Below are 72,089 nucleotides of genomic sequence, written 5' to 3' on the forward strand. Positions count from 1 at the left end.
AATTTTCCAGTGAAACCATCTGGGCCCACTGCACTCTTCCCATCCATCCCAAACACCACCTCTCTTATCTCCTCCATCTCTGGAACTCTCACTAGCTCCTCGTTCTGTGTGCGAGAAATCATGTGAGGAATCACGTCCAGTGTATCCCATGATCCTGAAGAAAGCTCAGCCAAAAATAAAGCTTTAAAATACTGAACCGCCTCAGATGCAATCCGATTATCCTCTGCTATCCAATCCCCATCAGCACCTTTGATCTAGTGAATAACCGTCTTCGCCCTATGCTCCGCAACTGAAGAGTAGAAATATTTTTAATTCTTATCCCCCTCCCAAATCTATTTAACCCTTGCCTTTTGCCTCCAAATCCTTCCTCTATCATTAGCAAATTCCTCAACCCCACCCACGCCTCTTGAAGTGCAAGAAGATTTGGCTCCGAGGGATCCCTATCAAAAAGATCCTCTAGCCTCAGCACCTCTCCTTCCGCTTCCTTACCCTCTCAAAAATATCCCCAAACGATTCTCTAGACCACAATTATAACTGCCGTTTTACCTTCCGTAACTTGACAGACAATCTCTGCAAGGACGGGCCCAAAAATGAACCACCCCAACATCGTCGAATAACTCCCAATAACTCCGGTTTAGTCATCCACACATTCAGGAACCGAAAGGACCTTGGCTTATTATCTAGCCTAGTCCTTGCCGTCATGAGTAAGGGAGCGTGATTCGAGGGATCCTGCCCCCATTGTTGCACTGTAAAATTGTAATCTAAAGAAGATGCATGCTGATTGTATAACAATCTATCTAGCCTCTTCCAAATACGCGCGCTCCCCACTATTATTACACCATGTGAACTTTGAGTCCAAAAACCCAGCATCTCGTATTCTAGTCGTCGCCATGAAGCAGATAAAATTCAAGCCCTCCCCCAGGCGAAAAGGTAAACCACCCCGTTTTTCCTTCTCACTGACTATGACATTGAAGTCCCCAACCAAAAACCATGGTGCATCAACCGGATTATCAAGCAGTAACAAAGACCAAAGCAACCTCCTTTCCTGCTCATTACACTTTACATGCACAAACCAAAAAACCATAGGGCCATCTACTAGTGGTGACTGTATGGTAAGTGACAAATGTTGACTCGACTCACCCAGGTGATCACATGAAAATGAATTTTGATAGAAAACCCAAGTAGAGCCCTCACTATTGGTAATGCATTTATCCATCCTCAACTTTAATCATATCCAATGAAGTTCCCCCATAGACATTTTAGGTTCACATATAGCAACTGAATTGAAGACTCAGCAATTAAATTTTTTAATCTACGAAAATTTGGGGCACGCGAGATTCCCCGAATATTCCAAAAAAGGAAATTAATCATCAGACAATGCAGCAAATGAGTTATTCGACAGTTTCGCTTTAGAGCGTAAAGATCGATCAGTAGGGAGTGGTACACGCGTACCTCTACACTTGGAAAGAGCAATCATTTTGCCTCCCTCTTCTCTATGCACATTTTCCTGAACTTGTTGTATAATAGGATCCAAGTTAAATATATCTACCACCAAGGATCCAACCTCCCTCGGCACAGCTCCCATGTCACGCTGGGGAGACAGATTTCCAGTGCTTTGTTCTGCAGTAGCCACCTCTTCCTCCCCCACCTCTGCACCAAGCCCCGTTGTGATTTCGCACGCCTCTCCACTGACCTCATGCGCAGCAGTCATGTCTTTCAAGGGAGAAGGCGGCAAGCTGACCAATCCTGATGCGCAGCAAGTAGGAAGAGTGATGCCATCAGTGCCACACCCCTACTACAACTCCTGGCTACGCAGGCCAATTGTAGCAGCAGACCTTGACGACTCCCCCAGAGCTGCGTCCGAGCTCTGCCCTGAATGCCCAGTTGCCTCCTCACTTCCCTGCTTCACCATCGAGGTAATCAATTCCTCACCCACGGCTGCAATTGTCTCAGGCACAGCCGTCCTTGTTACATCAGTAAACTCCATAGCAGGAGCATGCCCTTGCGCTTCAGTAGGCACATCCTTCATCCTATACCCTTGCACTTCAGTAGTCTCCTTCGGCTGCTTCTTATCTGGCCGAGACCTTGGGTGGAGGAAACGACAGTCCCCCTGATCATGGCCTTCGTGAAAGCAATGGGAACAATACTTGGGGATATTTTCTGGAACCAAAAACCCCCATAATCCCCATTGCCAATCCATATTCTACCTGGAAACGACTTAAGTAAATCAACCTCCACACAAACTCTCGCCACACTTGGACAAGAGCCAGAAGCCGTGGCTGCATCAACAAAAAGTAGCTTGCCCACACAGCAAACAATCTGAAACAAACAGTCCTTGTTGAAGTAATGTATTGGTAACTTGGACAACTGGAACCATACTAGAACTACTGAAGGCTCACGGTCTACATGGAATTCTGGTGACCAACGGAACACCCTCATTGGCATCCCAAAAACATACTAGATACCCCGTGCCCGAAGCCTATGAAAGTCTGCCTCCGTGCCTTGCCTAATTAGAATATGTCTGGAGTCCATCGGTCCAACTGAAGCTTTCTCTTTCAGATCAAGCAAATGAAAAAACTTCCTCAAGTCCTCCATCTTAGGCCTTCCCTTTGAGAATTTCCCCACCAAAGCAATTATATGGGGTAGCTAATATCTCCAGATCTGTTTGTGCAAACAAGACCGCTGGTTCCCCTCTATGAGAAGACACCTTGGCAATGACCGTGAAAGCAAGTTTCGTCGTTGCCGCATTAGCAAATAGCTCCGAGAACGATTTTTGCTAAAGGTAGGAGACAACTCAGTTTGCCCTCCAAGCAGTTGCCGGAGGGCGGCCATGGCGGCCATGCAAAAACCCTATAGCAGCGACGCTATTTCCTTCGCTCCTATTTTTTCCCTCCTAATTGTCCGTTTTAGTTCCCCGACTCACTTTTAGGAGTTGGATTGGTATTAGGAAACCAATCAATGAGATAATTGGGCAAAGATTCGTGAGGCATCAATTCATTATTTCTTTTGCTAGAAAAAAAAATGAATAGTTACTATTGTTCTTATTCCTCTTTCTTGTTGGCCAATAGGAGGAAGAAGAATTCGGCTGGTACTGAGGTCTTTTACTTTTTCCTTTTTAGCCGACCTTTGGGAGGAAAAACAGGAAAAAAAGCTTGGAACAATTATTTGCATGGCTTGTTCTCCATTAATGGAGAACTAATTTTATACTTCTAGTCAAGGGGACAACTGAAGATTTGGTTCAACAATTACTGTGAGATCTAAATTATTTTAACTGTTTCCTCCATTTATTGGTATTCGTATGTTTTTTGCTTTTAATTGTTGTTATAGTTATCGTGTATGATTGAATAGATGCACAATATTTAATTATTCACGTAGGTTATTTTGCTAATTGGGGGTAGTTGAATCCATAATTGTTCGATTACTTCCGTCCCGGTAGCAACTGGCGTAATTGACTTTATGCCAGGAAAACATACGATATAATTTAAACAAACCTTCGTAGCGTGTTTGTTAGTTAGGATTGAGTTTTTCTAAATCTTAATGCAAACCAGAAATTAAATCCTACGGTCGTACCTAGGGTTGTTTCCAGATTAGAGAAATAGTTAACGGTCGAATCTTAACATCGAGAAATTAAGGAAAGGTTGGTTGTTTATCGCGTGTATGACAACTATAACCAATTTATTAATAATTGTTGGAATTATATTTGAATCGATGATCATTTGCATGAACCATTTCTGAAGTGTATCCTTGGCTAGAGTTTCCTCGATTATTTCTCCCAATTAATTATTTTGCACATTTAGTTTATTTAGTTAGCAATTCATTAGCATTTAATCCTAAAACCCCCATACTTTGAACTCTAGAAGAAACGAATTATCCCTAATTCCTGTGAATTCGACCCTACTCACTGCTATATATAAAATCTGTATTTTTCTTAAGTAGGCAATTATTATTGCACAGGCTCGACACCTGTCAATTTTTGGCGCCATTGCCGGGGACTGGTGTCTGATTAATTTGTTTCTTTTTTAGTTCATCTTGTTTTCATTTTTTTATTTTTCTCTTATTTTTTATATAGTTTATGGCTGCTAACACTCCGTATTTTGGTGATAGACTGGATTTTATTTCTAGAAGGGGTTATGAGACTCGTGTTTTTTCTAATGATCAATGGGCTATTGCAAATTGTAGAACTTATTTTGTCTCAGATCATTCAATCGACATGTGCCATACATTTCAAGATGGTCTAAGTGCTCCAATCGATAATTTTGAAGATTTTTCACCACAATATCAAACGTGGTATGACCCTTATTCAAACAGGTATGAGCAAGGATGGTGGGATGATTCGACTTTTAATTATGAACAAAGGCGAATAGATTTTCAACAGATAGAGTCTCAAGAACCGTCATCCATGTCAGGTATGTCTCTTGAAGAAATAGTTGAATTAATAGCTACTAACACATATCAAATTCAACCGGAGACATATCAACTTCAACAAGAGACATATCAATTTCAACAGGAGGTACATCAATTTCAACAGGAGACACAAGGGATGATTAAAGAGATGGAAGAATGAAGGCGTGAATGGGCATCTACAATGAGCAAATTGATTTCTCCAATTTATGAAGAATTGCCCTCACAGACCATCAACGATCCTAAAGAAGATGAGAGTACAATTATCCTGACAAATGATATGGAACTGCAAGAGTTTCAAGAAAAGAATCTAAAAATACAGTTGAAAAGGAAATTGAATTACAAGAAATGGAACCCCAATATCAAATAGTTCAAGTAAATGAATCCAGTGAACAATCTCCAAATGCGGTGACATCTCCTCCATTCCTTGATCAATATTCTCCTGACTCTTATTCTTCAATTCCTGTTAGTGAAATTGATTTTATTATACTAGAAGACTTTGAATTTCATAACAAGAATAAGTTAAGAGTTGCGATGGCAAAATATCTCGAACCAGTAAGTGTTCGTGATGGAGGAATGAGTGAAGAATTAAAATCCTTGTTGATTTGTTTGGCGCCATCTACTAGTCCATGGAAGACCGTAGCTCGTGTGTTCAAGAATTACTCTATTTACAAGGACTATTAGGATTACATAGAAGATGAAGCACTGAAACGAGTTACACGATTTTATCCTCCGTGAATAAATATGGCAATGTCTAGCCAAAGACATTAAAGAAAGACGCTACTTGGGAGGCAACCCAAGGCCTTTATTTTAGTTTTCTTATATTTTTGGAGTTTTTGTTAAGTGTTAGTTGCATTTAGTGATTTGTTGCTTTTGTGGCAGGAAGTACCTAGCAGTTAGGCGTGCCCACGTCATATGGTCACGCTTAAGGAAAGCAATTTTCGTCTACGGTCATAAGACTCTAGAGTAGTTAGGCATGACCACTTGGAACTCAATTTTCGAAAATTGGTCAGAAAACTTTCTAGTAGTTAGGCGTGCCCACGCCAGGTGGTCATGTTTAAAGATCTTAATTTCGGATGGTTGGTCAGAAGACTCGAAGGCAGTTAGGCGTGCTCACTCCTAACACAGGGGTTCCTTTATTCCAAAAGAAAAAAATCCATGATTTTTTCTTCTTTCTTTCTTTCCCTTTTTCCCCCCTTTTCCACTGCTGCCTTCACGTGCTTGGCTGTCCGTCACCACTGCACCGTGCACCTCCCCAGCCCGCTACAGCCACCATCTTCGTTCAGTCGCCGCCGCCAGCCAACTCACTACCGGCTTCAGTCGCCGCCGCCAGCCAACTCACTACTGGTGCCAATCCCTCATTATCTGTTCTCATCTCTGCTCAAACAAAGGATAAAAGGAAGAACCGACCATTCCCACCTATGCCATAACTGCTTGAGACCCTCCATTGCGTGCTCAGGGAAGTTTTGTTGTCCCTTTTTGCTTTGAATTTTATTCTTTATTGCTTAAATTGGGGACAATATAAGATTTAGGTGTGAGGGGAGTAGTATATTGATAATATATTGAAAAAGTGCAAGTGTAAGTGTAGGCATTTTTGTTGGATTTTTTTTTTTTAACTTTGTCGAATTTTATCCAATTTTTGCCTATCTTTGAACATATTTGTGATTATTCCTGATAAATGATGGTTAGATGTCTCAAATCTTTTTATTGCTAAGATTTTACTCTCGAAGGTGGTAAGTATGACATGGTTAACTTTAAGGGTATCTCTTTGGTGAATATTTGAAATTTTTGACTTTTATACTTTTTAGTTAACTTTTCTAAGTATTGTAAATATTTATCTAGCATTTTTTTTGTGCAAATTGGTTCAACTATTAATCTTAGTTCTCCATGTTTAAGAAATGAAGTGGATTTGTGTGATTGTTAATTTTAATTTGGTGCTTATTTATGAATAGTATTTGATTATACTCTGTGACAGCCCCACCTCCCCCTAAAGCGTACCAAAGGGTTCGGCGGACCGCCTGCCCAGCTCTCACCCGAACTCAGAGGCAAAAGCAAATAAAAGTTATTCACACGGCAAAAGAGTACTATTCATATTATATACATCGGCAAAAGAGTTCTATTTACATCCCCAAAATCAACTACTCAGACCATTACATCCTTATTATTATAACCAAAACCAAAAAGTGGACCCTAAGAAGGGTCCTTACACGGATCACTATAATAGGGAAAAATATTTTAACTATTCGGAGATTACAAACAAAGTCTAACTATACTAGTGATGGTGCCAAAATTTCCCCGCGTCGGCCCTGTTAAGGAAAACAAAAGGGAATAGGGTAAGCTAGAAGCTTAGTGACTAACCAGGGGTAAAAATGTAATTTTTACATGTCAACATTTACACAGTGAGAGCAAAGCAAAAGCAGAAAAGTAACATCACATGGTAAGGATACAGGTGGCTCCCAAGCCAACTCATTTGTCAAGCTTGATCACTGGTTGACCCTTGAGATCCTGAGCCACACAGCTCGCTTCTCTTAAAGGATCCCAGATAAAGAGACCATGAGCCTCAGCTCAAGTCACGAGCAATACATGCTCAAAATATTTTTCAAGCAATAAATGCTCTAAAATCGTAGTTCAAGCAATAAATGCTCTGGTTCAAGCAATAAATGCTCTAGTTCAAGCAATAAATGCTCTCAAATTGCGTCACAAGCAATAAATGCTCCGCAAATGTTTCACAAGCAATAAATGCTCCATAACAAATCACAAAAAATCATATTTCACAGGTATCAAGAGCAACTAATGGGTCTTAGATCGAGTGCGATAAAATACACTCTCGCCTAAGTACCCATTTTTCATAGTAAACTCATATTAGTATTGAGTTACACAGAAACCCTGATTACTCACCTAAAGAGCAAGTATAACAAGAGAAAGTACGGAAATGAATTCAAGTCGCTAGCTAGTGGGCCCACCAGCTCCGTCTAGCCCGTCACCGCCTGTAGCAGAAGGTTGAGCCATATTATCACACAAACAACTACTAAAGTGCACAAATTAAGCAAAACGGCAAAATTGGCACATGCATGTGCGGAAACGGCAAACGAAAACATAAACGGCCGGCAACGGAAACGGTAGATTTGGCATCTAGAACCGTTTTAAACAAATTTCAGGGTACAGTTATCGGATTGAAATGCATTAGGTACTGCTGCGAAGCTAAGAAGAAGGGCTATAATTTTCATGAAGACACCTTAATCTAGATCTGAATGGAAGCAGGTCGAAATTATGGAAAACCGTACCAGAAATTTGCATTTTAGGGTGACGGACAGGGTTTGTTTACTGGACCATCACTCACAGCTCACAAATCCAAATCAAGAAATTCCAAAGGCGTTGGAAAGCTAAGACATAAGGCTATAACTTTTGTATTTTGACCCAAAACTGAATCAGTACGAAGCATAGGGAAAAAGGGGTTCAAAGTTCCTGTCAGAACTGTCCAAATTCAAAGGCAGTTCTGACAACCGATCTTATTCTGGTCATAACTGAAGCTACGGAACTCAGATTTGGATGTACTTTATACCGTTTCGAAGCTAAGACCAAGATCTACATTTATTGTGAAGGGGTAAACACCCAATTCGCACATTATCAAAACGGACAGAGCATGGTCAGAAGCAAAATTAAAAAGCGTAACACAATCCAGTGTACAAAATAGGTGCAAGTGTTTTTGGCTATAACTCGGGTTACACTGATCCGTTTGACCTGAAATTTTGCAGGCACATCAAGAACTTAAGAAGGTACAACTTTCATGAAGACCACTCAGTCCAGTTCTCATCCTAACTAGGTCAAATTTACCAAAACAACTCCATATTTTCCAGTTCGAAATTCACTGCAGAAATCAACTAGCAGTCCTGCTTTATTCACTCATATCTCAGCACACACAACTCCAATTTAGGTAATTCCAAAGCCATTTGAAAGCTAGGATACAAGGCTATAAGTCTTAAGAAGACATCAACAACCAAAGCAGTAGTATTACTGGTCAAAACAACCAATTACAGAAGCTGATTAGCATGTTCGGATAGAAACAGGGCAGCAGGGGTATTTCGGTTTTTCATAGGCTACGTTGCTCCGATTGAGCTGAAATTTTGTAGGCACCTATAAATCATCATTCTTTACAACTTTCATGTTTTGTACTAAGCTTAATTCGGCCTCTAACATGGAGCACTAAAACCGGACAGAATAGGGCTACAATTTTCCAGAAATCTGGAATTCATCCATTCAAGTGCTAATCTTCCACAAAACAACATCTAAAACCACTAAAAACCACTAATAAGCAATTAATTGAAGTAAAGAGGATGTTCTTGGCAAAATACCTTACAACTACAAGAAAGGTGGTAGCTTGGAGCTTGTCCCTTCAAAATCACTCCACCCAATCCTTTAATCTACCTTAGTAACCAACTTTTATGGAGTGACTTGCAATTCTATCGGTTAAAACTCAAGATTGAAATAAGAAATTGGAGTGAAAGATGAAGGTTTTTCTCTCTCTCTTTAGTTTTTGATTTGGTTTATGTCTTGTGTTCTCTTGGATGTTCTAGAATTAATACTTAGTCAAGACCATTAGTAGATATTTTCCACCAACCAATCACATAAAAGATGATTATTCACTTCCTAGTCCTTGCAACTTCCTTTTTGTTTTCTCACACTCTTGCCCACAAATGTTTGGAACTCTTGCACTTAACTCCATAGGATACAACTTATTCTAATCCAACATACTTTATCACACTTAATCATTTCACTAATCACCTTATTATCTTAACCTCCCATACTTAATCATACTTTCTCCATAATAAAAACAATAAAACAATCATTATAACATTGGCGAAATTAGGGTTTTAATAAAATTCCAAATTAAGGTTTTTCGATTCTAAAAGCAAAATCACATGTAAAGAATTACCATCATCCTTAAAATCAAATTTTATAGCAAAATTTAGCACTAATAATCCTTATTCAAAATTAAGGACGAATCGGGATCTCACATACTCCACTAGTATCGTTACCTAGTAACCGGAGGTCTTCACCAAAAATGTCGATTTTCGCGTCAAAAAGCAACGATAGCTATGAGTGTGTGGTCCTTTAGCGATAAAAGTTGAGTAATCGGGTTCCTTCATTTGGCCAATGTCGGAGTTCGCGTCAAAACGCTTAAATGGCTAAAGACTAAGTATTCCCCCTGAAAAAAGAAAAATCAATCAAGTGGGGATATTCTAAAAAAAAAAGTGCTAATAGTGAAAAATGTGAATGAATTGTTAGCTCGCTGATCCATGAATTTTAATGTTGAGATTTTGCTTAATAGTCGAACCATTTGTTAATGGATGCTGGTTGAATATTTTATGTTCTTAGATTAGTTAGTCATAAATAAAAAGAGTCCTTAATCTTGAAAGCTAACTGGAGGGATATTTCTTGAAAATTGCCACTAATACTTGACATATATTTTAATTACATCTTGGCAATAGAAGATTTGAGTAATACCATTGTTTGAATTTGATTACTTGATTTGTGTTCTCATGCTTGAGGACAAGTATGGTTTAGGTGTGAGGAAAATTGATAGGTCATAATTTGTTGCTAAATTTATAATTATTTTCCCCTTTGATTCTAGCCAAATATTATTTTAATTGATTGATTCTACTTATATTTGGTTAATGGTGCTAATTGTAGGAAAAGGAGCAAAACGTGATTAAAAGTGATAATTTTTCAGTTAATTTGATGGTGGTACATTCGTGACCTACATTCAAGGCTAGAAAGACGAGATTAATATTGGGTAGTCTCCCAATTCAAGTCAACTTCCTAATTTGTTAGTTGCCAAGACTCTCCTTATTTTGGGGATCATTTTCAAGGAAAAGGAAAGTTGAAGGAAATTGATTTGTAATAGAAATCTTTTTAGGAGTTGGATTGGTATTAGGAAACCAATCAATGAGGTAATTGAGCAAAGATTCGTGAGACATCAATTCATTATCTCTTTTGCTAGAAAAAAAAATGGATAGTTACTATTGTTCTTATTCCTCTTTTCTTGTTGGCCGATGGGAGGAAGAAGAATTTGGCTGGTACTGAGGTCTTTTACTTTTTCTTTTTTAGCCGATCTTTAGGAGGAAAAACAGGGAAAAAAGCTTGGAACAATTATTTGCATGGCTTGTTCTCCATTAATGGAGAACTAATTTTATACTTCTAATCAAAGGGACAACTGAAGATTTGGTTCAACAATTACTGTGAGATCTAAATTATTTTAACTGCTTCCTCCATTTATTGGTATTCGTATGTTTTCTACTTTTAATTGTTGTTATAGTTATCGTGTATGATTGAATAGATGCGCGACATTTAATTATTCACGTAGGCTATTTTGCTAATTGGGGGTAGTTGAATCCTTAACTGTTCGATTACTTCTGTCCCGGTAGCAACTGGCGTAATTGGCTTTATGTCAGGAAAACATACGATTTAACTTAAACAAACCTTCGTTGCGTGTTTGTTAGTTAGGATTGGATTTTTCTAAATCTTAATGCAAACCAGAAATTAAATTCTACGGTCGTACCTAGGGTTGTTTCCGGGTTAGAGAAATAGTTAACGGTCGTACCTTAACTATCGAGAAATTAAGGAAAGGCTGGTTGTTTATCGCGTGTATGACAACTATAACCAATTTATTAATAATTGTTGGAATTATATTCGAATCAATGATCAGTTGCATGAACCATTTCTGAAGTGTATCCTTGGCTAGAGTTTCCCCGATTATTTCTCCCAATTAATTATTTTGCACATTTAATTTATTTAGTTAGTAATTCATTAGCATTTAATCCTAAAAACTCCCATACTTTGAACTCTAGAAGAAACGAATTATCTCCAGTCCCTGTGGATTCGACCCTACTCACCGCTATATACAAAACCTGTATTTTTCTTAAGTGGGTAATTATTATTGTACAGACTCGACACCTGTCATAATTAAAAAAGAAAAGGAATTAATTGTTGCCAAAAAATAGAAATAAATAAAAAATAAAAAAAACACAAATATTAAAGGCGTCCACGTGGTGAAAAGATGAATAGTCCATTTGCTAGAAGATTAGAGTACAGTTCAACAACCTAACAAAACCAAAACTGAACATTGTTATATGTATATACATATACATATATATGTGTGTGTGTGTGTGTGTGTGTGTGTGTGTGTGTGAGGACACATATATATATTATTTACTAAGGAAATGGCATAGTTCCTAATAAACTTATACCTTGCCATAAAAATCAATGATATTTTTGAGAAAAAGTTGAATACTTTAAGGGTTCAATAAAAACCCTTAAAGCATTATTTGCATAGAGCAAAATAGTTATTATTTCACCGAAATAAAGTTTTATTTAAGCAGATATTCAATTGCAAATAAGCAATGACTATGAGTATATAACCTATAGATCAAAAAGTGGGTGGACTAACTAGGTTATTCATGGAAAAATATTATTTATAAATAAAGTAATAGGTTTTGCTAACTACATTGTGTGTTTTTGCTACTAAGAAAGATTAAGTTAAAAAAAAGGATTAATACTGCTTGAGGAATGTTGTCAATATCACTAACAGAATGATAAACTTTAACCAAAGTACTTTATTTGGTCACAAAAATGTAGTGGTGAGTTTAACTAAAAGAATGGTTAGTTTTATTTAAAAATTGGTGTGTCTTGCAGGAAAAAACATAAGATTTGTTGATGAAGTCATAATTTTGCTATAACAGTTGCAAGTTTTGTGAAAAGAGTAGCAAGTTTTGCTCGAAAGTTAGTACGATTTGTTGATAATGTAGTAAATTTTACTAAAGTAGAGATAAGATTTGTCAATGAAGTCATATATTTTTCTTGAAATGTGATAAGTTTTATATAACAAATGGTAAATTTTGGAGTCAAAAGTGATAGTTTTTGTTAAAAAAAAAAAATAGTAGGAATTGTTATTTAAAGAGTAAGTTACATATATTATGACACTTCTTTTACACAAAAACTTACTATTGGTTGTACTAAATTGACTATCATAATTTTGTACCAAGTGAAACCTATAATATATATAGTAAGGTAAAATCTACACGTTGCATCACGTCAACTATTTATTTGTGAGTTATGGTAACTCTTCATCACTTTAGACTTTTCCTTGAGGTTGCTCTAAATGTAAAAAACAAATCCAAAAACCTAAGGAAATGTTTTATTTTTTATTTATTTTGCAGCTAGTACACATTTTTCAGGTTCCCACGAAAGGAGTTTTAGAGTTCTTTGGGTGCAGGGTTCTAATGATGGATTTGGCAGTTGGGGGTGAGAGTGAAAAAAAAAGAGCACTAACTGCAATATCTTCTTGAAATCTAATGATAGTTCATTTTTCTTAAGCATTTTAGTTTGCTGTTTAATTTTTTATTTTCCGTGATTAAATGTCGCAAGCTGATGAAAATTACAAATAAACGAAAATACGTGTATACTTTTTGTTGATCAATCCATTTACGTCTTCATTCAACTGATAGCACTGTCACTGTTCCACTCTCTAGAGAGGTAAATTACAAGCAAAATAAAAATCTCAAGAGACACCGGCAAGAATCTTGATCATGTGCAGATTCAGTATCCTTGGACGGTTACACTAATAAACTAGGGGACAAGAAATTGACAGATGCTCCAAGTTAACTAATAAGAATCCACAGCAGGGCCTCTTTCTTAATATAGTTACTATGAGCTTGGTGATTTACCACAGTCTGAATAACTATTAGCCATTGTTAAGCCAGGATTGTGATCATGCACTATAGATGATCACCAAATTAGTGCCATTGTTTGAAGCACTACAGATGATAATCAAACTAATGCCATTTATGAAGTCTGCAAATTGTACTCTTTGTTCTTTCCAAAGAATGGCACTTTTTGGACTTGAAGACATTTGGAAGCGCGTAAAGGATTGGTTCTATGCAGAAACCTGGGTGCAGATTGTCCAATTTGCTGTTATTTTGGTCATTTATAAAATATTTTACAATTACCCCAACTCAAGGTGAGAAAATTGGCATGTGCAACTCATAGATTTCCTCAAATTTCTGTCAAAGTTGTCAACAATAAAAAATGCACCACACTGGTGCAGATCTACCAATAAAAATGAGGGACAAATATGATAACTTTCTCCTCGATGAGATACCTCAGCAAGTTGTCTTCATTTGGCACAAGAGAAGTTGCTGGGAAACTGTGGTCACAATTTTTTATTTACTACTGTACCATTTCTCATGTGAATGAGATAGCGGTTTGCAACATTTACCCAATACAATATGTATGTAGATACAAAAGAGTCTAGCTGGCAGTATTGACTACTGCCGGATCATGACAAAGTTGTACATCTTGAACTAAGTTTACAGAATATCACTAAAATTACGCTAGGTCCCCCCATCCAATTAGAACTAATTAGCAATCATACAACAATCTTAAAGATTTAAAAACCTAAAAAAGACCAGAAATCGAATCATGTTTCTGCCGTAATGGATGCGACAAAGACTTTATTGAAAGAAAAGCACCACTACCTGGTGTGAAATGTGGAAAGCATCTTCTTCTTCACAAAACCATTGTTTATTTGGAAAAGAAAAGTGAAAAGCATAGTCTGTAGAAATCTAAAATCAAGTGTGAAAAGAAGATACCATGATGGAGATCTCCTCCAGCAGTGGCATTAGTTGCTTTGATTTTATGGATTATCTGGACTGGTTTAAAAGGTTCTATAGTTTGTGGGAGGATAAAATCAAGTTCCTGGAGATGGTGGTTAGACTATTGGTAGTCTTTTTTGTTTATGCCAATTCGTTGGAAGAGGAGGAACCAAGAAGCACTTTTGGAACTTGCATATCAGGAGGACAAGGGCAAGGATAATACTGAAAAAGTTTGAGATGGATTATTATTTGCTTTAGAATTCAAGACTTGGTAACCAGGATAATTCATGATCTACACTCTGCTTATCTCATGTGTAATCATTCTTGTGATTTAGATACGGATATCCTGGAAAAATTTCATGTGATTTTATCTAGGCTCATTTTCAAATGCAAATCCAATTTCGCAGAGAGATTCTTCGATAACTTTCTCCAATAGCACCACACTTAGGGACAACTATGATTACTTTCTCCTCGATAACTTTCGCAGAGTAAGTAGTTGTCTTAATTTGTCACAACAGAAGTTGCTGGGAAGCTGTGGTCACAATTTTTTATTTACTACTGCACCATTTGTGATGTGAATGAGATAGCGTTTTGCAACATTTACCCAATACAATGTGTTGTTCCGCTAGAACAAAAATACAAATGTTAAATAGAAAATCAACAATAGTTATATTAATAATTATAACAATTATAAAATTAACTATAATAAAATAGTTTAAAAAATAATATAATAATGCAAAAATGTGGAGGGTTGAGGCATAGATATCTTACTTTCTTTAAGGTGATTCAAGCCTCTGCGAAAAAATCAACTCCGGTGCAATAGAATTTCCGACTTGTCACCCCCAAGATATAACAACCCAGCCACACTTGCTGTCACTCTCATTAGTCTGCAAAACTAATAGAGTATAGCTCCACTAACACTAGTTTTACTTGCAAATCTATGAGATAGAAAATAACAAATTAGTGGATAGTTTTTCTATTATGAATTGTAGCTCACAAAACATAATTTTTCGTAGCACCTTTTTCTATCTCAATTACATATATTTATAGGTGAAGAAAAATTAGACAAACAAAATCGACACCACTAATAAGACACTAAGTAAATGCTGAAATTATTGGCCATTCAAAACACATTGAAATTTGTATCGTAGGTTACAAAAACTTATTGTAATTGATAAACCATAATTTCATATAATAAGTCTTTAGTCAAAACCATTTACAATAGGTAGCAATGCCTTGAACCTATATTTAGTGTTATAGTAATTTCCAATAGCATAGCTAGTAGTGAACTTCGATCTTAAACTATGGCTGCTTTTGGAATATTGGATATCACCTTATACACACAAAAGTCCTTGTGTTGTTCTCATGAGCTAATCAAACTGGCACTTTATGGCCTTGTGCTCAATCTCAATTTTTTCATGAGTGTACAAGAGAACAAGTCCCAATTCTCTTTAGGGCGGCCCCACCCATAACACTCGTATAGATGAAACCCATCAAGGGTGCTCCCGTGACTCAAACACCCCACCCATAGAAGCTATGGATTTCATTAAGAGTAATATAGTTCAACCTTTCTTTCGTTACAGGATGCATACACATATACCACAGGGATGGACCATACTTATCAAATTTTGTGCATACCCATTTCAAATCACCATGTAATTCATTTTTTTCTTTGACCCTAACTCTTGGGATCTCCAATCATTAGGTTGGGTTTCCTTACATGTGATTTATGATTCGTAGACTTTAGTCACATCCCTCTTATGGTTTATCATGTCTTTGCCTCAAGTTTGAGTTATTCACTATCATCACAAAACATAAACAAAGATATGATCTCATTAACACTCAAGTCAAATTGTTTTCATCAAGTATCACAATAATACGATGATACTACCAATATTTTGTGAGATATTTCTCACATAATTGCCATACAAGCAATTATATTCACTTCAAGTGATGGTTCAATGTTTTTCAAATTTTTCCATCCTAATAGCCAATAGTCTCACTAGAAATCATCAACATAGGTGACCAATAGTTTACTACTAGGAGCTATTTTATCTCTCAATAATTCTCAATTTCATCTAGTATGCCAGTAGTCTATAAACCTACTAGGAACCATATTTAACATCTCCATGGAATTTCCATATAATTTGTTTTCGCAAGAATATGAAATACTTTCTTCAAGTGCCTTCACATTAGATTCACACTTATGAGTGTATATCCATCTACACAAACTCAAAGAAAGGATTAAAAAATTCAAAAACATGATACTCAATATCATTTAATAGTGCACTTAACTGTAACTTTAAAATTCATACCCACAAATTGCAATTATAACATGGTATCACATGACATTTGTATATATATATATATATATATATATATATATATATATATATATATATATATATATTCAAAATAGATCCAAGTCATTTAATTGAGTATCCTCAAGTAATTAGTCTAATTTTTTGCTTTAATTTTCAGCAAACAAATAACCCCCACTATTTTAATGCTTTAATGATATGCAACCAAACATATATCGCATTTTAAGATCAAGTCCTATGCATTTTAGTATAGAAAATTACTTTGAACCTCCACTATTTGTCACAAATTTATGACATGCAATGGAGTATATATCTATTGCAATTAAAGTAAATGACCCAATTAATCATACCCATTGGAAGTTCACTTTTACTTGTTAAGAAGAAACTTTTAAAATTTCTTTCACAATGCGTGGTGGCAACTTGTCCAGTGCAGCAACAAGTTGTAATTGTTCAATAATTAGAACTCCATCGAATCTACTTCTCCGATGCCTTAGTTTCTTGTTAAGCCTTCCAAAACTTTTGGTATTAGAATAAGAAGTTTCATAGAAACTATAATAAGCCATTATAATACTAGTAATGGAATTTAACAACTTCCCTTTTTTTGGCTAAACTTTTCTTCACAAACATCTTTTATACTTCATATATCTCATTGGTTGAGATCTTCTCTTTTTATTCCCGTCCATAGGTAAACTACTAAAGTCACTTGAGTTGATAGTGAGGACTTATAAGTTGAACTCCACCTTGATCTATTTCACCTTAAAATTGTTATTCCGCTACGATAAAAATACAAATGTTAAATAGAAAATCAACAATAGTTATAATAATAGTTATAACAATTATAAAATTAACTATAACAAAATAGTTAAAATAATAATATAATAATGCACAAATATGGAGGGTTGAGGCACGGATATCTCGTTTTCTTTAAAGTGATTCAAACCTCTGCAGAAGAATTAACTTCAGTCCAACAGAATTTCAAGCTTGTTACCCCCAAGATACAACAGTCCAACCACACTTGCTATTACTCTCATTAGTCTATACAACTAAGAGAGTATAGCTTCACTAATACTGGATTTTCTTGCCAATCTATGAGATAAAAAATAACAAAAGAGTGGATAGTTTTTCTCTTATGAATTGTAACTCACAAAACATAGGCCCCATTTGGTAAGTGAGTTTTTTTGGGTGTTTGTCTAAAATTTTACTGTAACTTACTGTAGAAGTTTTTAAAAAAATTTTTGAAGTGTATAGTTTAAAAACTTTGAGAAGTTTTTTGAGGTTACTGTAGCTAAAGTTTTTAAAAAACTTGTAGCAAACAAATTTGACAAAAAACTTGCCTGCCAAACAAGGCCATAAGTTCTTGTAGCACCTTTTTCTATCTCAATTACATATATTTATAGGTGAAGAAATATTAGACAAATATAACCTACACCACTAATAAGACACCAAGTAAATGCTAAAATTATTGGCCATTCAAAACACATTGAAATTTGTATTGTAGGTTACAAAAACTTATTGTAATTGAAAAGCTAGAATTTCATATAATAAGTCTTTAGTCAAAACCATTTAAACACCAATAAATTTCAAAAATATTTTCCAATTTATTCCTTGTAACTTACACATTTAATTGAGAATTTAACTATTTTATTAAAATACTCCAACAATATGCATATCATTATCATTACTATATACAACATTTACCCAATAAACATTTACTACTGCACCATTCTTTTTCCTTTTCTTAAGCACATTTTTATCCTTAATATGACAATTAAAATTACTGTTGTGTTTCTTGGACTGACAATAGTTTACTTGAGGTATTCTAGATTATGTTGATAAGTGAATACAAAATATCTTCAAAAATACTTTTTGGTGTTTACGCAGCATAAATCAAAATGAATTCCTTGTTAAAAAATCATGATATTTATGTCAAAAAAATTACGCTAATTCAAGCGTAAACGATAGAAATATTATTCCAAGAATGCACATATTTCCATTCTCATAAACGCATTTAAGGGGCAAATACTAGTTGAGAGACTTTATAAGACAAATCACCATGTTATAACAAACATGGTATAGCTGTTTTTGGTAAAACAAGCATGGTATAACAAATCACCTATTGGCTCCGTTTGGATTAGCTATTTTTAGAATATTTTTGAAATATTTTACTGTAACATTGTATATGAAAAATTTTTACTATAGGTGTTTTTCATGATTTTTTGGAGGGATTTTTGGAATATATATTGAGGTACCTTTTGAAATTAAAATAAGTTTATGGTATTTTTTAAAAATTACTACTACTACCCACAACCATAACCACCACCCCCTCCCTCCTCCTTTCTCCTCCCTCTCCCTCATTCTTCCGCTTTCTCCTCCCTCTTCCCCCTTCCCTTCCACTCCACTCCCAGCCCTCCTGTCCCTCCCCTCAATCTGGTCGCGGCCAGATTGCAACCAGAAAGTTGCGACCTTCTGATTGCAATCTAGCCACGACCTCTAGTCATAAGGGGAGGGTAAGGGGGTGGCGCGGAAGGGGAGGGGAAGAGGAAGAGGGAAGGGGCGGAGGAGGGAGGGTGTGGTGGTTGTGTTGGGTGGCGGCGGCGATGGTGTTGGGTGGTAGTGTTGACCTGTTTCCTCGCTTTGTCCACCAGGCAACACATAAGGGTATTTATAGATTTTTCACTTCAATTCCACAATTTAATTTTCTATGGCAAAAGATGTACTATAGCAAAAGATAATTTTTGTAGAAAAATGTACTATAGCAAAAGATAATTGAAAAATGTGCTCGTAGAAAATGTAAAAAGTTTTTGGAGAAAAATTACAGTTCAAACACTTTTCATTTTTTTCGTTTTCTTAAGCACATTTTTATCCTTAATATATCAATTAAAACTATAGTTGTGTTTCAGGGACTAAGAGTAGTTTACTTCAGGTAGTCTAGATTATGTTCACAAGTGAATAAAGAATATCTCCAAAAAATAATTTCAGTGCTTAAGCAGTGCAAATCAAAATGAATTCGTGTTAAAAAATCATGACATTGATGTGGAAAAAATTACGCTGATTCAAGCGTAAACAAATGAAAGAATATTCGAAGAATGCACATATTTCCATTCTCATAAACACATTTAAGAGGCAAGTACTATTATGTACTAGTCGAGAGACGCTATAAGACAAATCACCATGTTATAACAAGCATAATGTTTTGCTTCTACATATTGCATGACACTAATCATGGTTAACGTGAAAACAATCAGGAAACAAAGAGCAACTGAAAAGTAAATTTTATGTACTTAGTCATTAAGTTGAGTGCACCTACAAAATTTGAGTGAAAAGTAATTTTTACGTACTTAGCCATGAAGGATCAAGTGGGACTCACGGAAGCAGGATGAACCAATCATGATTGGATGAGAAATTTTATGTCGAGCAACTATTATTCATACCTAGTATGGATATATATAAAAGGAAATACCTAGTATGTACATATAAGGATTCTACTTACTTATGTACATATTAAGTGGAGTCCATTTGGTATGTTAAATGAAATCAAGTGGAATAACTACTAAACATGTTTAATAATTGATTCATGCTGACATAAAATTTTCTGCATTGGATGAATGTTGGAATCTCTATTGCCACGTGGATCCCTTTGCTAGATAATTTTCACTTTTTTCTTTCTTTTTCCTGCCTCACTGTCTTTCTTTCCTTTGGGCTAAACTAGAATTTGGGACTTAGGAGTGTGGAATCCATTAAAAGTTCAGTAAATCTTGTATATATCGATAGTATATACACTTTTACGGTTGGATGCACGATTCATATGTAAAATTTAGGTTTAAAATTTAAATTCAGATCATGTGCAGCGTATCCAATAGTGAAAGTGTATAAAATATTAATTCTTACAAGTTAAGACATCAATTCCCGCAAGTCCCATTTGTGGATGTTGTTCCGTGTTCCTCTTTGCTACTGCCTGGAGGATCGTGGCCTTCGCTTGGGTAAGGACCAAAAAGAATGACAGGCCTACATTAAAATACCATCCCTGTTACCTCTAAAAAGACAGAAGTAATCCTTTCATTAGTTTTTAGTATTGGACAATCCATCTATTTGCATTGTACACATGGAATTTGAAAAGTGCCTCTATATTTTAAGTGTTATTAAAGCGATTTGTCTAATGGGTACTCATAGGGTATACGTTAAGATGTATTTCAAATGTCATATTTTTAGAAATATAAAACTAATTAGGAAAAGTAAATAAATACAATGCAGAGTAGACAAGATTAAATAGAAAAAATATATAATTGTAAGAAAGGATAATAATTGTTATATGCATATATATATGGTAGGTTAGGTGAATTTTAGATGTGTTAATGGTTGCTCTTATAGCAGCCGTTAGAAAAACCTTTGTTTAAAAAAGAAAAATAAAATTTATACAAAATGGAGCAACTAAATTTGAGTTAATAGGAGAACACGATTTTATATTTGGAGCACAAAATCACTTTCTTGAATTGAATTGTACCTCTGTAAACATTTAATTAGAGCTACAAGCTAGCGGCAATTTTATAGCGAGAAGGCTCTGGCTGCTTCTCTGATTGATTTACACTGTGGTTCAAATTAGACAATTAGTTTGAGAACCTGAAATCTGAAAACCATAATCTAGCAATTGTTTAAGAACAATATCGAAATTGACGCAGAAACCATTACATGAATGTTGTAATCTTAATGCTCACGTAACTGCAAATTTGAGCCGGAAATGGGAGGAATCTATCTCCAATTTGGTCAAAAAAAAAAAAGAAGCAATCACTAATAAAGGACCAGATTGATCAATACCTTAGTTTCAAGGGACGAAAATGATAACTTTTACCTTGGTCTTGGTCTTTGTTTGGCACTAATGAAGATGCTGGGAGTGTGAGCAAGATAATTTCATCGCTTCTGCAGTTCTGCTGCACCATATCTTCTCTGAACAAGATAGCGTCTTCCAATATTTACACCAAAAAAGTTTAAAAAAAAGTTCCAGCCTATTGTTTGTTTGCTATTGTTAGATGAGAAAAGTGTAGATCCTGAACTAATTTTATTCAGTTGTTAAACCAGATAGAAATCCGATATCAGAGTGAAAAGAAGATACCGGAATGCAGGTCCCCGACTTACCCATGAAGAAAAGAAAAATAATGGACATCCCCTCCAGCAGTAACACTAGTTCCTCTGATTTTGCTTTATACGACTATCTGCAATCGCATTGTATCTCCTCCAGCACTAGTGCTAGTTGCTTTGATCTCGCTTTAGATTGTCTTGCCAGGGTGTTTCCAGGGTGTTTTGCTTTCAGGGAAGTCGAGTACCTGAAGAATAAGGTAAGATTATTGAAAACCTTTTTTCTGTATGTCAAAATGTGTAGGAGGAGGAGGAACCATGAAGCGCTTTTGGAGCATGATCAGGAGCACAAAGATAATACTATATCTTGCTTCAGAATTCAAGATGTGGTTATCAGGATGGTTCATGATCTTCAGTCTGCTTATCTTCTATACAAACATTCTGGTGAGTCAGACTTTGACATCTTAATAAGTGCGGCAACCAGATCCCGGGAAAATATCATATTTTTTCTGGAGACAGATGTCAAGAAATCATGCAGCACCATCTTCTTCGACTGTTACTCATGGGCAGATCCACGACTAGTTATGGATCTTATTGTGTCCCTTTCACAGACTCTGGAGGACTTTTTTTCCAAGGAGCCAACGGATATCATTAGACACAAGCTAATGCTCTTAAGGAATCTCATTGGCTTTGTGACAATGCGAGGTGTTGAGTGTAAGCAATTGACAGATCCCTTGAGTCAAGTTGCAATTGTGGCTGCACGCCTATTTTCTGTATGTCAGCTTGACAGATATGATAAACAAGTGGTTAATCGAATGAAATCCGAAATTTCTCAGCTGATACATGAGAAGATAAATCCTCTTGATACTCAAGTCCGAGAAGCATACATAGATGTCCTGACAGCTTCAAAGAAACAATCAAGATCATCATGTGCTTTAGCCCTTGAGGAGAATGAGTGTCCAGTTGTAGTTCAATTTGTTGAGTCTCTCCACCATTATCTTATGGATCTACTGGGATACCATGCCAGTTTTCAGGTTCCAGTTAAGGATCATATTCTAAAACTCCATCAGGGAATAAGGTACTTGAGTACCCTTCTCAAGCAAGAGGAGAAACTAGATGATGAAATGAAGGATCTTCTTGGACTTGCAGTCTGTGATGCAGGAATTCTGATCTTCTCCCTTTCTGTCAATGAAATCAAAGAAGGCTTGCCCAGGGAAACATATCTTAGGCTGTTTCATTTGCACAAAGTTCTCAAGTATATGATGGCAGATCTTGCACACAATTATCTGGTAACATCACCATATTCATCATTTAGTTATCGTAGATCCAATGAGTTGGGCTGTATGGATTTTTTCCTAGAAGATCTCCAGGAACTAGCAAGGTGTGATGAGGCTGATGATTCAAATGTTGTCCGATTGGATAGAATCCAACTGGTCCACAAAGATCTCGTATTCTTAAGATCTGTCCTTGAGAATATCAAGGAGCAGCGCTTTCAGAATGGAAAACTCCAAGCTTTCTGGAGTTATGTTATGGAGGTTGTATATAAGGCAGAGTTATTGATTGACTCGACACTTGTTGGTGATAAATGTGAAGATTCTTTGGATGCTATTGGTAGAGATATCAATCTTCTGAAGATTGAAGCCCTGGAGATCCATAATGGTCAAACCCAGAGAGTTAACAAGAATTCCATTCTCATACCGTCACAACTTGCTGCCGCCATACACAATGAGGATCTCGTGGGTCTCGACGACAAGGTGAAAACTATCATTGATCAACTTACGAGAGGATTAAAGCAGTTGGATGTTGTTCCCATTGTGGGTATGCCTGGGCTTGGTAAGACCACATTAGCCAATAAAGTTTATATTGCTTCTTCAGTTAGGTCATATTTCCATGTTCGTGGCTGGTGTTGTGTTTCTCAAACATATAGCAAGCACAGTTTGTTTGTTCAACTTTTGTGTAGTATTCATTCTAAGAGTCCAAACGAATATCTTAAGATGGATGAAAATGATTTGGTTCAGAAGCTAAAGCAAGTTTTGCTGAGAACTAGGTATCTCCTCATTTTGGATGACTTGTGGGATGTTGAGGCATGGAATTTGTTGGAAAACTCATTGCCGAATGATGTCAATGGAAGCAGGATTCTTTTCACCAGCAGATTCCAGGATTTGTCTTTGCAATTTAAACCTGGTAGCAAGCCTTACCATCTCTGCCAACTTACTGATGAAGAGAGTTGGGCCTTGCTACAAAAAAAGCTATTTGACAAAGAAGGTTGTCCTCCAAAACTAAGTGAAGTTGGATATCAAATAGCAAAATTTTGTAGGGGCTTACCCCTCACAGTTGTCCTTGTTGCTGGAATTCTTGCTACTATTGCACAAGATAGCTGGGAAGAAGTTGCAAAAAGTCTAAGTTCTATTGTCCTTCATGATGAATACTGCATGAAGACACTTGAGCTGAGTTATAGTCATTTACCAGATTATTTGAAGCCATGCCTTCTATACTTTGCTGCATTTCAAGAAGATGAGGTTATTGATGTCCGAAGGTTGTTATGGCTTTGGATCTCTGAAGGATTCGTGCAACAGACTGAAGGAAAGAGCTTAGAGGAAGCGGCTTACAACTACTTGATGGGTTAAATTAATAGAAGTTTAGTTGTGGCTAACAAAAAAGGAGCCATGAATGGTGCCAAAACCTGCCAACTTCATGATTTGGTATACGAGTTTTGTGTGAAAAAAGCCGAAGAAGAATGTTTTCTACATATTATTCATAGTTGGAAAGACCCTTTTGGTCTTACTGGACCAAGCAACCCCCACCGAGTTTGTGTTCATGATACCAGGGAATTGAAGATTTGGGAGTTAATGCTACTTTTTCCCAATTTACGCTGTTTGCTCTTGTTTGGAAATGATTATTTTGGACCTCAAGAGGAGGATGGGGGGATTTTGTTTCCTAAACTTCTTAGAGTGTTGGATTCGGGGGGTTTGATCATTGGAAAATCATTTCTGATGGAAGTAGTATTACTTGTTCACTTGAGATACCTGGTGCTCAGTGGAATACGATCCATCCCATCTGCAATAGACAACCTCTCAAGGTTGAAAACTCTTATCGTACAAGAGGTGGATTTTGTTGTTAAGCTGCCGGATACTATTTGGAACATTAAGACGTTGAGTTATCTACGTACTATGAATTTGAGTCCTGGTTTCATTTTTCCAGATGGAAATCTTGAAGTATCCCCAGATTTAGATCATTTAGAAACTTTAAGCCTTGCAATTGATCCCTCCGCCCAATGCTTGCAAAGGATACTGAAAAGGTTACCAAGCATCCGTTGGCTAAAATGTTGGAGATCATCTGGTTTACAAGCATGTGCCAGAAATAGGGACAAGATTCTTGTGTTTAACTGCTTGAAACTAGAATCACTTCATTTGGAGAATTTTCAAAACTATCGATTTGAATTTCCGTTGAATTTGAAGAAGTTGGTTCTCGAAGGGAATAGACAGCCATGGAGTGAAATTTCAACAATTGGAAAGTTGCCTCATCTTGAAGTGCTTAAATTACTCGATGACTCCTTTATTGGGGAAGAATGGGAAATGAAAGAAGGGGAGTTCCCTAGCCTCCGCGTCTTGAAATTGTCAGACTTGGGCATTCGCAGATGGACCGCATCTTCTGGTAATTTTTCTCATCTTGAGAAATTGGTTGTGGACAATTGTGATGAGCTGGAAGAGGTCCCTTCTTGTTTAGGGGAATGTCCGACTCTTGAAACGATTGAGGTGACAGATTGTCCTGAGTCTGTTGCAAACTCTGTAAACCAAATTCGGCAAGAGCAGCTGGATATGGGAAATGCGATTCTAAAAATCGTAATTGAAAATCCCTCAGAAGAAGAGTCGAATTCGCAAGAAGCAGAGGAGATTTCCTCAGAAACAGAGTCCTTTGATTCGGGTGAGAGTGAATAATATAAAGTGGGATTCGACTCATCAGGTCAGATGAAAGTATATTTGCAGATGTTGAATCAGTTCAATTATATAATGATTCCTGTTTCTCTTCACAATTTACAATGGCGAACCATTCATCTGTTTATATGTTGAATCAGTTAAATGATATTATTAATTCATGTTTGTTGAAGCAATTTCTGGTCGCTCCCGAATTCTTTTCTTTCTTTTTTTTTTTGGTGGACCTTATGCTGGTATATAACTTTCTTATTTCACGCATTAACCAAACCAACATTAGCCACCATAATCTGTTTCTAAAATCTTCTGCTTGTTCTTTTCTGGTTCAGTATTGAATAATGTTTATATAAGGATCTTTAGTCCCAATTTGTGAAATCTTCTTCCATGCTCCTACATATTGATATGATATTCAAAACCAGAAGAGAACAAGCGCGCGCGCGTACACACACACACATATATATATATATATGTGCTACCTATGTATGATTGTGCTCTCAATTTGTGTATATAAGTATGAGTAATACAGAAAAATGTTAATTTGCTTCTATTTTGCCTCAATTGATTGATATGTTGAAACATACATAACAGTTTTGCAACAAATATTAAGAGGAGGCACAAACCAAAAAAAAAAAAAAAAAACCTATGTTTGTTACTTTTCAACGTAGAAAGGGCATAGTCATCCTAACTGTAAAATTTTGTGTCAATACTTTAGAAATAGTTTTAAATATCTGTAAACGTGTGTCTTTCTTCACTATATTTTGCTGAAGTACAAACACTTTTATTCTTCACTAAGCAATATTCTAAAGGAAGCAATTTTTCTTATATTTTTTTTTAACGTTGTTTCATGTTTTATTTTCCATTTTAAGTGGTGAATTGCTCGAAATGATCAAAATGACAAATCAGAGAAACTAGATGACTTTTTTTTTTTGGGTTGGGTGATCTGTATTTCTCATCATTCAACTGATGTAGTGCTGCAATTATTCCTTCTTTCAGAACAAGTTTCCTTGGAAGAAGAGCCCATTTCTTCTCACCACACTAGAAAATGGTGAAGACTGAGAGATTTCCCTTCCTGTTTAGGTGAATATCGTGGGCCTGTTATAAGTTCTATGAAGCAAATTCTACAATTTCGCAGAAGAAGAGTCAGTTCACTCAGAAGCAGAGTCCTATGCCATAATTATTCATGTTTCTCATAACAGTCTGTTTCAGCATACGTCTTTTCAGGTTCTTTTCTCATTCGAGGTTCAATATGTTTGTATCTCATCATGCCAATTTGATGAATATTCTTTGATGCAGCTGAGATCGATGTGATGCTTAAATGTTCAAACCAGCAGAGTAATACATATAATTGTAACCAAGCGCTCAATTTATAGATACGTTAAAAGATACAATATAAAATATTATTCTATTTATGATGTGTCTTCAGGGAGCTTAAAAAGTGTGTTAGTATATGAAAATATATTTATTTATGTGAAAATGCTTATGCAGGTTAAAAATATGTTTTTGTATGTGTAAATGTATAAGAAAGAGTTTATATATCACAATGTATTAATTAATATGTTGGAGCCATATTTAAGTCACGAGTTTAAGGTGACCCAATATGATTCAACTTAAAATCAACTCAATCTAAAGTTGGATGGATTGGATATAACCCATTTAAGTGAAAACCCAATATCAATCTGCCCAAAACCCACCCCTAATTGCTAGGTATAAAAAAAATACTTTAAGTGTCTTCTAGAAATAGTAAAGTTTGTGACTTAAGTAAAGCAACTTAACAAAAAGTTTGTCAATAAAAACTAATATAGTACCCTTACCAATAACATAGTATTCTTGGGGATAAATTGCTTCTTTGTAGAAATAAACTTTCCTAAACAATCAAGTTTGAATGAAAACTTTTATCTGCTTGACAATAAAGTTGTGACTTATAATTAAATATAAGTATTTTTTTCTTAAAATAGAGTGCAAATTATGTATTTTTGAGAAAATTTGACATATTTTTTAAATATACTTAAAAAGTGGTACTTGCATTATATACTTAAACAGTAATATCTTTTCTCAAATAGTAGTATCTTTTCTTATAATATGTTTTCTTGTATTTGAAAAATCCAGGAATTGTTAATAACATAGTAATAAACTAGTTCCTTTGCTGTGCATTTGCATGGGCACTTTATTATGTTCTAAAATTTTTACTTTTTTGAACAAAAATTATTATAAAAATTTTAAAATCCTATTTTATAAAAGTCAATATACTAATTGTAAGACAAACATTAAAATTAAACATTAAAAATTGTTGATTTATAACAACTTAATAATTAGTTTCAATCGTATCTTATTTCATAATTCAATTATGTTTACTCTAATTAATGGTGACTAATCAACATATGAGTCACACAGATGTATTAGGAAATAAGTGCAATTAAATATTTGATGCTTTCATGACTAAAAAGAATTTTAAAAAAAAATGAATAGATGATGCACTAATTATTTGCTCAAATTATTAAAAAAAATAAGAAAAGTAGTTTGGAGAACTCTTGCAACCCTATGTTTATATGAATATTATTTTGGCTTAAATCAAATTGAATGGAGAGAACATAAAAATTAATAGAATATTTTAGGAAAGAATGACTATTTATACAAATTAAATGGACTTGTATGACCAATATGCTAAAATTGTGTACTATAGATTCGTTAAAAAATTAAAATTAATTTTGAAATTAACTCTAAATACGGGATTAAAAAGGACTGTAATTTATTGTTATTGAAAAAAAAAGAATAAAATCCACCAAGAAACATAAGCAGGCACAATTTTTTTTCACATGGCAAAAAGATAAAATTTTATTTGATAAAATATAGCTAATTTGGCAATTTACTATTACGAGAAGTGAACAGCGAATATATATCTATGTATGTATGTGTATGAATTTTGTAAAGATGAATGTACAATTAATGGAAAATTTTGTCCAGATTTATTGTTATCTAAATATGAAGGTAAAATTAATATGTATATATGGAGTGAAAAACTATCCATGTAAGAATTAACTTCCATATTTTGTCTAAATTTTAGTAATAGCAATAAATAATTAAACCAATATTAGAAATAAAGAATGTAATTTAAGATGATTAGAAAAGAAAAGATATGAGTTGATTGACAAAAAAATAAAGAAAATATGATTAATACAAATTTATATAAGGTAAGTCAATAATAGATTTCTTGAAATTGACTATAAGTGAGAAACTAGGCTATAAATACGTAAGTAAAAAAGAAAGGGAATTAATTGTTACCAAAAAATAGAAAAACACAAATATTAAAGGTGTCCACATGGCGAAAAGATAGATAGTACAATTCAGCAATCTGCCAAAACCAGAACTGAACATTGTTATATATATATACATATATATATATATTATTTACTAAGAAAGTGGTATATTTCCTAATAAACTTATATTTTGCCATAAAAATCAATAACATTTTTGAGAAAAAAGTAGTATATTTTAAGTATTCAATTAATACCCTTAAAGCATTATTTGCGTAGAGCAAAATAGTTAGTATTTCACCGAAATCAAGTCATATTTAAACACATATTCAATTGGAAATTTTTTTTTTTTGTTTAATTCTTGGGATTATTATTAATTTACCTCCTTAAATTATAGCTTCTTTTTTTTTTTTTTTTCACACCAAATCCCTAGTTCCCTTTATTCTTCTAATGGAAGGTACTCCTAATCTGTTAAGCCTAATTTCCCCCCTGGCCAGCAACGGAATAGTGTACCAACTGTCATAAATCCTAACCTCTTCTAGCGGGTGAGAAACCCCCTCATTGGACAAGATGTCAGCAACCTTGTTCGATTCCCTATAACAGTGCATGAAAATAGGACGTTCCCCCGCCAGGCTCAATATTTGCTCCACCTCTCTCTTAATGTGCCAGGGGCAATGTAGCCGCCCTTGTAATATCCCAATCAACAGTAATGAATCAGCTTGTATAGCCAGACGTTCAACTCCCTTCGCACGACATAACCGGATGCCAACCAAGGCAGCCAATGCCTCTGCTCGTAGACTCGTGCCCTCTCCAAGGAACGCCGAGAACGCAAACACAGCATGCCCATTCGAATCCCTGACCACCCCCCCTCCTCCACACACACCCGGATTCCCCTTAGAGCATCCATCGGTATTGAGTGTCAGCACCCCTTGGCCTCCCCCCTTCCATCGGACAACGCTGATATTGTAAACATAGGATGGGTAAGAGATCTTCTCATAAAATTGGGGGAAAGTCAGCATACCCAACTCCTTCTGAAACCGAATCTCAAACGCAGCTTTGACATCGTAAGCAATCATATTACAAATACCTCGGTCTTGCGGCTGGATACCATCAAAGACCGCTCTATTCCTGGCCTTCCAAATATTCCAGCAAATGAGACTAGGGAGCACATCCAACACAAACCTCTGCTGCCGAGACAACGCCGGGGAAAGCCATCACGTAATCAAACGTGCATGTACTTCGGAGCCCTGGACGACTACACCGCACATGTTTTGGAAGTAACTCCAGACCTGGGAGGCCAGTTGTCCCGTGGAAAATACATGCTCGAGTTCCTCTCCTGTGGCAGGCACACAGCAGAAACATTTGGACGGTAACTGAAACCCCATCCGTCCCAGAATGTCATCTAGGGGCAATCTTCTCAGTAGCATTCGGTGCATGAAAAAGGAGATTTTCAATGGAATGCTAGATTGCCAGATTCTGGAGAAAGCCATTGAGTTATTCCGAACCTGGCGGACCTCTTGGTAGGCCGATGCTAAAGAAAATTTCCCTGACGTCGTAGGCATCCAGACAGCTTCGTCAGGGAACCCCCTGCGAGGCACCGGGAGCCGTACCACATTAGCAACACACTCCGGCGGTAATATTTGTGCCAGCCGATAGATATTCCAGCTCCCATTGCACACCAATTCCGCAAAGGACACATGCGGCGTATCTGCCACTCTAAGGAACAGTGCCCCACTCCCCAACCAATTATCGTACCAGAAACTGCACTCCCCCTCATTCACCAGCCATAATATAGATAATTCTACATGCCGGCTCACATTTACCATACGGCGCCACGTTGCCGACGCAAACGGAGCGATGGTTGCTTGACAGGGGTGGATCCCATTACAATATTTTGCCCGCATGAACTGAGACCACAAAGATGATCCTGTGCGCAAACACCACCATAACTTACACGAGAATGCGTTGTACACCTCCCTCACTTGCCGAAACCCCACCCCCCCTCTTCCACCGGATAACATAGATTGGACCACCGGATCCAGTGGTGCTTCACTTGCTCGTGCGATGAGCCCCATAAGAAATTGGAACACAGCTTCTCAATGCTTTTAAATATTACACCAGGGACCACTGCAGCAGATAAGAGATGAATGGGCATGGATGTTAGGACGTGCTTGATCAACACCAGCCTCCCTACTGGGGATAATAGTTTCGACTTCCATGATATAATTCGGGCGGCACTCTTATGACACATCTCCCCATAATAGGCCGATTTGCACCTTCCCAGATATAGAGGGAAACCTAGATATCGAACGGGGAACTGCTGGCGGGAGAATCCCGTTATCCTCTCTATTACCCTCCGGCGCGATGGTGACATAGATGGGTGAACTAAGTAACTACACTTCTGGACATTCACCAGCTGGCCAGAAGCTTGCTGGTACTGCTCTAAAATCTGCATGACTTTCTTCAAGGATGTAGCCGAGCCATTCGCAAAGACCAGAACGTCGTCGGCAAACGCCAGGTGTGTCACAGGGGGACATCCCCTGGGTACTGTGTAACCCAAAAAGCCAGATTGAGCTGCGAGACTGTTCAGCCCCCTTGACAATACCTCCGCTCCAATAACGAATAAAGCCGGAGACAAAGGGTCTCCCTGACGGATACCTCGACTAGATTTAAAAAACCCATGTGATGCCCCATTAATAATCACTGAAAACCACACGTTTGAAACCAACCTCCAGACCATGTCAATGAATCGTTCCCCAAACCCAAATTTGCGCAAGACACCGACAGTGAAACCCCACGAGACTCTGTCATACGCTTTAGCCATGTCTAACTTGAAAATTACATTTCCCCCTCTAGCCCGGTGTCTAAATCCCGACATCAATTCCTGGGCCAGTAGATAGTTCTCAGTTATATTCCTACCCTTGACAAAACCCGTCTGTTGCGGTGACACCAGTTTTGGCAATATCCCCGCAAGCCTATCCGCCAAAATTCTAGATAACACTTTATTAATAAAATTGCAAAGGCTAATAGGCCGATATTTCGAAAAGTCCTGAGGATTTGGTACCTTCGGGATTAGAACAATAGATGTAGAAGTAATAAATCTAGGCAGCTCCGCCCCACAGAAAAAACTCAGCACTGCTTGATAGACATCATGTGCAATAATCTCCCATGCAAAAGTGAAAAACTTACCTGTAAAGCCGTCTGGGCCTGCCGAACTGTCCCCATCCATAGCAAAGATCACTCTTTTCACCTCCTCAAGGGACGGACATGTTTCAAGTGTCTCATTATCATCCCCCGTGACAACACGCGGAATCAGGTGCAATAAGTCCCCTGATGCCCCTCCTGGCTCCGAGAACAGCTCCGAGAAATACCGGACTGCCATGGAGGCAATCCCCTCATCGTCCTCAACCCATGCCCCACTCTCATCCTGCATCCTATGAATCGCCCCTTGCACCCTTCGTTGCTGTACGGTAGCATGAAAATACTTAGAGTTCCTATCCCCGTGCCGGAGCCATTTGACGCGAGCCTTTTGACTCCAAAATCGCTCTTCGTTGGACAACGCCAGCCGCAATTTTGCTTGAGCCTTTTGCAGCTCACTTTGAGCGTCCCCCGATTCATCCTCCTCCTCCACTCGATTTTTCGCTGCTAACAAGTCCGATTCTGCCCTTTGAACAGCAATAAAAATATTTCCAAAAGCCTCCTTATTCCACTCCTGTATCACCCGTCGGGCCTTTACTAATTTGGAACATAACTTCCGTAGGGGGGAGCCCGTACACTCTAACTGCCATGCATTTCGAATAACCTCCAGCAGATCCTTTCTGTCTGTCCAGAGATTCAAAAAGCGGAACGGCCTAGGCTTATTATCCATGCGTGATGCCAAACCAATCCTCAGCGGGGCATGATCTGACGGATGTCTAGCCAGATGGGCCACTGACACAGATGAAACGGCATCTGAGAAGATTCCATTAATTAGTAGCCTGTCTAGACGCTTCCAAATTCGTTCGCGGCCTCTCCGATTATTACACCACGTGTAGCTGGATCCAGAGAAACCCGCGTCAAAGACCTCCGCCTCCTCCATGAATGACAGTAGCTCCATACCCTCTGCTCTAGCAAATGGTCTCCCCCCTCGCTTCTCGTGAGGGTCTATGATCACATTAAAGTCACCACAGACACACCACGGAAGTGAGGTGGGTTTGTCAGTCAACAGGTCTTGCCATAAAATTCGCCGCTCCTCCATCGTGCACCTGGCATGCACAAACGAGAAGCACAGCGACCTTGGTAGCCACGGGTGATGCACCAGTAACGTAATGTGCTGTGAAGAATTACCTATTATAGTACATGTAATCGGAGCACTAAACAGCACCCATATGTCTGCAGACAAGTTACCCACTACAGAATCAAATGGTAACCGCATTTTAATAGAATCTATTTGGGACATTGCTAGCTTCGGTTCACAAATAGCAACAAATTTCAAGTTATGCAAACGAACTAGCTTAATCAGACGACGCAGGTTGGGGGGTTTGGAGACCCCTCTAATATTCCAAAATAGCCCACTAATCCTGGGATAAAGGTTGGAAAGAGTTTTGAGATAATGTTACCGATGACCGCAGTTGCCTATCTGATGGGAACTGAGCCCGAGCGCCTTTTTTCCTTGTTCGCCTATCCCGTTGGTCCAGTACGTCGGCTTGATCGATGTTGAGCTCCACCATTATGGCGGATACCGGATGTGCACCGCCGATTAAGTCCTCCTCCTCAGCTGCACTTAAAGACCCTTGTTCAGCTAGCACCATAGCCCCATCCCCTATATCTTGCTCCTGCCATTGCTGCTCATTTGAGTCCTTTGAAGCAGAGTTGCTGCTAGTGCCGCTGGTGTCCATCGCCCTCTTCTCTCCAAGTTCCGCTGCCTGCTCTCTTCCCCCATTTGGAGCCAGCTCCACCACTGGCAAATTAGCAGCTGCAACATCCACCGTCCCCACTGTTGCTCGATCCTCACTTGCTCCAGTTGCGGCAACAGATTCTGTCAACCCAGATGCTGGAGCGGTGACTGATGCCCCAGGTGCGGCAACAGCCTCTGCTGCCTTTTAGACTCCTAACGTCTGCCCACAGTTAGGATCATCATCTGCCATCGCTGTCTGCATTGTTGCAGCAAAAATATCTGCTGCACGTTGGGTCCCCAACACCTGCCCACCGTCTCTTGCATCAGCAACCATCACGTGCTGCCGCACCTCCGCACCCAGACATTGCGCAGCACTGTCCCGGGCAGATATGGCACCAGCTCCTGCGTCCCGTACGCCAACTGCCAATGCTGCTTGCTGTCTCTCCACTTGCGTATTCTGCTCCACCACAATTGCTGCCCTTGCTTTTCCTTCCAACGCCGTTCCCTGACCCACCTGCTTATACTCTCGTGCATTCCTTTGTGCCATCGTACCCAGGTCCTCCGCAGGTTTTTTGCATTCGTCCACCGCATGCCCCAGCCGCCAGCAGGAGGAACAATATTTTGGCAGATCATCCACCGCAACCTTCTGCCAGAAGCCTTGTTCCCCTGCCACAGCTACCCACACCCGTGAACATATCGGTTTCAGCAGATCAACCTCTACACAAGCTCTAGCTACACTTGGCCTTGTTCCTGCTGCCGTGGCTGAGTCCACAAAAAGAGGTGTTCCTACTGGGTTTAGAATGGAGAACAACGAATGCTTATCATGGTAATGTATCGGCAGTGCCGGTAAGGAGACCCACACCGGAGCTAGCGAAGATTCACGATGAACATGAAATTCTCTGGTCCAACGAAACACCCTCATAGGGTACTTACCAAGCTGCCATAGCCCTCGTGTCCAGATGCGGTTGAAGTCTGCTTCTGCTGCACACTTGAGGAGGACGTGACGGTAGTCCAGTAGCCCCACAGAAACCTGGTCTCTGAGATTTAGTGACATGAAGAATTTTCTGATGTCTTCCAATGGTGGTCTGCCATGGGAGAACTTACCCACCAAAGCCAGGCGGTATGGTGCTGCCAATCTGTCCGCCTCTTCCCTGGAGAAAACCACAGCCGCTTCACCCTTGTATGTGGTGTTTTGCCGAATCTGAATTGGAGATGTATCTGGTTGTGTGAATAGTTGGGAGAAAGATTTCTTCTTTGTTGGTGAAGCCCCCTCTTCCGGGGGCTGAGGCACAGCCATGGGCGGCTACCCTAGCAAGGCAGCCGAGAGAGATGCAGTTTTGTCCGAAAAAATAGCGGTAAGTTATGAGGATTATACAAATGGATTTATCCCAATTGGAAATAAGCAATGACTGTGAGTATATAACCTATAGATCAAAAAATGTGTGCACTAACTAGGTTATTCATGGAAAAAATATTATTTATAAATAAAGTAATAAGTTTTGCTAACAACCTTGTATGTTTTTGCTAAGAAAGATTAAGTTAAAAAAAGTATTAATACTGCTTGAGGAATGTTGTAAATATCACTAACAAAATGATAAACTTTAACAAAAGTACTTTATTTAGTCATAAAAATGTAGTCGTGATTTTCACTAAAAGAATGGTTAATTTTATTTAAAAATTGGTAGGTCTTGCAGGGAAAAAAACATGAGATTTGTTGATGAAGTCATAATTTTGCTCATAAAATTAGTAAGTTTTGCTTGAAAGTTAGTAAGATTTGTTGATAAGGTAGTAAATTTTGTCGAAGTAGTGATAAGATTTGTTAATGAAGTCATATATTTTTCTTGAAATGTGGTAAGTTTTATATAGCAAATGGTAAATTTTGGAGGAAAAAGTGATATTTTTGTAAAAAAAAAAAAACTGAGTAGGATTTGTTATTTAAAGAGTAAGTTACATATATTATGACACTTCTTTTATACAAAAACTTACTATTGGTTATCATAATTTTGTGCCCAATGAAACCCATAAGTTAAAATCTACACGTGGTGCCACATCAACTATTTATTTGTGAGTTATGGTAACTCTTCATCACTTTAGACTTTTCCTTGAGGAAGCTCTAAATATCAAAAACAGATCTAAAAACATAAGGAAACGTTTTATTATTACTATTTTTTGTGGTAAGTACACATTTTTCAAGTGCCGATGGAAGGAGTTTTAGAGTTCTTCGGGTTTAGGGTTCTAATGGTGGATTTGGCAGTTGGGGCTGAGAGAGTTAGAAAAAAAAAAAAGAGTAGAAATTGCAATATCTTCTTGAAGTCTAATGAAAGTTGACTTTTCTTAAGCATTTTAGCTTGCTGTTTAATCCTTTATTTTCCGTAATTAAGTGTTGCAAACCAAAGAAAATTACAAATAAACGAAAATACATGTATATTTTTAATTAGTTGAGCAATCCTTATACATCTTCATTCAACTCATGTACCACTAATTGTTCCACCCTCTAGAGAGGTTAATTACAAGCAAAATAATAAATCTCAAGAAACAGACACAAGAATCTTGATCATGTGCGGATTCAGTGTCCTTGGATAGCTATGCTAATAAACTAGGGGACAAGAAATTGGTTGATGCTCCAAGTTAAGTAATAAGAATGCCATGAAGTCCCATATAGCAGGGCCTCTTTCTTGATACAGATACTATTATATTAGCTTGGTGATTTACCACATTCTGTATAACTATTAGCCATTATTAGCCCAGGATTAAGATCATAAATTAGTTCCATTGTTTGAAGCTCTACAGATGATCATCAAACTAATGCCATTTATGAAGTCTGCAAAATGTACTCTTTGTTCTTTCCAAAGAGTGGCACTTTTCAGACCTGAAGACACTTTTCAGATTGGTTCTATGCAGAAACCTGGGTGCAGATTGTCCAATTTACCGTTATTTTGGTCATTTATAAAATATTTTACAGTTACCCCAATTCAAGGTGAGAAAATTGGCTGTCCTTCTGCCATATATTCTAATTGAACCAGCATGTGCACCTCATAGATTTCCTCATACTTCTGTCAAAGTTGTCAAAAAAAAAAAAAAAAGCACCACACTTAGGGACAAACATGATAACTTTCTCCTCGATAGAGAGATTCCTCGATGAGATACCACAACAGAAGTTGCTGGGAAACTGTGGTCACAATTTTTCATTTACTACTGCACCATTTCTCATGTGAATCAGACAGCGTTTTGCAACATTTGCCCCATGCAATATGCGTATCATTATCATTACTATATACAACACATTTAAGGGGCAAATACTATTGTGTACTAGTTGAGAGACTTTATAAGACAAATCACCTTGTTATAACAAACATAATGTTTTGCGTCTACATATGATATGACATTAATCATGGTTAATGTGAAAACTTCCATGAAACAAAAAGCGATTGAAAAGTAAATTTTATGTACTCAAAACCCAAAAAAAAGTGTTTCAAAAGTAATTTTTATGGACTTAGCACATTAAGTTTCAAATACATCATGCTAACATCTTCCATTTACATATGCCAGAAGTATACTATTAATAAAAAAAAAAAACATTTAACAACATCCATAAATGGGACATGCGGGAAGCAGAATGAACCAATCATGATTGGATGAGAAATTTTATGTCGGTCTAGAACAACTACTAGACATACTTAGTAGTTAATCCAGAATATCAGGATCCTACTTGCTAATTTACATGTTAAGCAGAATCCATTTTGGCACGTTAAATGAAATTAAGTGGAACCCTCATATGTCCATATGAAACTTTTTCATTGATTTGGAAACAACTACTAGACATGATTAGTTGTTGTTCCAGACTGACATAAAATCTTTCGAACGGGATGAATGCTAGAATCTCTGTTGCCACATGGATCCTTTTGCTAGATCATTTTCACTTTTTTTTTTAATTTTTTCTACTTCGTTGTCTTTCTTTCCTTCGGGAAAAACTGGAATTTAGGAGCGTGAGATCCATTAAAAGTTGAATAAATCTTATATATATATTAATAGTGTATATACTATCTCAGTTGGATGTATGATACATATATAAAATTTAAATTGAAATCATATAAAATACATCCAATAGTAAAAGTGTATACATTATTAACATATATAATACTCCCTCCGTCCCATTTTGATAGTCTTGTTTTCCTTTTTGGTCTGTCCCAAATTGTAGTCCACTTTCCCATTAAGAAATGTAATGATCTTTCAAATTGTCTACAATACCCTTATTAAATATCTTGTTATTAATACATTGTTATTAAATACTAACCCATTACATTGAATACATTGAGTTTTTCCAATGCACTCTTCGTTATTAGCATAAGGGTATTTTAGGAAATTATTAATCTAAATTTATGTTTCCAACTAAATTAATTACACTTTTTTAATCTGTGTGAAAAAAAAATCAAGACTAAGTAAACGGGACGGAGGGAGTATTAATTCTTAAAAGTTAAGACATCAATTTCCGCGAGCCCCCATTTGTGGATGCTGTTCCGTGTTCCTCTTTGCTACCACCTGGTGAGTCGTGCCCTTCGCTTGGGTAGGGACCCAAAAGAATGGCAGGCCTAAATTAAAATGCCATCAGCAGGTAAAAAAAATATACATAAAAAAAAACCTATGTAACAAGTAAGCATGACCCCCTTAATTCTCAGCTAAACAATCCTTTTTCATTAGTTTTTAGCATTGGACAATCCATCTGTTTGCATTGTACACATACAATTTGAAAATTGCCTCTATATTTTAAGTGTTTTCAAAACGGTTTGTCTAATGGGCGCTCATAGGGCACTGACAGGTGTCGTGCCTGTGCAATAATAAATACCTGCTTAAGAAAAATAAATTTTCTGTATATAGTAGTAAGCAGGGTCGAATCCACAGGGACTAGAAAAAATTTGATTCTTTTTAAATTCGAGACACGGGGGATTTTTATCAAAATGAAATTAAAAATAAATAATTAAACAATTTAACTAAAAATAATTAACCAAAAATAAATAATTAATTAATACAATTGTAAATAGCAATTAAATAAATGATAAATAAATTCTAGCCAAGGATACAACTACGCAGACACAGTCCATTCATCCGATCATTGATGCAAAGAATGTTCAGTTAATTTAATTAATAGGCTAGTTATAGTCGCCGATAAGCTCTAACGACCAGTTTTTCCTTAATTTATTGATAACCAAGGTACGACCGTTGATTACCTCTAACCAGGAAATACTCCTAGGTACGACCGTAGGAATTAATTTCCTAATTGCATTAAAAACTAGAAAAGCCTAACCCAAATTAATAACACGCTACGAGGGTTATTTAAATCAGATTGCATGTTCTCCTAGTATGTGAAAATACTAGTTGCCACTAATATTAACCAACTAAACAATTACGGATTTAATTGATTAATTTGACAAGAGATTAAAAATTCAAATTGCACATCGGGCCCTTGATATCCAATTAACAAAATAATCCCATGGAAATTGAAATAGAAAACATGCAAATATTAATAAATTAAGGAATATGTATAATTAATTAGATCTCACTGATATTTGGGACTGCGTCTTCGCGTTGATCCTTGACTAGAGGAGAAAATTAGCCACGCCTCATAAGAAAATTCCCACGCAATTCAATTGAATTCATAGACATAAATAACTAACTAAGAATTTAGGAAGAAACTTGAGTCTCGGTAGACTCTTTTAAGAAAAGTTGCACACCACACAACAAGAGAAGGAAGAACTCCTCCTCTGAAAACCAAAAACTACCTCTATCCTCCTACGGAGCTTATTTGGAGAGAAAACTCCAAAACTAGTCTAATGTCTTCTTTTTTAGTTTCTTCTTAAGGGACTAGCTACGTAGGGAGCAATTGGAAAAGTAATCTCCTGATTAAATGCCAGCCATAGCTAATCAATTACATCTCCCCAAAAGAGGAACCAAATGTCTAAAGCAATTCCTCAACTTTCTACGTGGTCCCCGCTTTGATTTCTTATTGCTAGTGGATTTCATCATATCAATTCAATTCTTCATCAGCAATTCCGTTGGTTTGCACAATTTGGGCTGATTGTGGAAAGCTTTTAGAAGCTTTCACGTGTGGAGAAATCTTCTCAAGAATGTCCCCTTTTTAGCACTTTTCTGCTCCATTTTCTGAAATTATATCCAAATACCAAATATAAATATATATTGACAATTAAAACAATATTTGGCAAGAATAAAGAGGAAAATTAACGATAAAATTACTAACAATTGACACCCTATCAGGCACACGTTAAAATATATTTCAAATATCATATTTTTAGAAATATAAGACCAATTAGCGAAAGTAAATAAATAGAAGGGAGAATAGGCAAAATTAAATAAAAAAAAGTATATAATTGCATGAGAGGTAATAATTGTTATTAGTGTATATATATGGTACGTTAGGTGAGTTTTAGATGTGTTAACGGATTCTGTTTTAAAAACATTACAATTTATACAAAAAGGAGCAACTAAATTTGAGTTAACAGTAGAACATGATTTTCTTTTTGGAGCACAAAATCATTTTCTTGAATTGCATTCTACATTTTTTAAAATAAGTTGTACCTCCGCAAACATTTAATTAGAGCTACATGCTAGCGCCAATATTATAGCGAGAAGGCTCTGGCTGCTTCTCTGATTGATTTACACTGTAGTTCAAATTAGACAATTAGTTTGAGAACCTGAAATTCGAAAACCATAATCTAGCAATTGTTTAAGAGCAATATCGAAATTAACGCAGGAACCATTACATGAATGCTGCAATCTTAATGCTCACGTGACTGCAAATTGAGCCGGAAATGGGAGGAATCTATCTCCAATTTGGTAATAAAATAAAAGAAAAAAGCAACCAAATCGGTACCACTAATAAAGGACCAGATGGGTCAATACCTTAGTTTCAAGGGACAAAAGTGATAACTTTGGCCTTGGTCTTGGTCTTTGTTTCGCACAACTGAAGTTGCTGGGAGTGCAAGTGTGAAGAAGATAATTTCATTGCTTTTTCAGTTCTGCTGCACCATATCTTCTCTGAACAAGATAGCGTCTTACAATGTTTACACCAAAAAAGTAAAAAAAAAAAAAAAAAAAAAAGTCCAGCTATTGTCGCTTTAGATTGTTTTGTTGGCTATTGTTAGATGAGAAAAGTGTAGATACTGAACTAACTTTAGTCAGTGGTTAAACCAGATAGAAATCTGATATCAGAGTGAAAAGAAGATAATGGACATCCCCTCCAGCAGTAACACTAGTTGCTCTGATTTTGCTTTATATGACTATCTGCAATCGCATCACATCTCCTCCAGCACTAATATTGGCTGCTTTGATCTTGCTTTAGATTTTCTAGCCGAGTTTCCAAAGCCCTGGTATCTCAGCGACCACATCAGGGACCTGAAGGATGAGGTAAGATTATTAAAAACTTTTTTTCTTTATGTCAAAATGTGTAGGAGGAGGAGGAACCATGAAGCGCTTTTGGAGCATGATCAGGAGCACAAGGATAATATTATGTCTGAAAGTTTGAGACGTAGTATTATTTGTTTCAGAATTCAAGATGTGGTTATCAGGATGGTTCATGATCTTCAGTCTGCTTATCTTCAGTCTGATTATCGTCCATACAAACGTTTATGGGCAACACCATCTTCAGATCGTGACATCTTAGTAAGTGCGGCAACCAGATCCCGGGAAAATATCATATTTTTTCTTGAGACAGATGTCAAGAAATTATGCAACACCATCTTCTTTGACTATTGCTCATGGGCAGATCCACGACTAGTTATGGATCTTATTGTGTCCCTTTCACAGACTCTGAAGGGCCTTTTTTTCGGGGAGCTAATGGATACCATTAGACAGAAGCTAATGCTCTTAAGGAATCTCATTGGCTTTGTGACAATGCGAGGTGTCGAGTGTAAGCAATTGACAGATCCCTTGAGTCAAGTTGCAGTTGTGGCTGCACGCCTATTTCCTGTATGTCAGTTTGACATATATGATAAACAAGTGGTCAATCAAATGAAATCCGAAATTTCTCAGCTGATACATGAGAAGATAAATCCTCTTGATCCTCGAGTCCGAGAAGCTTACATGGATGTCCTGACCGCTTCAAAGAAACAATCAAGATCATCATGTTCTTTAGCCCTTGAGGAGAATGAGTGTCTAGTTGTAGTTCAATTTATTGAGTCTCTCCATGATTATCTTATGGATCTACTGGGGTATCATGCCAGTTTTCAGATTCCAGTTAAGGATCAGATGCTAAAACTTCATCAGGGAATAAGGTACCTGGGTACCCTTCTCAAGCAGGAGGAGAAACTAGATGATGAAATAAAGGATCTTCTTGGACTTGCAGTCTATGATGCAGGAATTCTGATCTTCTCCCTTTCCGCCAATGAAATCAAAGAAGGCTTGCCCAGGGAAACATATCTTGGGTTGTTTCATTTGCACAAAGTTCTCAAGTATATGATGGCAGAGCTTGCACACAATTATTTTGTTACATCATCATATTCATCATTTAATTATCCTAGATCCAATGAGTTGGGCTGTATGGATTTTTTCCTAGAGAATCTCCAGGAACTAGCAAGGTGTGATGAGGCTCATGATTCAATTGTTTTCCTATTGGATAGAATCCAAATGGTACACAAAGATCTCACATTCTTAAGATCTGTCCTTGAGAATATCAAGGAGCAGCGCTATCGGAATGGAAAACTCCAAGCTTTTTGGAGTTATGTTATGGAGGTTGCATGTAAGGCAGAGTTATTGATTGACTCGACACTTGTTGGTGATAAATGTGAAGATTCTTTTGATGCTATTGCTAGAGATATCAATCTTCTGAAGATTGAAGCCCTAGAGATCCAAAATGGTCAAACCCAAAGAGTTAACAAGAATTCCATTCACATACCGTCACAACTTGCTGCCGCCATACGCAATGAAGATCTCATAGGTCTCGATGACAAGGTGAAAACTATCATTGATCGACTTACGAGAGGATTAAAGCAGTTGGATGTTGTTCCCATTGTGGGTATGCCTGGGCTTGGTAAGACCACATTAGCCAATAAAGTTTATACTGCTTCTTCAGTTAGGTCATATTTCCATGTTTGTGGCTGGTGTTGTGTTTCTCAAACATATAGCAAGCACAGTTTGTTTGTTCAGCTTTTATGTAGTATTCATTCTAAGAGTCCTGACGAGTATCTTAAGATGGATGAAAATGATTTGGTTGAGAAGCTAAAGCAAGTTTTGCTGAGAACTAAGTATCTTCTCGTTTTGGACGATTTGTGGGATGTTGAGGCATGGAATTTGTTGGAAAACTCATTGCCGAATGATGTCAATGGAAGCAGGATTCTTTTCACCAGCAGATTCCAGGATTTGTCTTTGCAATTCAAACCTGGTAGCAAGCCTTACCATCTTCGCCAACTTACTGACGAAGAGAGTTGGGCATTGCTACAAAAAAAGCTATTTGACAAAGAAGGTTGTCCTCCAGAACTAAGTGAAGTTGGATCTCAAATAGCAAAAATTTGTAGGGGCTTACCGCTCACAGTTGTCCTTGTTGCTGGAATTCTTGCTACTATTGCACAAGATAGCTGGGAAGAAGTTGCAAAAAGTCTAAGTTCTATTGTTCTTCACGATGAATACTGCATGAAGACACTTGAGCTAAGTTACAGTCATTTACCAGATTATTTGAAGCCATGCCTTCTATACTTTGCTGCATTTCAAGAAGATCAGGTTATTAACGTCCGAAGGTTGTTATGGCTTTGGATCTCTGAAGGATTCGTGCAACAAATTGAAGGAAAGAGCTTAGAGGAAGCGGCTTACAACTACTTGATGGGTCTAATTAATAGAAGTTTAGTTATGGTTACCAAAACAGGAGCTATGAATGGTGCCAAAACCTGCTGACTTCATGATTTGGTACATGAGTTTTGTGTGAAAAAGGCCAAAGAAGAAAGTTTTCTACATGTTATTCATAGTTGGAAAGACCCTTTTGGCCTTACTGGACAAAGCAACCCCCACCGAGTTTGTGTTCATAATACCAGGGAATTGAAGATTTGGGAGATAATGCTAATTTTTCCCAATTTACGCTGTTTGCTTTTGTATGGAAATGATTATTTTGAAGGTCAAGAGAAGGATTGGGGGATTTTGTTACCTAAACTTCTTAGATTGTTGGACTTGGGGGATTGGAACTTTTGTAAATCATTTCCGATGGAAGTAGTATTGCTTGTTCACTTGAGATACCTGGTGCTCAGTGGAATAGGGTCCATCCCATCTGCAATAGACAACCTCTCAAGGTTGAAAACTCTTGTCGTACAAAAGCCGGATTTTGATGTTAAGCTGCCGGATACTATTTGGAACATTAAGACATTGAGCTATCTACATACTATAGATAGGATTTGGGGTTTCATTTTTCCAGATGGAAATCTAGAAGTATCCCCAGATTTAGATCATTTAGACACTTTAAGCCTTACAATTGATCCCTCCCTCAATGCTTGCAAAAGATGCTGAAAAAGTTACCAAGCATCCGCAGGCTAAAATGTAGGAGTTTTTACAATGAACAAGCAGCTACCAGAAATTGCGACAAGATTCTTGTGTTTAACTGTTTGAAACTAGAATCACTTCATTTGGTGCTTTTTCAAAACAATGGATTTGAATTTCCGTTGAATTTGAAGAAGTTGGTTCTCGAATCGACTAGCCAGCCATGGAGTGAAATTTCAGCAATTGGAAAGTTGCCCAATCTTGAAGTGCTTAAATTACTGAGTGACTCCTTTACTGGGGAAGAATGGGTAATGAAAGAAGGGGAGTTCCCTAGCCTCCGAGTCTTGCAATTGTCATGGATGGACATTCGCAGCTGGACTGCATCTTCTGGCAATTTTTCTTATCTTGAGAAATTGGTTGTGCACCGCTGTTGGAATCTGGAGGAGGTCCCTTCTTGTTTGGGGGAATGTCCGGCTCTTGAAATGATTGAGGTGAGAGGTTGTCGTGAGTCTGTTGTAAATTCTGTAAAGCAAATTCGGCAAGAACAGATGGATATGGGAAATGAGGTTCTAAAGATCGTAATTGAACCTTTTTAGTATGCATCTTCCTCAGAAACAGAGTCCATTTCCACACTTGGCAATGGCGAAGCATTCATGTCCCATTTTGATTTGGATTCGACTCATCAGGTCAGATAAAAGTATATTTGCATATGTTGAATCAGTTCAATTATATAATGATTCCTAGCGAACCATTCATGTCTCTTTTTTCTTCTGTTTATATGTTGAATGAGTTAATTGATACTATATTAATTCATGTTTATTGAGGCAATTTCTGATCGCTTCCAAATTCTTTTCTTTCTTTCTTGTTTTTGGGACCTTATGCTGCTATATAACTTTCTTATTTCATGCATTATCCAAACCAAATTAGCTACTATAATCTGTTTCTAAAATCTTCTCCTTGTTCTTTTCTGGTTCAGTATTGAAGGATTTTTAGTCCCAATTTCTGAAATCTTCTTCCATGCTCGTACATATTGTTATGATATTCAAAACCAGGAGAGAACAAGCACATACATAAATATATATATATATTGTGCTCTCAATTTGTGTATCTAAGTAAGAGTAATACAGAAAACTGTTAATTTGTTTCTGTTTTTCCTCAGTTGATTGACATGTTGAAACATACAATAACAGACATGTTGAAACTTTATAATTTGCATAATGTTGTTATATGAAGCGCATGTTTCATTGACATTAAGATCTAGAAATAGTTTTAAATATCTGAAAACGTGTGTCTTTCTTCACTATATTTTGCTAAAGTACAAACAATTTTCTTAATTCTAAAGGAAGCAATTTTTCTTAATTTTAATGTTGCTTCATGTTTCCATTTTACGTGGTGAATTGCTTGAACTGATCAAAATGACAAATCAGAGAAACTAGATGACCCCCTTTTTTTTGTTGGGTGATCTGTAATCCTCTATATTCAACTGATGTAGTACTGCTATAATTCCTTCTTTCAGAACACATTTCCTTGGAAGGAGAGTCTATTTCTTCTCATCACACCAGAAAATGGTGAAGACTGAGAGATGTCCCTTCTTGTTTAGCGGAATATGGTGAGTCTGCTTTAAGTTCTGTGAAGCAAACTCTACAACAGGGAATGGGAGCAGAGTTGAATTTCTCAGAAGAAGAGTCAGTTCACTCAGAAGCAGAGTCCTATGCCTCAGTTCTATGTACATGTTGATTCAGTTCTATGTATAATTATTCATGTTTCTCCTAACTTCTTACGATGGTGAAGCATTCATGTCTCTCTTGACCTGCATATGTTTCTCGAAGCAGTATCAGGGCCTTTTCAACTCTTTTGTTTGAACTTGCTGCAGATATATAAATTTGTGATTTGTGATTGCAGTGGCAAGAACAGTCGTGGATTAAACAATCCAATAGTAACTTCTATCAGTAATCTGTTTCTATGATGTTCTTCAGGTTCTTTTCTCGTTTGAGGTTCTATATGTTTGTATTTCATCATCCCGATTTGTTGAATATTCTTTGATTGCAACTTGCTTCTATTTTTCCTCGATAAAGAACCGTACAGTCAATTTATAGATACGTTAAAACATACAATAACTGTTTTGCAATAAATATGAAGTGGAGACACCGAAAAGAGAAATCTAGATTGTGTTACTTTTCAATAGAGAAATGACATAGGAACAAAATTGAAAATTTTGCTTCAATTCTTCTCTTATATATGGAGCCCATGTTTCATTGGCAGTGAGACCTAGACAGAGCTTTGTACATCAAGGCAAAACAGGAAAATCTGAAAACATGTAGGAATATGTTATCTTTATACTTGCCTTTCCCAAAAACTCTTGAAAAATTCCAATCCAAACAAGTTTTTAGAATTTTGAAGTTCATGTTCCATTAGTGTAAAGGTTTTATTCCACTTTGTACCCTCGAAGTTCTTTTTATTTTCACTTTGCTCCTCAATGTTTTAATTACAAAACTTTACAATCCTTCAATGTTTTCTTTGCTTTTCTCTTTCAAGGGGAAATCTTAGGCCCTGTTTGGATTGCATTTTCCGTCATTTTTCATGGAAAAATTACTGTAGCGATTTGATGTATGTGAGGGAAAAAGGTAATAGGGAAATGTGATCACGAAAAATGACGTAATTTTCTGGCAGAAAATGGCAATCCAAACAGGGCCTTAATGTTTCAAGGCAAAGGGAAGTTCTTAAGAGTTGAATTAAAAATCTCATAATTACCCAACTAAATCCTCCGCAAGCTGAATTGGGGCTTGAGACGATACTCGTATTAATGTCATGCATCCCACTTTTGACCAATTACTAAACTTGTTAAAAGAAACACCACAAGATTATGCAATGTCAAACAAAACGTACATGTGTGAACAACATATAGATTAATTTTATTGAAATTATTAAACTGGGGCTAAGAAGACCTTAGTTTAGTAACCATGTTTGAAATCTCAAGGTTTAGAAGTTTTGGGTTCAAATCTCCTTCTCTCTCCTTACTTCTTAAATCCTACCTGGTTTCTACTGGATTTGGGGCAGGAATAGTCAACAGAAAAAGCATCCGGATCGATTTTGTATATTTTGCACACAATGTAATTCACTTTACACACTGTGTAAATATAGAACAAAATTTTGTAGATCCCACACATAGTGTAAAAATTGATGTACAAGATGAAATCTGGGTCTTATACTTTTTTTGGCCAAATCTTGGCCATCAAACTTCCAGAATGATTGCTTCCATTCCTGCCCCAAATTCGTTTCTGCTTAAAGAAATTAAATAAATAAAAGAAATACTTCAAATTGGCAGCATGTAGAACTTTAAAGTATATAAAAAGAATTGTTAAAGTAAAACAAAAAAATCAAAATCCAAAGGGATAAATATATTACAAGAAGAAGCTTCACTTTTTTTTTTTAACATGCATAAACTTCATGAAAAATGGATTTAGTACTAATGCACAAAAAATGTAACTTAAGCCTTTCTTGATAGAAGTGCGGGCCATTTTCTACTATTTCAGTTTTTGAACTAATAAATTTATAGCCAAAAAGGGCAAAAAGTTAAAAATAAAAGAAATAAAAAGGCTTTCAAATAAATAAAACCTGAAATGTTTGAACAACCACTCAACAAATTCCCAACTTTCCTCTTCTTAAATCTTAGGCTTTTTTATCTCTTCACCCCTTCTCAGAGTTCTACTTCCTCAAGCGTTTAACTTACAAATTTCCCTTTCTTAAACACTTTGATCTACGTCCTGATCAGGGGCGGAGCCATGTAGGGTGGGCAATTGTCAAATTACATGATAAAACCCATCAAAATGATTATGTACAAAAGGCAAACATTTTATGTGCATTAATTTGGGTAGTCAATCCTCATTTAAAAAAAAAAAAAAAAAAACCAGGTCACTTGTTTGCTTTTCAAAAAGCGATAATTTCATAAACCTTCCCTGAGTTTTTTGATGATTTCAATGAGCTCCCCAGAAATTTAAAAAATTACACTTACCTTCCCTATCCACCTAAAATGACAGTACTAGCCTTAATTTTTACATAAAACTCCCTTGTTTGGTATGTATATAAAAAGAATGGGATTTATGATTATTTTTTCTTTTCATTTTCTCTTCTTGTTCCTAATTTTTTTTTTTTTATGTTTTACTAGTAAAACTATGGAACTATAAAAACCAACATTAAATGTCAAACTAGTGACTTTTTTTGAGAATTTTTAATGTGATCCAACATTCTCTATTTTAAAAGTGGAGTTACCAGATAAGGTACAGTACAGCGAGCGTTTCCTCATTTTGATTTCAGTGGTAAAAGATCAAATGTTGAATGCATCATCTAAAAGAATATATTATTACAATGGTACCTGATGAGCACTTGTTAAAAATTTTTAAAAAGAACTATTAACAAATAGTATGTGAATGTTATATGACTTTTTATAGATCACCTTTACAATAGAAAATTTTGGACAAATTACATTATCCAACAAGAAAAGAAACTATAAGATAAGAATCCATAACTAATTGCATTTGAGTCACTTATTTTGGGTTTAATTTCATTTCATTTAGAAGATTTGACACTTGGTGCTCCAAATAATCTTTGCACTCGGACAAATCTATAAGACTATCCTCGGTTCGCAGAGAAATACATAACTTTAGTTTTGCCTTTATTCTTGTGGGCAATGTTTATGCCAATGTTGCTTGATTCACAACTGCTGGAATATGAGCATCAGTTGTTAAAACAAATCAACATGAATGTTGTATTCGTTAATTGGGTGTGCATCAAAATAAGGATCTTTTTATTCTGCTTAATCTATAAATAACTGAACTTATCTTGCTTCGGCCACTGTCTCGCAAATCAAATTAAATTGTAGGTAAGACTTTTTTTTTTTTTTTTAAAGATCATTAAAACTAGAAATATATAGACAAAATTAACCTAAATATTAATCACGACATAATATTGATCATTAAACTTGTATGAAGAATATAGTAAGCGATAAAACATACCTTGTGAGCACATGCATGTTCGTGCGAAATGTGATTATTAATCGGGTACGCACAAATGAAATCAACATGGATATAGTAAAAGAGAAAGGAATAGTAAAAAGAAGGTTAGAAGAAGATCCTTCTTCGTTCAATAGAAAAATAATACTTTAATGGTGAAAGTTTTCCATCTCATACCTGCAGCTAAGAAATTTGTCTGAAAATCCTGCAAATGATTATGAGATTATGCTTCAAGCAAATTCATATGAGAAGAAGACCTTGAATGCACAATTGAAATATTCATCAAGTCAATTACATACTCTCATCTAAAGTATCGAATTTGATAAAGAATTGCATGGCTGCAAAGCATAGTAAATAATCCAAAAGTTGGCCGCTAAAATTTTTTTGGGGCAACTTAAAAAACTTTTATTGATCTCAATAGTAAAATTTGTACACACGGGTAATCACCCTTCAATCATACTACCACCTACGTATCATATACATTTGTATCTCTACTCTATTCTAACAAACACTTCCAATCCATCCCCCGTTCCATCACTTGCTCCCAGTTTTGCCGTGTACATGGAAAACCTGACCAACGCTAGTTACATAACATATTGCTTGAACAATAGACTTTGTAAGTCCAGAGCATTCAACAGGCTTTGACTAAAAGATTGCCTCATTTCTAAAGCTCCAGATGTGGTACACAGTCGTAGCTAGAGCTAACCAGTGAGAACCCGTAATTTTCTCATTTTCTAGGTTTTATTCTCTTTAATGGCTTGTTTTCTGCATTTTCTTTATTAGGAAATTTTCTAGATAATGTTTATGAGTAAATATAGTTTTTGGATGATTTCTCTAGTATTGGTTAGTTTTTGATAAATTAAGAGCGTATACCGGACGTGGGACCCGCTAGTGCAGAAAGTTCGGAAAAATTCGGCCAACTAGGTTAAGTTTTGTATACTGGGTTTAAATTATTGGGTGTTATGTAATAATTAGAGGTTGCTATTTGGATTGGTGTGAGAGGAAACAAAGAGATAGAGATGCATTAATGAAAGTGACAAGTGTCACTTAGAGATTAATTCTCACTTTTTGACTACTATTCATTCTTTTACCATTTTACTAAATAAACCAAAAATTGATCAAAAATCACTTCATTTCCAAGCTCATAGTGGCCGGCTCTCTTCAACAAAAAAGAAAGGAAAAAGCTCTCCAAGTCTTGCTTCAATCTTGCTCAAATCCAACAAACTAACCATTTAATCTTGCATTTGTTCCATAAAAACCCTTAAGTGAGTGGTTGTGAGGTGTTTAGTGGAGTTGTTTAGAAGGCTAAGGTGATTAGTTGCTCCCTCTCTTGTGTTGCTAAGGTGAGTAGTGAAGGAACCCCTCTCCTCCATCTAATGATGTTTAATTCATGATTGGTGGTAGTTTAAGATGTAATTCTATGGATTATATCTTGATTTTTGGTTGAATTGGTGAAGTTTTATAATTATTGGTGATTTTTCTGTTTTCATATGATTATTATTATGTGGTCACGTATGATGATTGAAAATGATATTTAAGGAAGTTAGAAGGTGGAAAAAGTGGTTAATTGTAGGAAATTTCTGTTTTGGAAGGAAAATTGGAAAACTAGGGTTTCATGCCCTACATTCTGCCTGGCACTGTTCATCATGGCTAGAGGCCGAATTAGCCTTGGATTAAAAAATAAAAGTTGTAGGGAATGATATTTTAGAGATACCTGCAAAATTTCAGCTCAATCGGAGCAACGTAGCCTATGAAAAAATCGAAATACCCCTGCTGCCCTGTTTCTACCCGAACTTGATAATTGCTTCTGTAATCGGCTAATTTGACCAGGAATACTACTAATTTGGGTTTTGATGCCTTCTTAAGAAATGTAGCCTGGACTCTTAGCTTTCGTATGGCTTTGGAATCACCTGAATTGGATTTTTGTAGCCTGAATTATGGATGTTTAACCAGAATGCGGTTTGTTAACCTATTTTTGCGGTTCTGGTTTAGTGTACTGAACTTTTGACCTAGTTGCACTACAAACTGGACTGAGTGGCCTTCTTCAACATTGTATCCCTTCCTCTTAGCTTCGAAACAGTGTAAATTACACCCCAGTCCGACAATGATAGCTTCAGTTGTGTTAATTCCGCTAAATGACATCAAAACTGTCTTTTGGTTTTAAGGTTTATACTTGGGACTTTTCTAGGGTTTCTTTGTTGAGCTACCATTTGGTTATGTTGAAGGGTATTGTGGCTCTAATTGAAGGTGTTTGATAGTTTGTGATTGGGTGTTGAGGTATGGCTGGAAAAGTAAAGAAAGACAAGGGGAAGTGCTGTCCAAATGGTTGCAGGAGCTTCTGCCCAGTCTCGGGAGATTTGCTATATCTTGATGTAGGAATGTCAGAATTGTATTCCATTTGTTGCGTTTTAAACTAGATTCATAGGGCTATAAACTGTGTAAATGTCAGACCCTGTTTATCTCTGTACCATTTATGCTGATTTTTCAAAGTTGACTGAAATATTGTACCTGTTCTGTCTTCCACTAGATAAAGCAGCAACTTGCGGCTTGAATTCGACTGACTTGCGTTCCGAATCTTACCATGGTGTTTTCTGGAAAGTTATGGCCCTTTGAATGTATTTTCCAACGGTATAACTTTTACTAATTTTGGACTTACAAAACTTGAGATATGATTTTTCATATAGGGTTGCGCGAAACTAGAAAAATCCTATTTTTCTAGTATTGACTTTACTTTCATTTTCTACTTCAAATTTGGAGTTGGTCAATCATTGTAGGTAGAGTTTTGAGGTTATTCATGCCTATAGGACTAATTGTTACCTTTTACTCCGAGGTCACCTCTTTGCTTTGCATTAATGGTTCTTTTGGCTAGGCATATGGCTCGTAACTGAGTCTCACTTGCGAATTCTACACTAGGTCTTGGAGTCAAGTCTTAAGTGTTTGCCTTGATTGTTCTAGGAGGTGCCGATGATTAAAGCCACACTTGGGAAGGAAACTTTTGAAGTTATCCTTATTTGAACTGTGAGTACACCACTTCCCTGAGTTATTGCTAAACTGGTTTTCTGTACTTGCAACTTGCTATTTGAATATCTTTCCTGACTGGTTATCTTGTATGAGACGAGGGTGTACTTTATCACACTCGTTCTCTTGCCTGTACTGAACAAACTGGAATCTATTACTTGTACTTGTTATGTACTTGAACTTGTTACTTGCACCTGTTATGAGATCGTTTGGAAGTGTGTCCAACGCTCGTCCTGTTAAACTTGATCATCCTGTTAAACCTGAGCTCAACCTCATGGAAAGTTAATTAAATCGAACCATGCAAGGGCTTGGTCGAGGGAATTGACAATCCGTGGGTGCCTGTTTTTATGAAATTTTTGAGTATTGAGACTCTTGATTCCGGTATACTCAAGTATTACCATTCCTGTTCCTGTTTGGCGTTCGGGCCCGGTAAGGGGTATGTTTGGTGAACGGGGTTTCGGTGTTAAAGTGGTGCTCTACTGGACTGGTTTCCTTATTTGAAAGTTGACGGAGGGTCAACGTAGTTGGATCAAGTACTGCAACAGGGAATTTGGCTCCTGAGAGTCACATGTATCCTTTTATCTAAGTTGTTTGGTTCCTCTCCTTATTTGATACACCTATGTGATTAATTGAGTATGAAGTCCTTTGGTTCTTGACTGTTATTATTTTGGTATCTCACTGAGCTTCTAGCTCACCCCGTTTTGTTATCCTTATTTTCCTTACAGGAAGCCACCTTTTGGAGACTCTGATATTTTGAATCATGAGTTGAGCTAGTTTTAGTATTCTTTTGTATGGCTCCTCGATGGTTGGAAAACCTTAAATGTATTTTGACTAAACAATTCCCTTTTGAATTGTAAATTTGTTACCATGTGTATATAAAAGTGTTTAACCATGTTCCTCAGTTGATTGGATTTGGAAATGTTCTTTTGTAGGGTTATCTAAAGTTGTTGTGCTTGTTTGGGTTTCGGATAGTGAATGTTATCTTCTCGAAGTTCTTTTGAGCGGTCGGTAGCGTTTATGCTCGTTCCAGATCCGTAGTTCTGGCGAGAGCTGGGCAGGCGGCCCGCCGAACCCTTTGGTTCGCCTTAGGGGGAGGTGGGGCTGTCACATAACCTCCTCATTTAGTCAGCAAAATAATTAGATCTTCAATGATTTGCAAGCCAATTAAGCTCCTCTTCCCATGTATAGGATCCTCGAAATACCAGACATATATGCCGTAACTTTATGTTATACTGGTCTGGTTACACAGCAATTGAAAAATAGATGATTCATGCTCCCCTCTTCCATGCTGCAGAGCACACACAAGTTGGATTGCAGAGGCGCTCCCCACTTTTGCAATCTGTCTCTTGTAGAAAGTTTCATTTTACACAGCAGCCACAAGATAAAAGCATATATGGGAACACACCTTTTTTCCCTAAACCAACTTAGCCACACCACCTTCTCCTTGGCCCCTAAATTTTTTAACTCCAACTAAAAAAATAGTAAAAGTTTAGTAGTGATGTAGAATTGATCAGAAAAATACATAGTTTAAACGCTTAAGCCCTTTTTGTTAGGAGGAAATCCTATGTAATTGTCCATTTTATTAAACATGTAGTTCTTGGTGAGAAGCATTTCAGTTGAATTTGTTTAGCATAGTGTAAAAGTTGAATGCATCCTTTAAAAGAGGAGGGATCAGAAAAATTTGCTATGAGTATTTCTCCATTTTGAAGTATTTGTGCCAATGTTAAAAGTTAATGACATCCTCTAAAAGTAGAGGGAACCAGTGATAAATAACCTATCACGAATATTTTGGTAGTTTTGTTTATAATTGTTGCATTGATTTTTTATTGTCAACGTACATGTACCATTTTAGTTCATTGAGGATTCTCCATTTTGAAGTCATTATGCCAATGTTAAAAGTTAACTACATCCTCCAAAAGTGGAGGGATCCATTTGACAAATAGTACCTACTACAAACATTTAGAAAGTAGCACTCTTTATAATTATTGCATAATACTTTAGTGTCAAAGTACATGTATGATTTTAGAGACTAATTGTCTTGTGAAAAAAGTGTTACGATCATTGATTTGTTTTGCATGTATGCATTGTGTAAAAACAAAATCAAAACTTTTCAATCTATCAAAAAAATGTAAAAGAAAATGGTGACTGATGACAAATTCAGAGACAAGACAATGCCATTAAGGGGATATAAATAATTGGGGCCAATAATATATCCTATCTTGCAATTAATTTATGCGAAAGAAATATAAGCACAAATTTTACTATATTTATAATTGTACTACTACCCCACGATTGATATGTCAGAATGACCTGTTATAAGGATAAAAAATAACCTAAGAGGGGGGTGAATTAGGTTGATAAAAAATCTAATCAAATTATGGATACTTTTTTGCTCAATATGAAATTTACCCTCTTTTCTAAGTGATCACACAATGAAGGAACAATATCACTTGAGAGAAGTAGAAGAGATATGCAATTTAAAAATCACAAGATAATAATCAATAAATAAAAAGAGAAGAGTTGCAAACCAATTGACTGCCAAACTCCTCTTGAGTTTGAAGATCAATTCACAAAGCAAGCTTCTTCAAGTTAATGAAATACAACCAGTCTTGTGTACAAAGGAAGGTTCACTTCCTCCTTGCCCCAAGTTTCACTCGGTCAAGTTAGGAAGTTTTACTATCTCTCAAGACAATCCTCACAGAGTTACACTATTGAAGTATTCACTCACAAATGAAAAACTTACAATGAACTTCACACTACCAAAACTATAAATTTTCCTTGGAAATGTTTTCTCACTAAAACTAGTCTATATCTTTTGTATCTTCAGTGTGCAAAAGTTGTTTGAAGTTTCTGACAATGCTATATTTATATGAGACCAAGAAAGTGTTTCATTAATGCTTCAAACGGATAGAAAGTAGCTGAAGAGTCAACTAACCATTGGGAGTATCGGACGTCCGGTACTACCGTTGCTTGCGTCCGATAACTGGTACAGAGTTTGAAGAATTCTATCGAATATCCGGTACTTGTGTCCGATAGCTGATAGAAAGTTTGAAGGATTCTATCGGATGTCCGGTACTTGCATCCGATAGCAGATAAAGAGTTTGAAGGATTCTATCGGACGTCCAGTACTTCCGATGCTTGCATCCGATAGCAGACAGAGAGTTTCTATCAGACGTCCGGTGTTGTCTTTGTGAGAGTCCGACAGTTTTCGTCTTCATTTTTCTTCTTTCAAATACTGTTGTTCCTTGAATCAAATTGCTTCAAGGCTGAAAAGATTTCTTAGAAAAGATATTAGTGCTATCCATTTATTTTGTAAACATCAAAAGACAGGAATCAAGATCAACATTCTTCCCCTTTTTGATGATAACAAAACAATGGATGGAAGGAAGGAAAATGAGCAGAAAGTCCCCCTTACTCATAGCATCTCAGAACAAAACAACTCTCCAATAACTCACCCTTACATACAACGTCCAATCCATTATCCATTCTCCCCCTCTTTGTCATCATAACAATCCAGTAATATTAACTAAAATCCACTAATTAATCAAAAAATATCAAAGGAAACTCAGTTCAAAATATCATAAACATCAAAAGAAAATTACAAAAGAACATTGAAAATGCATCTTAATATGAAGTGCAAATGACTCTAGAGTGCCTAAAGTGTAATCACAAAATTTCAAAAAGTCACAACATTTAAATTCCGAACCATTGTCATTTCTAATTTTAACAATATTCAAACCAAGCAAATTTTGAACTTTTGCAAATAGGGAAACGAAATTTTTTGAAAGTATCATCTTTGTGAGCAAGAAAAATCACCCAAGTGTATCTAGAATAATCATCAATAATGACTAAACAATATCTCTTACTACCCAAGTTAGCAATTTGTGTAGGACTAAACAAATCAAGATGTAAAAATTTCAATGGTCTTGAGATAGAAACACGTCATCTCCAAATGTCACTATGCCACTAGATTTTGGTTTGAATTTGATGAATTGTGGTGGATCTAATGAGGAGGTCGAGAGAGCTATCCACGTTGAGCACGTGAAGGTGCCATTAGGGCCTATGATACGAGCTTGATCGAAGAGATTGAATGAAACACTACAAACGTTGGTTCGTGCGGCTCGAGAGTCAAGTGGAGAGCCAAAGGCCATTGAGGGTCTCAACGAAGTTAGAGATGTCATCTTACTCGTGGCCATTCATGAGGATTAGTTGCCCAAGATTCGGCCAAGGGCCCATGGCTCATCCTTAGTTAGTAGAGTGTAATAAAGATGTCCAACTAGCCTGTGGTTTGGACCTTAGTCGTTGTTAGTCCTTGAGTCAATGGGCTAGGCCATATGGGCCACATAATTAGTCCCTACGTATGTTGTTGCGCTAGTGTCAGCCCAAAGAGCAGCCCAAGGGCTGGCCGAATTTCCTTCATGTTTTCCAAGTTTTATTAGGTCTTAGTCACTGCTACAAATAGCCTTAAGTCGTTGTTTTACATTCAGTTTTGATGATTAATAAAATTACACTTGAGAGTTCTCTCAAAGCTTCATTCAAGCACCTTGAATATCTTAGATTCAATTCTTAAGTATTTAAATGACTTATCAATCTAGAACCGCGCTAGATTGTGGCATCCTCTACCAATACCGAGGTTCGTTGGTCACGTGATCAACGGGTTTAGGTGATTCCGCTGCATTTGTCGTTTTTAACGTGAGCCCCTACCTTCTAGATCCTACCCTGTCTGTACGGGTTGCATCACAAGGTTGGTGCCGTTCGTATCAGCTGGTATCAGAGTTAGTTGAAGGTATCACGTATATTCCTACTTTCCTTTGTGTTGTTTTGCATTCTTTTGGGGAGTCGTTTTTGTTCTTGTTTTTGTGTCTTCAATCTGTCCGCATCGGTTTTGTCTCGTTGGGAGTCAAAAAATTTTTGTTTCTGGTGTTGCTAATCTATCCAATCTGTCTGAATCTGCTTGGTCTTGTTTAGAGTCGAAAGTTCTGTTTGAGTCGCTCAATGATTGTGTCATTGTGTCTTCAAAATCTGTCCAAGTAATTTCCGAAATTGCTTGTTTGTGTGTTGAGTCGAATCCCTGTTTTCAAGTGTGCGAAATTGTCCACACCTGTCCGAATCTGTTCTGCCGTGTGCAAGAGTCAAAATTTTCTGTTCGTGTTTCCACAATCTACCCAAGACAGTCCGCACTTGTGTGCTCTTGTTTTGGCATTGAAAATCCTGTTTTGTGGTTGTTTGCGGCATCCTTAATCGTTCTTGTGCGCGAGGATTGTAGACTGCCCATAGTTCCATTGTGTCGTTGTGCGTATTGCCTTTCCGTTTTCCATTATTGTGTAGCGACCTTAGGGGCTGTCGTACTTGGTGGGTCAGTCGTGAGGGTCATTAGGGTTTCTTAGGGTTTCGTGAGTCAAAAAAAAAAGAGAGAGAGAGAAGCAGCTGCCATACCTTTGTTTCCCTTGCTGTCCGAAATTTTTTCCTTGCAATCCGTGAGTTGTGGACTATTTGGGGTATACACCGTTGATTAGGAAGTTGAAACCATTTTGATAGTTGTGAGTTTGGAAACAGCCCAAAGGTAATTGGTGTAACTTGGCAAGTGCATGAAATCGGATTGGCTGTCCTTTATAGTGCATGCACCCCGAATGGCTTTCCTTATTGTGCATGAAATCTGATTTTGCGTGAATCTGAAGTGGGTTTGCTCTCTCTCTTTGCGGCCATACACAATTAGTTGCGGCAAGCCAAGTTTCGAAAGAAGACAACCCTAGCCGTCTATTATTTTTCTTTGTTGTTATAAAAAAAAAGTGTTATTCGGCCAAGCCAAAAAAAAATCCAGATTTTTTGCCAATCAATTCGAAGTGCTACATAGTGGTCCGAACGATAAAGCAACAGCAAAAAACAATCAAAAATTTTGGTCCACTACTTCTTGAAATTCTTGAGCACTTTGCGTCTTGGGAACTTGCATCACTCTTCGTTTAAAAAGTTTCTTGTATTCTCTTGCAGTAGTGAAAGGTTTCCTTGGTTTTGGAGTGAATCTTGTAGGAACATCTTGGGTAATCCGTTGGGGGGGAGCCTGAGAAGGGTTAGTTGCACCATTTTGGTTGTCCATAACTCGTTATTCTTGATCCTAGCCAAAATTGCCAAATTGCCTTGACCAGAATTTGCGAGCTTGTTTGCGGTTTGTGGGATTAAAGTGCACGGCCATTAGGGTATTTAATAGCCTAAGCCAGCCGTGCCTTTCATTGGGGTTTTCCAAAACCAAATTGGCTTCCTATCCTTGAGGTTTCCTAATTGTGAAAGCTTCCAAAACTCAATCTCCTAAATTTTCTCCTTACTTTTCTCACCACTTCCTACATTATAGCCGCCCCTTGTCCCTACTTTTTAGGGATTACTTCCCCACATTTTGGCAACATTTCCTCCTATCTTTTAGCCTCCATTCTAGCCTTTTAGAAATGCCATCCAGACCTATTAACAAGCAAGCCAACTTGCGGTTCTCAAAAAAAAAATAAAATTGAAGAGTATTTTTTTTCCCTTTAGGTCGTGTCATTTTCTTCAATTCCTTTCCGTGTCTTAGTCTTTTTTTGTTTCCTTTCATTTGAGTCGTGCCATTTCATTGTCCCTTGAGTCAATCATTCCATTATTCTCTATCCTATTGAGGATTGCCACATTCTCGTGCTCCAAAATTGGAAGTTGGTTGTTTGCCTGGGAGAATTTCTAATTTCTTCAAGGTAAGTTATCAAGAGGTTTTGAGAGCATTGGTAAGATTGTTTGAGTGCTCTTTGAGTGACATACATGAGAGCGGAGCATATACACGCGAGGGAGTGAGTGAGGCAACCATATCTATACTTGCTTTGCTACTAACTTTTTGCAGGTTTCCTACATCATGTCAGAGGAGAGCGACACATCCAAATTTGATTCCAAATTGCTCAACCAAGCAATGATGGGGGAGTTCCAACGCATGCTTCAGGAGTCCATGGCATCCCTACACCAACGGATGGACCGCTTAGAGCTTTCTCAAGCTCGGTCCAATGCTACCCATCGAGATGCGCCACCTCGCGAGGAGCTAGCTTCTAATAGCGAGAAAGATGACTTCATCCGTCGGCCCAAGTAGGAATATCGAAGAACCGATGATGGATTAAAGGGGGTCAAGATCAAGATTCCCTCATTCCAAGACAAGTCTAATTCAGAGACTTACCTAGAATGGGAGTAGTGAATCGAGATGGTGTTCGAGTGCCAGGACTACACAGCTGAATAAAAAGTCAAACTGGCAATCCTCGAATTCATCGATTACGCTATTGTCTGGTGGGAGCAGGAGTGCACTAGCAGGCGCCGCAATAAAGAACGGCAAATTAGTACATGGGAGGAGTTACAAACCACTATGAGAAAATGGTTCGTACCCAGCCATTACTACCGTGATCTATACCAGAGGCTCCAGATATTAGTCCAAGGAAGCCATAGTGTGGAGGACTACTACAAGGAGATGGAGATCACCATGCTCCGAGCAGACATTGTGGAGGATAGAGAAGCTACCATGGCGAGATTCCTTAACGGCTTGAAACTTGAGATTGCCGAATTGGTGGAGTTGCAAAACTACGTGGATATGCCTGAATTGATTGACAAGACATCCAAGATCGAGAGGAGGCTTAAAAGGAGGGGTAACCCTCGTAACCTTAACTTCCCGGCCACGCCTGTATGGAGAGGCAACCCGACCTTCGAGCGGGAACAGCCAAACCCAGGGGTGTCCAAGTTTACCCCTAAGACTGACCCACCCTAGCAGGCCCTAAAGACAATTCCACGGCCTTCATTCGACTCCTCCAAGCCATGAAGCCGCGGCAAGTGCTTCAAATGCCAAGAATTTGAGCACATTGCTTCTCAGTGTCCCAATAGGCGTACCATGATTGTCTTACCAAGAGGAGATGTTGTATCTGATGACGAGGACGACTTCGCCGAGATGCCTCCATTAATTGATGAAGGTGATGATTCCGAGATGGAAGTTGAGGCCACTACTGAGCAAGTGGGTGTTGCTCTAATAGCCCGTTAGGCTCTTGCAACCCAAGTCAAGAAGGTGGATGAGACCCAACGTGATAACATCTTCTACACACGATGTCACGTCAAGGGAAGAGTATGTAGCATCATCATTGACGCGGATAGTTATACCAATGTGGCAAGTACTCTTATGGTAGATCATCTTTCCTTACCCACGTTTAGGTACTCTAATCCATATCGCTTGCAATGGCTCAACGACAGTGACGATATAAAGTCACCAAGCAAGTGGTAGTGCCTTTCCGGATTGGGAAATATGAGGACGAGGTCCTTTGCGATGTTGTTCTCATGCAAGCTTCTCACATTTTATTGGGACGGCCATGGCAATATGACAAGAAGACTACTTATAATGGCTTTACCAACAAGTACTCCTTGCACCACAGCAAGAAGATAACACTTGTTCCTCTCACACCTCAGCAGGTGCATGAAGATCAACTGCGATTACAACAGGAGCATGAACGAGAGTTGGCCAAGAAATCAACCGATTCTAAAGCAATCCTTAAGGCACTAGTTGAGAGGACATCTACCCCTGGATCATCTGGTCAAATGGAGAAACGGCCCAACTTGCTTGCCAAGAACAGGGAAGTTTGCAAGTTGCTTTTGTCTAAGCAAGTTGTCTATGTTTTATATTTCAAAAAGGTGATTTTACTTTCTCATGAAGCGCTCAGTGACTTATCTCCTGAAATCTCCTCTTCATTACAGGAATTTGAGGACGTTTTTCCAGATGAGATCCCCAGTGGTCTACCACCACTTAGGGGGATTGAGCACCAGATCGACTTCATTCCTGGAGCATCTTTACCTAACAGAACGGCCTACAAGATGGGCCCTGAGGAGACTAAGGAGATCCAATGGCAAGTGGATGAGCTCTTAGAGAGAGGTTGGGGTCGAGAGAGCATGAGCCCATATGCAGTTCCAGTCATTCTCGTCCCCAAGAAGGAAGGCACTTGGAGGATGTGTGTAAACTGCCGAGCTGTCAACGCCATCACAGTTAAATATCGTCACCCTATATCTCGTTTAGATGATATACTTGACAAATTATATGGTGCAGTCATATTCACTAAAATAGATCTTAAGAGTGGCTACCATCAAATTCGAATGAAAGAAGGTGACGAGTAGAAGACAACCTTCAAGACTAAGTATGGTCTGTATGAGTGGCTAGTTATACCTTTTGGTTTGACTAATGTTCCTAGTACATTTATGCACTTTATGAACCATGTGCTTCGCCCTTTCTTAAGTAAATTTGTTGTTGTTTATTTTGACGATATTCTCATATACAGCAAGAGTCCTGAGGAACATGTAGCACATGTACGAACTGTTCTTGATGTTTTGCGTAGGGAGAGGTTATTTGCTAACCTTGGCAAATGTATTTTCTGTACTAATGAACTTGTTTTCCTTGGTTATAAGGTTAGTGCACAGGGCATTAAAGTGGACAAGAGCAAAGTCCAGGCCATCAATGAGTGGCCCGTGCCAAAGAACATGAGTGAAGTTCGGAGTTTCCACAGCCTTGCGAGTTTCTATTGCCGGTTCGTGAAGGATTTCAGCACCATAGCTGCCCCTCTGACCGTCATTATCAAGAAGGATGCGAAGTTCGAGTGGGGAAAAATTCAGGATAAGGCGTTCCAACTCCTTAAACACAAGCTTACCCACACACCCTTATTATCTTTACCTAGCTTTGATAAGACATTTGAGGTTGAGTGTGATGCTTCTAATATAGGAATTGGAGCCGTGTTGATCCAAGAGGGAAGGTCGCTCGTGTACTTTAGCGAAAAGTTGAATAGTGCTGCCTTGAACTACTCCACCTACGATAAGGAGTTGTATGCTTTGATTCGTGCACTGGAGACATGGCAACATTACCTGCGGCCTAAGGAATTCGTCATCCACACTGACCACGGAGCACTAAAGCATCTCAAGTCTCAACACAAGTTGAGCAAGAGACACGTATGGTGGGTCAATTTTGTGGAGTCCTTTCCCTATGTGATCAAGTACAAAGTTGGCAAGACCAATATCGTTGCCGATGCACTGTCCTGGAGGTATGTTTTGATTACTTTACTTGATGCTAAACTCCTTGGATTTGACCTTATCAAAAAACTCTATGATACCGACTCTGATTTCTCTAATATCTACACGTCTTGTGCTAAGTCGGGTCAGAGTAAATTCTTCATACATGATAGATTTTTGTATTGTAATGATAAATTGTGCATTCTGTCATGTTTTGTTCGTTAGTTACTAACCCGTGAGGCTTATGGAAGTGGTTTGATGGAACACTTTGGTGTCACCAAGACTTTGAGTGCTTTATAGGAACATTTCTATTGGCCACGCATGAGACGGGACGTGGAGCGCGTAGTGTCACGTTGCATCACCTGTCACCATGCCAAGTCCAAGTTTCAACCCTTCAGTTTGTATACACCTCTACCTATTCTTTCGGAACCTTGGATTGATATTTCCATGGATTTTGTGCTTGGTCTGCCTAGGAGTAAAAGTGGTCATGATAGCATCTTTGTCATTGTTGATAGATTTTCTAAAATGGCTTATTTCATTCCATGTCATAAGACGGATGATGCTACTCACATAGCTAATCTCTTTTTTAAGAAAGTTGTCCGTTTGCATGGCGTGCCTAGAACTATTGTGTCTGATAAGGATGTAAAGTTCCTTTCTTATTTTTGGAAGACTTTGTGGGGAAAGTTGGGGTCTAAGTTGTTATTTTCTACATCCAGTCACTCCCAGACCGATGGCCAAACAGAGGTCGTTAATCACGCATTGTCTACTTTACTTAGGGCTATCATTAAAAAAAATCTCAAAACTTGGGAGGAGTGTTTACCACATGTCAAGTTTGCTTATAACCGTACAGTTCATAGTGCTACACAGTTTTCTCCTTTTGAAATTGTTTACGATTTTAACCCTTTGACTCCCTTGGATTTGATGCTTTTGCCTTTGTCTGAGCGTATTAACCTTGATGGCAAGAAGAAGGCCGAGTTTGTCCAAACTTTACATCAGCAGGTGTGGGCCAACATTCAAACTCGCACCCAGCAGTACCTCAAGCATGCCAACAAGGGTCGACGTCGCGTGGTGTTTGAACCAGGCGATTGGGTCTGGTTGCACTTGCGCAAGGAGCGTTTTCCTATCCAGCATCGCAACAAGTTGCTACCCCGTGGAGATGGACCATTCCAAGTTGTGGCGCGCATCAATGACAATGCCTACAAGCTTGATCTTCAAGGTGAGTATAATGTTTCGGCCACTTTTAATGTTGCTGACCTAAGTCCCTATCTTGCAGATGATGAGGTCGATTTGAGGACAAATCTTTCGCAAGAGGAGGGGAATGATAAGAAGGTCGAGAGCGCTATCCACGTGGAGCACGTGAAGGTGCCATTGGGGCCTATGACACAGGCTCGATCGAAGAAGTTGAATGAAATACTACAAACGTTGGTTCGTACGGCCCGAGAGTCAAGTGGAGAGTCAAAAGCCATTGAAGGCCTCAACGAATCTAGAGATGTCATCTTACTCGCGGCCATTCATGAGGATTAGTTACCCAAGATTCGGCCAAGGGCCCATGGCCCATCCTTGTTAGTAGAGTGTAATAAAGTGATCCAACTAGCCTGTGGTTTGGACCTTAGTCGTTGTTAGTCCTTGAGTTAATGGGTTAGGCCATGTGGGCCACGTAGTTAGTCCCTACATATGTTGTTACGCTAGTGTCGGCCCAAAGAGCAGCCCAAGGGCTGGCCGAATTTTCTTCATGTTTTCCAAGTTTTATTATATCTTAGTCACGGCTACAAATAGCCTTAAGTCGTTGTTTTACATTCAGTTTTGATGATTAATAAAATTACACTTGAGAGTTCTCTCAAAGTTTCATTGAAACACCTTGAATATCTTAGATTCAATTCTTAAATATTCAAACGACTTATCAATCTAGGACCGCGCTAGATTGTGGCGTCCTCTACCAATACCGAGATTCGTTGGCCACGTGATCAACGGGTTTAGATGATTCCGCTGCATTCATCGTCTTCAATATGAGACCCTACCTTCTAGATCATACCGTGTCTGTACGGGTTGCATCACAAGGTTGGTGCCATTCGTATCAGGATCACCAGTCATGTGTCTTGAATATACTGTCTATAAACTACTTTAATTCTTTAATAATGTTCACCAGGTTCACCTATTCAAGAGTTCAAGAACTAATATTTGGTACCCATTAATTTTTGGATCATTGAGAGTTAGCATCATGTCTAACTATCTACATGCATTTCATACTTCTTCTCATGTTCTTCCTCACATAGCAATTGCTTTTCACATGATATTTTTGACAACAAAAATTACACATAACCAACGAGTTATTTGCATAAACAGGTTTAATAAATCTTATTTGTCTTCTCTTATAAACAGCAAAATCATTTACACTAGAATTTATCTTCTTCTCATAAGTGCCAAGATGAAACTTTGTTCCATTTCCTTGAAAGTAGTTTTATTTTTTATGTTGGAGCAATTCATTTAAATTATCCACTATTCTTTTCAAATCACCTTGTTCTTTTTTGAACATTTTACAAAACTTTATTTTTCTATCAAACTCATTTTATTGATCAATCTCACCCTTTTTCAAGTAATTATTTTCAATTTTCAATTTTTTAGTTTCTTGAAAAAGACGTGCATTGTCTTGATGAAGAAAACTAATTTTGTGTTTTGATTTCTTGTTTCTAATATAAGATTCTTTCAAATTATGATGCAATTTTTCAATGAACGATTCAAGATCATTATCAGTTTCATCATCAGTTTCATCATCACTTTCAAATTGAGAGTTGAAGTTGTTACCTCATTATCTCCAATGGCCATAAAGGTCAATTGAGCAGATTCTTCTTACTCTTCAATTTCATCATCGGAGTTGCACTCATTTCATGTGAATTGAAAGTTATTGAAGCTTGATTTTCTTTCAGCTTTCCCGTTTTTTTCTTCTTCATTGGATACTCACTCATGTAGTGTCCAAATTGGCCGCATTCGTAGCATTTGTCACCTGCCTTTTGTTGATCTTTTGCTTTCCTTTGTTTCTTGCATTGTTGAATTGATTGGAATTCGAATTGCTAGGTCCTCCTTTTCTGAATCTCCTTTTGTTGAGAATTCTCGTGAAACTTTTTGTGATGAGAGCAAGATCTTTGTCATCAACATCCAAATCTTCTTCATCCAAGGAAGCCGAGTCATCTTCATCTTGAAATGCTTTTAGAGCAATGTTCCTTCTTATTTTTACATCTTCTTCTTCTTGTACTTTAATCTTAAGTTTCAACTCATAAGAAGTTAGAAAATTAATAAGAGATTCAATAGACATAGAATTCAAATCTTTAGCGTCTTCATTAGCAGTCACATTACTCTCTCAATTCTTGGACAATGCATTCAAGATTTTTCTATTTTTCTCTCCCAAGGAGTATTTCTTTTTTAGAACTTCTAAATCTTTTATAAGGTCATTGAATCTATAATATATTTTATCATTATTTTCATGAGATTTCATCTTAGTACTTGCTCATGATTCACACAATTAGTATCATTATAATTACCTCTGCAAAGGGTACAACATGCTACACTAGCATGAGAACTAGAACGAACTTCACCTTGACTAATTAGTATTTTTACCATGTTGTTCATTTTTGCATTAAACATGTTAAATGCATCCAATTCATACATACTAGTGTGTCTTCTAGTGTTATCTTTCTTATTAGCCCATTGGTAATCATTGGTTGCCATTCCATCTATCAATTGTTAAGCTTCATCCATTGATTTTCCTATAAGTTCTCCTCTTGCAAATGTGAGGACCCGAAAATTTTCTTATTTTTATCTTATTTTACTGGTTTATTTAAATATTTATTCACCCGTTTTCTTCAAATAATTTATTTCAACCAATTTAAATTTATTTACATGAAATAATGCCTTACTTATATTTTTAAAACGTCCCGTTAGCAAATTTAATTTTTCGGAGGCTCGTTTAGTAAGAAATAGCGAATACACGTTTTTCGAGATAATATTTGATCCGAGAGTGCAATGATCTTGGAGATCTGAGGACTCATGTTTTATTCTTAAAATAGTTATTTTTATGATTATTTACCCTAGAATTAGCTAATTATATCATCGTTACATGAATTTCTTGTAAGTTTCACTTTATCTCGCGCGAATCGGAAGTTTGCGTAAATCGAGCCGGAACGGTTAAGTGGCGATTTAAGAAAATTATATTAGACTAGTAAGAGTAGATAATTACCATATTAAAGGAATTATCTTGGAGGATTAGTGCACGAATGTATCAAACCCGAGAGAAAACGGAGGTACGAAACCCGCGCGTGACACTATTCCTAGTTGACTTTTTTGCACCTTTAACCTAGCTTCCTTAACACACTTCTCTCACAAAAATTCAGACCACAAACACACTCATTTCTCTCTCTCTAGTTGGCCAAACCTCAAGGAGGAAGAAGGGAAAGAAAGCTTCACTCTATCTTGCTTAATTTTTGCTCCAATTCACTTCTAACTTTGCATCCAACCTCAAAACCACTTGGAGTTAGCTTTAGGTTGGTGAAAGGCTCCATCTTGTGGTGATTTCTTGGAGTTTTAGTGGTGAAAATTTCTGGTTTCATCAAGATTCAAGAGGAAACCATCAATTCATTCAATCCTTCTATTTAATTCAAGATTTACGGTTGGATTTACAAGGGTTTGAAACCCTAAGCATGAAATAGGTAGAGGACTTGAGGAAATCTATTTTTCTTGCTTTAATTGTTAAGCTATCAGACTTGATGATGCCCTTGAGGATTCAATGCTTGATTAATGTTGTTTATATGTTAAGTGAGTTGATTATGGTTAGAAATGTGAAAGGAAAATCAAAGGAAGTGGAGACTTGAGCTGGCAGAAAATTTCTGGTCATGTTGCTCTGTGATATTTCGAAATTTTTGATGATTGTTGGCTGTGAAATTGGTTGATATATGTTGTATATTGTGTACAGAAAGTGTCTACCAAAAATCATTTGATTTGGTTGAGCAAAACTTGGATTTTCGAAATTGAAAGAATGCTGCAAATGGTAATCTGGCAATCTGAACAGTACCAATTTGCTTGAACATATCCCTCTGTATATAAGTCAAAATCGAGTACCATTTATGACATTTGAAACTAGACATTTGTAGCTTTCTAACGGTATAAAATTTACCCTCTAGTTCGAACTGAGTGGGCCGTAGTGATTCAGCAAAATTTGCTGTCCTGTTCTGATGGTCTATCCGAGAAAAAGGTAGAAGCTGCATTTTGTAGCTCTATTTTCTCTTACTTATGAACTGATTTTGAAAATGACTTGTTCTAATGAAATGTAGAATTTTGAATCTAGTTTCCAACGCTACCAACCATTCTCAATTTCAAGTTGTATTGAGTGAGATATGGTTCAATTTCCAAAACTGTGACAAGGCTGGAAATCTAGAAATCTTTCTCTTCTTGCTAGCCGAATGGTTAGGCTTGATTTGGGATGTTTTAATTCAAAAATTTTGATGTCAATCAACCATCAAGTATTTATTAAAGGTTTCTAGGACCTTGGTTTTAAAAATGGATTGAATTTAGACTGATTTCATTGTGCAAAATGTTTGGAAAAAGAAAGGAAAGCAAGAAGACAGATTTGCTTTGAAATATTTTCCGAATTTTGGTTGTTTCATTAACTGTATTTCTGTGGGAGTTTTTGTGTGAAATTTGATAGAAGAGTATTTCTCATATGAAAGTTTCAGTGTACCAAATTTGGTATAATTCTAAAACTATTTCAATACCCAAATGATGTTCCAAAAACTGCTTGTCAAATCTGGAAATTTCACTGTTCTAGTGGTGAAAGTTATCGACTTTGAACTGCTATATCTTGATACTCAAAATTCTGAATTTAGTTCTGCTTGTCCTGTTTGAAACCATGTTTGGAATTCATATTGTGTTACAAATTTCAAAGGCTAGTTCACTTTTTGTGAATTTTACCGAATTTCCAAAGATTGCCAAAAAACATGACTAAAACTGCCTTGCTGGTTCAGAACAGCCACTTTGAGTTGAAAATTCAATGCCTTCTGTTTAGAATCTTGGAAAAGTGTCTTCTATGAACTTTTAATACTCCGAACAAAGATTCCAATGGTATAAAGTTTTCTAATTTTAGACCTATTGAGTACAAGTTCTGATTTTTCTAAATTTGACATGCAAAACTGAAATTTTTCGACTTGATGGGAAATGAGTTTTTGGAAACTTTTCTGTAATCTTTGATATTGATTGATTGTTTTAACTCGAATTCATGGAGGAAATCACTTTCTTTTGTGTTAATAAATCCTCACTTTTGAACCTTAATTTTTGAGTGATTAAGGTTCTCTTTTGAGACATTGACTTAGTCTAAACAAGTGTACACTCTTTCTTGGTTAACACATGGTTGTGAGTGAAAGTTACTTGTTATTTGCTCAAGCGCACAAGGAGATCTTCAAGAGAATCTCGAAGCAGATGCCTAAGGCTTAATTGCTCACTCACTCACTTTTGTTTTGACTTGGGGAGTGTTAAATGTATGAATTGTTGTCAAATACGTGGATTATTGCTTGTGTGTTATGTGAATTCGAATTTTTGAGATGAGTGTGTACTTTATCGCACTCGTTCTCTTTTTCCATGAAATTTTGATTAAATTTCACTATGTGACTTGATATTCGACTCATGTGAATTAATATTCAACTCATGTGATGTGATGTGGTTGTGATTTGTATTTGTGATCGTCAATTGGAGTGTGGTCTCCTTGACCTATATTCGTATTCGGGGAATGCCCAAAGTTGTTGGCTAACTTTGGAAATCGAACCAGCGTGGGCTTGGTTGATAAGCTTAGCAAACCATGAGATATTCGTAAAGCATGATCTATTGGAGAGATCTTGCTTGGCATACTCGTGTAGTATTGCCATGATATACTCGAGTAATATCAAAACCTTGATGAGCGGGCCTGGTAAGGGGGTGTAAATATGATGCCCCCACTTCTCCTAAGACGAACCAAAGGATATTGGCGGGACGCCTGCCCAACTCGCGCCAGGACTCGATACAAATTAAATCAAACTTAAGGGTAACTATCGATACTAAAAGTCGAAGATGTAAAGAAAGTTTGCTTCCGTAATAAACATTCAAGTCTTACATCACAAGATACGAAAAGTACATCTCATTCCCAATATTTACAACCTCCAAAAGTTGTCTAGACAAATACATTCAAAATTCCAATCAAACGTCCACCAAGTAGACTTCTCCATAATTCCTTCCATTCCAACTCCTGTTAAGGAAAACAAATCTAACGGGGTGAGTGAATGCTCGTGAGGCCAAAAAACATACATGCAAACACGTAGTCCAAGTAATCACAACAATTATACAGTAAGTGAAGTTGTAAAGTTCGAGTAATTAATATTTCACATAGGAAAAGTAAGCAGAAACAATTCAAGGATACTGTAGCTCTCAAGAGCTAAATTTCACGTAGTCAAGTCAAGGTCTTGATCAAATTTCATGTTAACACTCCGTCAGCCACATAAGTATTCAATCTGTAAGTACACCACTTTTTTCGAATCCCATCACCTTTACACCCCCTTACCGGCCTGCTCATCAGGGTTTTGATATTACTCGAGTATATCAGGGCAATATTACGCGAGTATGCCAAGCAAGATCTCTTCAATAGATCAAGCTTTACGAATATCTCATGGTTTGCTAAGCTTATTGACCAAGCCCATGCTGGCTCGATTCGCAAAGTTAGCCAACGAGTTTGGACGTCTCCCGAATACGAATATAAGTCGAGGAGCAGCGCTCCAATCGATGATTCCAAATATGAATCATAAATACGAATCACATATACGAATCACAAATACGAATTACATTCACATTACTTCGCACAAGTTGAATATGGATTCACATGACAAAATTTGAATATAATTTCATTTGAAAGAGAACGGGTGCAATAAAGTACACACTCGTCTCTAAAATTTCAAATTCACATAAGGGATAAGAAGCAAGTTAAGCACTTAGCAACAAATTCATGCACTTGACACTCACCAATCAAAATAAGGGAATAAGTGCTCAAACAAGCTTTTAGGCGTCCATTTCGAGATCCTCTTGAAGGTCCCTTTGAGCGCCTAAGCAAATAATAATTGACTATCACACACTATTACTTACAAACCCCTTGCTAACAAGGAAGATTGTACACTTGTACAATACTAAGAAAATGTCATGAAAAAAAGCCTTAATTACTCGAAAATCGACGCTCAAAAGTGGGGTTTAATAACACAAGAAAAACTGATTTCCTCCATGAAATCAAGTTTAAAACAATCAATCAATATCAAAGTTTAGGGAAAAGTTTCCAAAAACTTATTTCCCATCAAGTCGGAAAATTTCAATTTTGCACGTTAAAATTAGAAAAATCAGATCTTGCACTCAATAGGTTCAAAATTGGAAAACATTATACCGTTGGAATCTTGGTTCAAAGTACTAAAAGGTCCTAGAAGATACTCTTCTAATATTCTAAATGGAAGATATTCAAATTTCAGCTCAAAATGGCTGACTTGAGCATACAAGACAGTTTCGGTCATATTTTTTTGGCAAAGTTTGGAAATTCGGCAAAAATTCACAGAAAGTGAACTAACCTCTGAAATTTATAACACAAAAAGAGTTCAAAATAGGGTTTCGAACACAACAAATGGAACTAAATTCGAAGTCCTGAGTATCAAGATATAGCAGTTCAAAGTCGGTCAATTTCCACTACTAAACAGTGAATTTTCCAGATTTGAAAGTAAACTTTGGCACATCATTTGGGTATCGAAATGGTCTTAGAATAGCACCAAATTTGGTACAATTCAACTTCCACATGACAAATACTCCTCTATCAAATTTTACGTAAAAAATCGTACGGGAAGGCAGTTAACAAAAACTACCAAAATTTGGGAAATTCTTAAAGTAAATCTGTCTTCTTGTTTTCTTTTCCTTTTTCAAACACTTTGCACCATGAAATCAGTCTCATTTTGGTTCATTTGTGAAACCAAGGTCCAAGAAATATTTTATAAGCAATTGATAGTTGGTTGACATCAAAATTTCAAAATAAAACATTTCACAAACAACTGAACCAGTCAGCCAGCAAAAGGAAGGGTTTTCCAGCTTTGCTGCAGTTTGGAAATTGAACCTTATTTCATTCAATACAACTTGGAACTGTGAATGGTTGGTGGTATTGAAAACTAGAATCATAAAGCTACATTTCATCCGAGCAAATTATTTTCAAAATCAATTCATAAATGAGAGAAAATAGAGCCACAAAATGCAGCTTCTACCTTCTCTCGGATAGACCATCTGAACAGGACATCAAATTTTACCGAATCACTACGGCTCACTCATCTGGAACTAGAAAGTGAATTTTATACCGTTGGAAAGCTACAAATGTCTAGTTTCAAATGCCACAAATGGCACTCGATTTTGACTTTTGAACAAAGAGATATGTTCGATCAAAGTGGTACTGTTCAAACTGCCTAAACACGTTTTTCAGTTTTCTTCAATTTTCGAAATCTCAAGTTTTGCTAAACCAATTCAAATGATTTTTGGTAGAAACTTTCTACACACCATATACAACATATATACATCAGTTTCACAGTCATTTGAGTATCAAAAATTCAAAATATAGGCAAGGTAATAACAGGACAGATTCGGCCAACATTCCTGCGCAATTTTCCTTTGGCATTTCCTTCATTTCTAACCATAATTTTTTCATCTACACACATAACAATCATATTCAAGCAATTACACCTCTAGCCCACTACCTAGAGGTCACCACAAGACCACTAGCCTAACATTTAAAGCAAGAAATTAAACACCTCAAGTCTGCTAGTCTAATCCATGTGTAGGGTTCAAACCCTTTGCGAATAAAGCTCCAATCTTGAAGAAAATGGAAAGGTTCAAGGTTGATGAAGGCTACCTCTTATCTTGTGAAAGAACCAGAAATTTTTGACTGAAAATCTCCCAAGAAAACCCGCAAGAAGGTGTCTTCCTCCAAGCTTAAGTTGCTTTCCAAGTAGTTTAGGAATTGGGTGGTGATTTGTGAAGGTTTTG

The 72,089-nt window shown here is 37.1% G+C and overlaps 4 protein-coding genes and 1 long non-coding RNA gene across 5 annotated transcripts in view; 3 read left to right on the top strand and 2 right to left on the bottom strand.

Moving 5' to 3' along the window:
• The window catches only part of LOC140010715 (uncharacterized), a 3,777-nt gene extending 2,066 nt beyond the window's left edge, over window positions 1–1,711 (bottom strand). Inside the window, exons 1-4 of the mRNA XM_072058037.1 lie at window positions 1,565–1,711; window positions 838–1,045; window positions 547–746; window positions 1–254 (exon numbers count right to left, since the gene is read on the bottom strand). The exon at window positions 1–254 is cut by the window's left edge and continues 118 nt beyond it. Of these exons, the coding sequence (XP_071914138.1) occupies window positions 1–254; window positions 547–746; window positions 838–1,045; window positions 1,565–1,711 (809 nt within the window). The remainder of the gene's footprint in view (window positions 255–546; window positions 747–837; window positions 1,046–1,564) is intronic.
• A 4,752-nt stretch (window positions 1,712–6,463) lies between these two features.
• On the bottom strand, window positions 6,464–8,917 carry LOC140010276 (uncharacterized). The gene is made up of 3 exons (XR_011817580.1): window positions 8,754–8,917; window positions 7,300–7,388; window positions 6,464–6,707 (listed from the first exon to the last, which is right to left on the bottom strand). It is a non-coding gene; the product is annotated as an uncharacterized lncRNA (long non-coding RNA).
• Window positions 8,918–21,522: 12,605 nt separating this feature from the next.
• LOC113698559 (putative late blight resistance protein homolog R1B-16) lies at window positions 21,523–24,069 on the top strand. Its single transcript, XM_027218425.2, has one exon. The coding sequence runs from the start codon at window positions 21,523–21,525 to the stop codon at window positions 24,067–24,069; it is 2,547 nt and encodes an 848-aa protein (XP_027074226.2).
• Window positions 24,070–24,108: 39 nt separating this feature from the next.
• On the top strand, window positions 24,109–25,380 carry LOC140010716 (putative late blight resistance protein homolog R1A-4). The gene has a single exon (XM_072058039.1). It carries the CDS (start codon window positions 24,109–24,111, stop codon window positions 25,378–25,380), a length of 1,272 nt encoding a protein of 423 aa, XP_071914140.1.
• A 15,116-nt stretch (window positions 25,381–40,496) lies between these two features.
• On the top strand, window positions 40,497–45,938 carry LOC113697762 (putative late blight resistance protein homolog R1C-3). Its single transcript, XM_027217344.2, has 2 exons — window positions 40,497–44,657; window positions 45,488–45,938. Exon 1 carries the CDS (start codon window positions 40,741–40,743, stop codon window positions 43,396–43,398), a length of 2,658 nt encoding a protein of 885 aa, XP_027073145.1. The 5' UTR covers window positions 40,497–40,740; the 3' UTR covers window positions 43,399–44,657; window positions 45,488–45,938.
• Window positions 45,939–72,089: the final 26,151 nt, after the last annotated feature.

This window comes from Coffea arabica, chromosome 7c (genome assembly GCF_036785885.1).
Source record: "Coffea arabica cultivar ET-39 chromosome 7c, Coffea Arabica ET-39 HiFi, whole genome shotgun sequence".
NCBI lineage: Eukaryota > Viridiplantae > Streptophyta > Magnoliopsida > Gentianales > Rubiaceae > Coffea > Coffea arabica.

Bases quoted from the DNA above. Each gene is read 5' to 3' on its own strand.
- LOC113697762 (XM_027217344.2), top strand. From the start codon at position 40,741: ATGGACATCCCCTCCAGCAGTAACACTAGTTGCTCTGATTTTGCTTTA.
- LOC113698559 (XM_027218425.2), top strand. From the start codon at position 21,523: ATGGACATCCCCTCCAGCAGTAACACTAGTTCCTCTGATTTTGCTTTA.
- LOC140010716 (XM_072058039.1), top strand. From the start codon at position 24,109: ATGAATGGTGCCAAAACCTGCCAACTTCATGATTTGGTATACGAGTTT.